Raw genomic sequence first — 56,758 nt, 5'->3', positions numbered from 1 at the left:
TGGTTAATCCATTTAATCTTTTTTGCGACATAGTTGATCTTAAATAGGATTTTATTAATTTTAATTTTGAAAAACTTCTTTCTGCGAAAGCAACTGTAACATGTATAGTTAGTAATATTTTGAAAGCAATACATGCATTTGGAAATGATTCTAGCCTCTTTATATAATTTAGTACATTAATTGGAGAGGTTTCATTTATTTGCAAAACTTCTTTTAAAACTTTTGCAAGATTTTGTTTTTTACTAGTAATAAATTTGTCCATAGTACCTTTTTGAGATTCAATTAGTTCTTCTCTTTGTCTTTTTTTATTTTTTATTTTTTTTATTTTTAGTTTTGCATATCTAGATGGATATTTTCTAGTAGACATTTGTAATTAAAAAATATTTATAAATAAATAAAACACAATCTATAATAAAAAAATTACAATTTAACTAGAATAATATAAATTTAATGTATAAAACAATAGAACATGGTTTATCAAAAACACAATTGCAGCTTTACTTAATATGATCACTTTATACTTTAAACCTGCACAAAAAAATTAAAATGACTATTAATACAAAGTAAATTATTCTAAATTGATTGGATCCACTAAGACTAGCCCACTAGCAAAATGTGTAGGACTCAACTTGAATCACTTGATCCACTAAAACTAAGACCAGCTCGCTATCCCTCCATGGCTCCATCCCACTAAATCTGATTTCTTAAAAAAAAAAAAAAAACGTGTAGGACTAGGATGATAGGATCATTGGATGAGATCAATACTTTAGAAAACGTGTAGGACTAGATCACTTTCACTGGATCAATACTTTAACTTCCATACCACTAAATCTGATTTCTTTAAAAAAAAAAAAAAAGGTGTAAGACTAGAAGTCTAGAATCAATATTTTAACTCTTTAAGTGGGTCTTCGGACCATACCATAGCCTTCTAGAGAAATCTTAAGAATCAACAATTAAGAGAACAAACAAAAAAGAGTAAAGAGAACCATCTTCAAAAAACCTAGCACTAGCAGCAAACAAAAAACCCAGTAGCAAACTCCTTTTCCAAAAAAAAAAAAAAAAAAAAAAAAATCTAGTAGCAAATCATGAAGAAAACGAAAGAGGCAAAAGAAGAGAACAAAAAACGAACCTAAAATGAAGATCTGTGAACACACCAAGTCTATTGCCAATACCAATTGATAAGTAAGCCAACTAAAAAGAGTGGTTTTTTAGAATCAAGATGGAGAGAGTGAGTGTTTTTTTTTTCTTCTTTCTTTTTTTTTTGCCTTTTCTTATTTGTCTCTTCTTTCCTTTTTCTACCTTTTGTAATTTTTTCTTTTGCATTTTGTTACTTTTTTATATATTTTTTTTATACAAGATATAATTCTACTCTAGCCTAATCTAAGTATATATGTGTGTGAAGCTCTCTCTTGGAGATTTGAACCCTGACCCTTGCTCCCTCACACCCCACAAGCACTTATACCTGTGGAGTGACCATCGCACCAAGGGTGTGCGGTGGTGCATTTTGTTACTTGTATATTGAGAAAATCAGTCATTAGTGTCTCTCTTTCTCGCCCTCTTTACATCTCAAGTAATAAACATGGTTTTCTTAATGAAATGTGGAACAAAGATTTCATCCAGAGGATATTTAGATGTGGTGATTTTTTGCTGAAAAAGCTAAAGATTTGGTGATGTGATTAGCCTTCATGTCATTACAGCCTTTTTACTTTGTGAGAAATGGGCCTTACAATTTTATTATTATTTTTATATGAGAAAGCAATATTATATAATATATTATTACTATCGGGGCCTCTTACATGTGGGGGGCCTTAGGCGGTGGCCTAAATGGCCTATAGGTTCAACCGGCACTAACTCTGAAGATGGTTTATTGCAAAATTGTGGTTTAAGTTTAAAATGAGCATCTATTAAAAAAATATATAAGAAATTGTTGTTGCAAAATGGAGTTTTAGGTTTCAAAAATGCTGTTTTAGGCTGTCAAAATGCCTAATACTCGTTTAGCAATTAAAAATGCCCAATTTGCAAATACATAAAAATATTATATAATCTAAGCAATCAAACTATTAATTAATAATAAATAAATAAAAATCAGCCCTTAAAATCTTTGAAACACATTGTATAAACATGCCCAGTCAATCAAACAATGTTTTGTCCATAATCTAAGCAATACTAATCAAATTAAATCATAACCATAAAGAGAGAGAGAGAAAGAAAAGGTTTAACCTTGAGTTCTCTATGGAAAATCGATTCTGTAAGAGACAAAAACTCAAAACTTTAGTGAGAAAGATTGATGGTAGTTTACATTAGGGTACCAGGTTGGGTCGGCTTAAATAAGAGAGAAAAACACACATGAGATCTCCGCCTCGGATTCGGAGAAGGAATGCGGTTTTTTTTTTTTTAATTATTATTATTATTTTATGGTCATTTTTGTACTATGCACAAAAACAAAGCGCAAATTATTTATGGGCCATTATCTCGACTCATATCCTTTTTATGGGTCATTCTCCGGTACCCACTGTTTTTTTTGGTGGGTACCGTACCCCCATAAATCTTGACCGTTGATTTTATTTGTTTTAATCCTAATCATTTATTCATTCTTAATGTAATACCAGTTACCGGTCAAGCAGGTAACGCATAAAAATAAAAACATGTGCAAGAAAAAAATAGCAGCTACCTTCAGACTTCTCTCTTGCGTTCTCTCTCTCTCTCTCGTTTTGCATTCCCAAAAAAATCAAAGGGACTATTTTTTTTTCTCTTTTGTTCTCTCTTTCAAATTGCTCTCTTGCTTTCAAATCAATATCCTGGGCGAATCTCCTATTGGAATCTGAATGTTTGTTCTCTCTTTTCTTAGATCAAAATAGATTTGTAAAAGGTAAGGATCAAAAAAACAAAACCCTAATTAATGCAAGCTGTGAAATCTTTGATTTCAACCGATCACTGCTCTCTCTCTAATCTCGTTCTCAATTTGATAGGATCAAACACTCATCGTGCTTCAATTGGGTACTTTAGATAATGTTTTCAAATTTCATTAGTGTTCTTATGCAACTTACTACGATAGAAATAAAGGGTGGGAATAGAAGAAACTATGATAATCTGCTTATCTGACTCTTTTTTGGGGTTGGGATTGATAAATATTGATTTTTGGAACTTAAAGACATCTTTTCATTGAATTGCATCTATTCAAACTATCAGTCATCTTGAAATAAAGATCGGTAAATTATCACTTAATTCAGAAATAAAGATAGGTAAATTATCTTCATGACAAATTTAAAAAAAAAATTTATGATGATTTATTTTCATTATATAATTTTGTTTTGTTTTTTTTATTTATTAGTTTTTTATATTTCATTTTCAAACATGCTTGATTTTTGGTAATACAAGTGGAGCTATGAGAAGGAGAAAATTGAAGAAGCATAAACTATGGAGTGCTGTTGGTTGGAGTACTAGTTAGGCCTCAGATAATTGTTTTCTGCAGAAAGAGAATCTGGTCGTTCTTATCTAATGATTGAATTCCTTTTGAAAAGGGAATTTTGCATCTTCATTGTGGAACTTCCAATTCTAATCGTTGTAGAAGATACATTTATTCCATATGATCAATTCTTTAACAGCTTGATAGAATGAAATTGTGCAGGTTCTATACAGACAAAAGTTACATGTTTTCACCATATATGCAAGTGAAATGTGCAATTTATATATGTATATATTGTTTAAATTGCACCAGCAAACCTGTGTAGAGTTATTATATGATATGGCTTGCATCGTACGGTTCTCATCAAGAATTTGTCACCCTTCTTCTAAAGTGACAAGAATAAATTAAGTGATAAAAAAATTGGCTCATTGGGGCCTAATTTCTATTTGATAGAGTTTACTCTCCACTTGGAAATCAAGCTTTCTTGCATGCTAAAGTCATATATAAGTTGCAGAAAGCAGAACCAAGGCTACAGAGGAGAGAGAGAATAATATAACCTTAAAAAATAAGTAGCAATGCGCTACACAAGAGTTAAAAGTAGGAGTTTATTGTAGCCAAATTGTAAATTTTTTTAAGTTTAAAAACTCGAATGTAGAGTGTTTTTTGGTGTTTGGGTTGCAAAAACAGCATTTGGAAATTTTAGCTCACCCAATACTAATGCTCTCATTGTGGGTCTAAATGGACACCTAGTGTTTATTTGATATTATGTGATTTACATGAAATTTTTTATTTTATTTTAAAAGAAATGTTACATTTATAATGTTTTCACAATAATTTTGCAACAAATCCTAATTGAAAAAAAGTAATTGATTTTAATTTGGACCCACAATTGATTGAATATGTTCTTTGTTTGCAAGGTAGGTCGGACTTTGTTGTTTTCAGCCATCTGTTCATTATACATGTCGGTGGAATTTGTTTCAAATGTTCAACCTTCATTATAGCAAATAGGTGCCCACAAGGATATCCATACAACTAGAATAGCAAACAAGAGCACTTCAGAGATTGATCAACTGGACAATACACAACCTCCCATCTTGAGTAAGGGGATGCATACCGAGATAAGGTGTATGTACAATAACCTTCCTTATCTATGTAGTAAAGCACAATGAATTTTTGTTCATTCAATAATTCTTCTTGAACCATGCTGAATATCTCCCTTGGGACACTTCCGCACACGTGGATCTAATGAAAATGCCTAAAAAATATAAAACCTGGTGTAGTAGCCTTGATTGATGAATATTTCATACTGGACCTGTAGTTTCAATTTAAGTGTTTACTGAAAATTTTAAAATTGTCAACAATCTTTGGATTGGATTTTTTGCATAACTTGCTAATTGTATAGTCATCCTATTTCCAACCTTAGACACCACAATAAACACACAACTGTGATTAAGTTGCAGATGTTGTATAAGAAAAATTAGAGAGCACATAAGGTTATACATCTTTGGTTTTATAGTATATATAAATAATAAAAATATAAACATCAAGAAAGTGATCTCAACTATGTTATTTTATAGGGAGGTATGCCCCTGAATGTGATGGAAGCTACCAAGAGAGATATGTAGGAAGTTAATTGGTATATTCAAATATTTATGGAAGAAACCAAGATAATTCTAGTTGATTTTTTTTGTGAACAAAAGTAATTATTGTGGTTGGGCTAATTTCTTAAGACGTTTTTTTTTTTTTGGTTTTAGATTTTAGATCCAAATTTTTTAATAACTTTTAAAAAATTACTATTGTGATGAGCAGTTATTAGTAAGTAAAAAAGTGACTTCAGTGGTGGGCCCAAATGTAAAATTATAGTCAGATGTGATATTGCTATTGCCTACTATGACAATATGACAATTGAACAGTTAATTGTAAGGAAAAAAAATAGGGTACCATTGAATTTGATAAAAGTGCGGTTAGAAGTAATATTGGTACTGCCTAATATAATAATGGAATTGTCAAATTTGGGAATAAAATTAGGGTACCACTGAATGTGACAAAAATAAAGTTAGATGTAATGTTGGTACTGCTTAATGTGACAATGGAACCATCAGATTTGAGAAAAAATAAAGGAACCACAATATGTGACAAAAGAACTGTCAAATTTGATATTGGAACTGCACAATGTGATAATAGAACCATCAAATTTGAGAAACAAATAAAAAAACCACTAAATGTAACAAAATAACTGTCAAATGTGATGTCGGAATTGCACAATGTGAGGATGGAAGTGTTAGATTTGAGAAAAAAGTAAGGGAATCACCAAATGCGAGAAAAAAACTATCACATGTAATGTTGGAATTGCACAATGTAAGGATGAAACCGTCAAATGTGAGAAAAAAATAAGGGAACCACCGAATGTGAGAAAAGAATTGTCACATGTGATATTAGAACTGCACAATGTGAGGATGGAACAGTCCAATATGAGAAAAAAAGTAAGGGAACTATCCAATGTGACAAAAGAACTGTCACACGTGACAAAAATAGAGCAGATGCGATATATGTACAGCTTAATATGACAATGGAACCATCAAATTTGAGAAAAAAAATAAAGGAACCACTATATGTGACAAAAGAACTATCAAATGTGATATTAAAATTGCACAATGTGATAATAGAACTGACAAATATGAGAAAAAAAATAAAGGAACCGCTGAATGTGACAAAAGTACAGTTACATGTGATGTTGGTACAGCACAATGTGAGGATGGTACCATCAAATGTGAGAAAAAAAAATAAGGGAACCATCGTATGTGACACAAGTACTGTTACATGTGATGTTGGTACAGCACAATGTGAGGATGGTACCATCAAATGTGAGAAAAAAATAAGGAAACCACCGAATGTAACAAAAGTACAGTCACATGTGATCTTGGTACTGCACAATGTGAGGATAGTACCATCAAATATGATAAAAAAATAAGGAAACCACCAAATATGACAAAAGTATAGTTACATGTGATGTTGATACTGCACAATGTGAGAATAGTACCATCAAATGTGAGAAAAAAGAAAATAAAGGAACTACCGAATATGACAAAAGTACAGTCACATGTGATGTTATTACTACACAATGTGATGATGGTAACATCGAATGTGAGAAAAAATAAGGGAACCATTGTATGTGACAAAAGTACCGTCACATGTGATGTTAGTACTACACAATGTGAAGATGGTACCATCAAATGTAATGTGTTAGTAACCTGGTATAGTAGGTTGCCTACTAGTGGGTACTGTACCCCTAAAAAAAAGAGGAGGTACTATAGAATTACCCCTTTTTATAATTATATATTCGATAGAAGCCCATTATTTTTAAAGAAGAATTTACCTTTCTTTTATAATGAAAAGTCCAGTTAAGCCACATTTTGTTTTCCATATAAAATTAATAAACATATATAAGAAAAAACAAATACGTAATCAGTTACTTCAAAAATATTTTTTTTATGTTCTCTTTACATATTTGATCAATAGATATAGATGCTGCTTGTTTATAGAAACCAAAATTTAGCAATGACTCAAAATCAAACTGTGTACTTTACGTAACATATTGAATGCAATAGGAGTAATGATTTCGGTCCCAAAAAGAGAGGTGCATGATTGCCCATAGGCACTAAGATTCATAAATCTATACAAACACGAATAAGAATCATTCATAAAATAATTTTAATTTGTATAGGTAAAGATCAATTTATAAAGCTTACTAAACAATTCAATTGCATTCAAGGGAAAAAAAATCACAAATAAAAACAAATTTTATTTTCGATTTTATTTTATTTTCTCAACAATTAAAGAAAACTTCAAATGAGACCATAATAGGACATAATGCATAACAAGGAAAAAAAACACACACACACGTCTTGATACAACAAAATGACAAATAAAATCGTTAATAAAATTTTAGCACTTGATAGTTTTTATTTTATTTTATTTTTTTATTTTTTTTAAAGAGAGTTTCAACCTATGGCGTTCGCTTCTGATAATAACTCTTTATTATCAGACCAAGACATCAATCAGTTTTTGGTGTAGGCGGAGATTGAACCTCAGATCTCTTATACAACCATCAGAGACTTTACTAGTTGAGTTAACTCTCCCTAAGTGCTGGCAAAGATGGCTGAGTTTAGGTCTTCGATTTAAGGATTTGGGTTTGGGTTTTTTGTTGTGGTTGTGGTGGTTTGAGGCTTGGGTTGTGGTGGAGCTTGTTCGGTTGGATTTTTTGGTGGAGGTTGTGGTTTTGGTTGAGGGCTGTTGGTGGGTTTGGATTTTTGATTCATTCGGATTTTTTGGTGGAGGTTGTGGTTATGTTGAGGGCTGTTGATGGTGGTGGTTATGGTTGTGGATTTCTGGGTTTGCTGTTGGTGGTGGTGGAGCTTGGTTGATGATGGTGGATGAAGGGTTTGCCATTGGTGGTGGTGGAGTTGGGTTTCAGTGTAGCTGGGTTTGAAGAGTACGTAGAAAAGAAAAGGGTCGCAGGTAGCAACCATATTCTTTTGTGTAGTGTCAGTGGGTGGGTCCATCATTTTGGCAAAAAGTGGAGTTAAAAACTGAGATACATGATTGAGTTTTGTGACCAAACAAAAGTGTTGGATTTTTTGAGTGATAGTGGGGTTTGGGTTGTAAGTTATGGGTTTTGAGTTTGAGTTATGAAAACTGAGTACTGAGTTATGAAAACTGAGTGAGCCCTGAACCAAACGAGCCCTAAGTATGCAACCACATGTGGAAAGGAAAATATTGTTCAAGGCCCTCTTTGTGACAAACATTATTACAACATATCACAAGCTATACAGATTAGCAGTAGGGCTCAATATGCAAATTTTGTTTGTGATATTTAATGCTTCATTGCCCTGTTAGTGATGATATTAGTATATGACCATGCTACTCGTCCCTTGTTATGGACAATATGTCCTCACAAGGCAATCTAGTGCTGATAAACAACCAAAACAAGGTGCAACAGAAGTGGTTAAATACTTGCAAATATATGCACAAAGATAAGGAAATAACCCAAATGGAGATGTTATATGGAAAAGAAAAGACTAGGGATTCGTTCCCTCATTGATTAAAACATGCCAAATCCAGTGTCTTTTTCTTGCTCAATCTATCAAGGCATAGCTTAATCTTCCTAAAACCTTTATTTGAAGTAAAAACATGTCCAATCACTATAATAATATCTCTAACAATATCTTACTTACTAATGAGATTTTTGATTTTCTGGGGAAAAAGAAAGGGTGGAAAAATTGCTTTGGGGCTCTCAAAATTGACATGAGTAAGGCTTATGATAGGGTGGATTGGAAGTTCTTGAAAGCTGTTTTGATTGCTATGAACTTCAGTGACAATTGGATCACTTGGATTATGGAGTGTGTTACCACAGTTCATTACACTCTCCTTATTAGTGGTAACATCACAAAATCCTTCTTCCCCTCAAAAGGTCTCAGACAGGGTGATCCCTTATCCCTCTATTTGTTCCTGAAGTGTGCCAACATTCTCTCTTTGACACTCATGAAAGCTGAAAGCCAAAATAGGATTAATGGGGGTAAACTTGGAAGGAATGGGTGTTCCTTTACCCACCTCTTCTTTGTGGATGATTCTATTTTCTTCTTTAAACAAGACAACCACTCCTTATCCTCTATCAAGGACATCTTAGCTTGGTATTGTTCCATCTCTGGGCAAGTCATTAACCTTACAAAATCAGATCTCTACTGTTCCCCCAATATGCCTAAGTAGGATCAATAGAACTTAGCTTCTTATCTTCAGGTGAACTTAGTCATCTCCAAGCAAGTACCTTGGCCTAAATTTTAAGCTAAAGGGAAAGTGTATTTTTGATTTCCAATTTCTAGTGGACAAGCTTAAGGAAAACTTCAGGGTTGGAAGGCTAAACTTCTCTCTCAGACGAGTAGGACTACCTTTATTTCTTCTGTTCTCCAGACCCTGCCCTTATATACTATGGCTTGCTTCAAAGTGCCTGAAAGCATTTGTAACAAGATGGATGAAATTAGAAGAGCTTTTTGGTGAGGGCATGATTCAGGGGTTAGGAAGATGCACCTGATCAATTGGGATAGGGTCTGCAATCCTAAGAGGGAGGGTGGAATGGGGTTGAAGAAATTCAGTCTAATAAACCAAGCCATGTTAGTAAAGCAATATTGGAGAATTAGTCAGAATCCTCATTCCCTCATCTCTAGAACTTTCAAGGCTAGATATTTTCCAAGGGGTACCATCCATGACTCTAAGCCTAAAGCTCATCACTCTTGGTTTTGGAGGAATATCATTAGCCCGAAAAATAATAAACTTAAGGAGGGCAGATGGCTTATAGGGTCAAGTCATGATATTCCTCTTGATCATCCTGCTTGGTACCCCCTCCAAGCTGACCAGCTTAATAATCCCAATTTCAGGTCTGGTATAGTGGCTAATCTAATTGACTACTCTTCTCATAATTGGAAGGCTGGTTTAGTTAGAGCAGTTTATTCTCCCCAGGTTAGATCAGAAATCCTTAGGACCCCAATCTCCAAGGTTGGAGTAAGCCCTGACATCCTTGTGTGGAAGCACTCTAGCTCAGGCAACTATAATGTCAATTGTGCTTATAATTTGTTGCATAGGGGCTCTTCTAACTTTAATGAATTTCACAGTAGGCAGCATAATGACCACACGGCCTTTTGGAATGTAGTTTGGAAAGTTAGAGTGCCTTTGAAGGTTTGCAATTTTGTGTGGAGGTTGCTCCATGATAGTCTCCCAACCACGCTCACCTAGAAAAGTAGAGGGATCCCTGTTGACAGTAGTTGCCCTTTGTGCAATGAGGGGGATGAATCAACTTCCCACTTATTCCTTAGATGCACCTTTGCAGGAGCAGTTTGGCATGGTTCTGCCTTGATGATTCACACCTCTGCTCTTCCTCATTCTTCCATTCAATCTTCGATAAGAGCACTGTTATTCAAGCACAAATGTCTGGATCAAAATTCTATGCATTGTCTGTAGGCTATATTTACTACTCTTTGGACAATTTGGACCCATAGAATCTTGGTGATTCATGAAGGAAAGCACCCCAATCCTATTGAAGTTGTGCTAACATCTCAATCGCTTCTTTGCAGGTATAAGGATGTTTTCAGCAGTTGCTCTAATCCTCCTCAATCTCGTGCAAACCAAGCAAGGCCTCAGCAGTGTTTTCAAGGACCTTGGCAGTTGCTTATCAAGGTTGCTGGTGTCAGGAAAAAGAGAACTAGAAGATGTGGATTTGCTTATGAAGCCATCAATTTGCAAGGGACTGTCCTGTTTCATAGTGTCTCTACTTGTGCATCTTCCTCAACCTTCAGTGCCATCCAGGAAGCAATGGTAGTTGCTGCTATGAAGGCCAGGAATTTTGGATTCACCCATGTTTTGTTTCTTAGTGACAACAAGAGATCAATTTGTGTGACCAACAGAGAGGTAGCCCCCAATTAGCAGGAACGAATTTTGTTGACTGATTTGCTACACCTTAATTAGTTTGGTCTCTTGTATAGATCTGCTTTTGTTTCTAAGCCTATTTTAGGCAATGTTTATACTCTGGCACATTTGGCTACTAGCATGCCACTGCACTTTAGTTGGGTGAGCCCAGCTCTTTTGTAACTTGTGTTTTCTTGGAATGGTATATATATATATATATATATATATATAAACATTAAAAAAATCTAGACCATTTATCCTCGTTTTAAATAGAGGATTAGATTAATTCACTTAATGAGCCATTTTTGCTTTAGGCTTTAGATGCTTTTACATTATTTATCCCCATGTTAAAAGAAAACCTATCTTCATATTTTGGTAAACTTGCTATATAACAATACAATGCCTCAGATAGGGCTAAGCTTGCTATATAACAATACAATGCCTCAAGTAAGGCTATCCAAGGGCTGGTTTGGATCGAGTTTGTGCTTAACCCGAAACCAACCTGCTCACATCGGGTGGCATATGAAGAGACCCGCTGCTGATATCCATTAACCATGGGTCAAGTTGATTTCGATTAGAGTGGACGGTGGTCATTTGGTTGCTGGATCTAACAAGAACTCGCCAAATTCGCTACTCGTCAGATTTCGAACTCCTCAACCACCACCACACTTAGTGGATTAGTCGAGTTTTAGTTACAGGCCGGACAGTTCTGGCAGGCTTGGGCAACCCTAGCCTTGAGGTAGAGGTTTCTCTCTACTCCTCATCATGGTTTTTTTCCCTAATCACTTTTAAATGGTTTTTAACGTAAATCAACATGCCATGCATGCTTCAATTCCTAGTTGAAACTCTAACACACCATTCTTAGTCAACCATTTACCAATTCTTAACGGAGCCTAAATATACATGTAGTTTATTATGTAAGGAATCAGCACGTTAGAATCAAATTTTGACCAAACTACCATGTACAATAGTGGATAAGTTGACTAAATAAAATGTCATCCATTCTTACTTTTCAATACATCAAAAAATTCCCTTTCGTCTTAATAATTTAGTTCTTCACATCTCACCTAAAAATATAAAAATTAAAATATGTGAATTTCTATTTGTATAAAAACATTTACAAATAATGAGTAGAATTATTGGATAGAACCTACCTTTGAATCATTAAATTTTATCCACTTGTTTTCCCTTTGTATAAGAGATAGGTACCACCACCATCTCTATGAGCTAATATACAACTTCATAAAGAAAATATATATGGCTCTACAAAACCGTGATTTTTTAATAAATTTATAAAAAAAAAAAATTAAAAAAAAAAATCCAGACCTAAAGAAGGCAACTAGTAAACAAGCAAGTGCATGCTTTGGCTAAATCATCCTTGAAATGAAGTTTTTTTTCATACTAACAAATTTTAATCTTGAAATGAACTTTCAATCTTTGGCTATATCATCCTTGAAATGAACTTTTAATCTTTGTACATTTTTAGGACCTGCTCAACAAACTTTTTTTTTGTCAATATGCAATTTCAATACTAAAAGACATACAAATGTTGGCTCCTTTATGGTATATTGCTCTAGTAAGTAGCATCAATTAGCAAATTAGATAAGATATTTTCATTATAAAGTTCATACCTTTCGCAAAGTTTGATGTTGCTTTCTTTACTATCTTTGAACTTTTTTTTCCTTTGACTTTTAAATGTTGGGTTCTTTCTACAACCTGAGATAAACAAAATGTCGTCAATATGCGATTTCAGTACTGAAGTTAAAGTGAAGCCATCTATGTGAAACTAATAAGATTAGTTGAATTAATTACATGATAGAATTCTAAATAGAAGCCCGACTGACAGCCCTTCTTAGTTCTTTTTGAAGGTTACTTTTATGTTATTTTGCATTAGATATAGACAACACATTAATTCAACTAAACTTTTGGATTTCTTTGCTAGTTCTTGATTTTCCAAAACTTTTGGATTTCTTTGCTAGTTGTTAGGACAACTACATTGTTATATTACAATTTTTTTTTTAATCAAGGAGTGCTCCTCTTATTGGAAGTAAATTTTTTATTAATATGAAACAAGTTATAATTCATGTGTGTTGCAAATGTGCATTAGAACAAGGAGTGTATAATGTGATTTGTAATTTTATTTTATAATAACAACTAGCCGCTAACCCGTGTGATGCACGGAAAAACTATTGAATATGAATTATTAATTAATCTATGTTTATTTTCCATAATAATAAATAAATAAATAAATAAATAAGCAAATGGGAAAAAAAATTTCAACAATGAAAGAAGAATTTAAGCTACTACTTATACAATGTTGTTGACAATGCCAAGTAGCCTTAAAAACTTTAGTTTTTTTGCCTTAGTAACCTGAAGACACCCAAAACAAAAACATGAGACAATAGAATGGATTTGAATTTTTTTACAAAGAAAGAAAGCATAGGATACCTTACATTAAGTTTTGTGAATGTGAATGAATATTGCACATTAGTAGTATCTAACTCTCATTGTAATACCCCAATTTTGTTTTTATGATTATCACCATACATTGTCATTATTATTATAGAGCTGGGGTACGATACGTGTAGGTACAATAAGATGGGAGTAGACAGTTTCGTGGTGCTACAAAGTAGGTGAGAAAATTAAAGTTTTAGTGCATACAATTTAGTGCAGCAGTTAAAATAATAAATAAATAAATAAATAAAAGAAGAAGATATTTTGTGGGCTTCTTGGAGACTAAAGAGATAAGTACAAGTGAGTTTTAAACTCCGGCCTACTATCCTACCAAACCCACATCTCTGATGTGTTAAAGTATAAGGTAGAGGAAAAGATAAATTAGGGTTTTCATAAGAAAGGTTTCATCACTAAGGAGGATAGGAGGTGTACTTTTCCCTTGGAGTTTAGAACACATACAATTGAAGAGACAAACAATTTGTTCAAGGTATGATTTCTCATTGTTGGCGACAAAAATTAAAAAGGTTTGCATGATTATTCCATATGAACGCATGAATAGGCGATAAGCGTTTAGAAGTTTCGCGTCTTATAGTTATAGTGAAGTCGTTTGGGTAGGGCCATTATATAGATTAAAAAATTCTTATTTTTATGTTATTAAGTCAATTTTTTCACGAAATCCCTGAATGCTCATAGCAGTGCAATGAATAGAGATTTTTTATATAGAAATATACAAGAGGACTTAGTCTCAAAAGTTCCTGGAGTTAATGCAACCTTGGAGTAGTGCTGAATTATTAACTCTTATTGTAATCTATAATATTGTTTTAAGTTTCAAAAATTTTAGTCAATACATGCTATGGGTTGCTAAGTCCTACGGGTAGAGATTTTCTATGGATACTATAAATATTTATTTGGATCATATAGAGTATTTCAGGGCGGCCTAGAATATTGACTGTGGTTATAGAAATCCGTTTGAACTCTAGGAGTACAGATTAGTTCTGGGGAAATATTGTTGCGGTGAGACTTTGATAAGGAATATTAAATTGTTTAATTCAATGGTATATACGAAAGTAGTTTTCATACCTGATTTTTGTAGGACAGTAGGAAAGAAAAGGGTTGTAAGGATTAGATTCCATGCTTACTGATTAAAGCATTCTTTTGTTTAGAGCTTACGGAAGATTAAAGTGTTCAGCTGTGTTCAGAAGTATTAGTAAGAGAGGTAAGTAATTATGCATAATATGCATAATTTTGTTCACTAGGCTGTTAGAAGTTAAAGGTTTTCAAAAGTTATGTTTTTAAGCTTATGTTTTCTAAAGTTTATCAAAAGCATTTTTACATCATAGAAAGAGAAACTTTGACTTTTAAATAATGTTTTAAAGAGAAACTTTGAATTCTAAATAATGTTTTGTATGTCTGAATCTCATTTAAAAGATGATTTCTAAAATAAACTATTTTCATAAAATAATTGAGATTCAAAGTAAGTTTTCTAAAAAGGTTCTCATTCATTAAAATTGTTTAAAACCAAGTGATTTCAAGTCATATTCCTATTCTCCAAATCGTATTTAAAATGTTTCTTTTAGCAAATTGAATTTTCAGATTTACTCAAGAATTGTAAAATACTTATATAAACTCCTCAATTCCTACTCATTCCCTAAGAGAGTCAAGCATCCTTTGATTATGTTTCAATTCAATATTATGATATTCGATATGTCTCTATATTTGGAATAATTGTATATATTAAGAAAATCATTCTATTTTGTATATACTTTGTCTTGTAATACGTAACTCAAAAAGAGTGTTTTTAGAATTGATAAGATATATGTGTAAATCCGCTCACAGGATTGTATGTGAGAATATGTGTTGATCCCTCACCAGCAGGGGTTAGATGTTGGTATCTGCTCACGGGATTGTATGTGAGAATATGTAATATGTATATATGCCACTATACTCTGATCAATTATATGTATGTGTTTTCTAATGATTTTAAGATGTGATTACATATGTATTAAGTGATTCATTATATGTTTTGGAATAATTATTTTTGATATCATTGAATGAGTTTGTGAAAAATCAAAATACTCGTGCTTTGCTTGACTCTATTTTGTTGTGTATTCTGTATAATTACTTACTAGATGTGTGGTTCACCCCATCAATTACTATTTTCAGATTAAAGTATAGTTGGGAATATAGAACCTTTGGATCGCTTTGTAAGGTGCAAGGTAGAGTGTGGAAGTTGTAGGCGACTTCAGTATTACTTGAAGACTTATAAGAGTTTTTTTTTTTTTTTTTTTTTTTTTTTTTTTTTAATTTTTAAAATTTTTTTTATTTTTTTTTTTTAGAGTATTGTTTCTTTGGAGTTTAATTTATTTTGGACTAATTATGTTTATGAAGTTGTATAAGTTCAGCAAGTTAGTCATGCGTCTAAATTCATGTTCCATGGATTTGGGTCGTGACACTCATCACAAAGAATGAATGTTACACATTAGGATTCCAATCTCAAAAATTCCTATCCTTGATACCAAACATTCAATTACTAAAAGGAAAATATCAACTAAACAAAAATTAGGATTCCAATCCCCAAATAATCAATAAACAATTAAATTTCAATTTCTAGGATTCCAATCTCCCAAACCACATGAAGCCAGATAAAATTCACAATATTAAAGTCAAAACTAATGAAAATGCCTAAAAATCAAAAACCTTGTATAGTAGGCTTGATTGATAACTATTTCATACTGGCTGTAGTTTCAATTCAAGTGTTTATCGACAATTTTAAAATTTTCAATAATCTTAGGATTGGATTTTTGCATAACTTGCTAATTGTATAATCACCATATTTCCAACCTTAGACACCACAATAAACACACAACTTTGATTAAGTTGCAGATGTTGCGTAAGGTAGTTATGCTCTACCAATAGATTACCAATAAATTGCATCTTTGAAAGGTGCTTGACTCATGCGCAAGATTCTCACAAGTTTAGCCTCGTGACACTCCAAAGCAAAGTCTGAACACTAACATCCTATGCAAACTTAACATAATGCGTATGTATACCCAATAACAATCTTCTTCAAACTACACGCCCCAATCACCTTTACTTGATAATCATGAATATTAGCCACTAAACCAACACAAGAACAATTAGAGAGCACATAAGGTTATACATGAAATCTATTCTATAATTGATGAAAAATTTTAAATAAATAATATTAGCCACCAAACTGACATCAAATTCACTGCATCTAGTGATTCATTGTGTATTAATAATTGATGAAATTTTTTAAATAGTAATAATTTATATTAATCAAAAGAGTTTTGGATTATTCACTATCGAACAAAGAGTAGAAAAGCTAAAGAGAAAAAAAGAAAAAAAGAAAGAAAAAAACCTTCGTTCTCACGCGTAACATAAAAAATTACCTCAAAAATTTGCCCACACAAAATTGAAAGATTGGGTGATTTTGTAAGAAGATGTTAGATGGTGAATGGAGTGTATTTGCTAGGTTTGTATTTGAGTTTGCCATGAGAACTATGTTTGGCATTAAGGGGGCTGACAAGGAGGTAGAGGTGAGAGGTGAATGCTGTGAAAGAGGGAGGGAGGCAAAGGCAGATCGTGGAAGAGTTGGGTTATTTTTTCTTAAAATTTAAACTTAATTAAATAAATAAGTAAAAATTAGTGATGCGAAAAATTGTGGAGGCTCAAAAGCTTATATGATACAACCTAAGGAAGCCAACCATTGGTCAAACGTCTTTGATTTTATAATATATATATATATATATATATAATATTGTTACATTAGAAAACATGCTATGACATTAATTGTGCCGCTAGACACATCGTTAATTTTATTTATTTATTGGATAAACAAGAGTATCCAAACCCATGTGTGTTGCTTATGCACACAAGAAGTGTATAATGTGATTTGTATTTTTATTTTATAATAAAACATGCAATGACATTAATTGCACCATTAGATACGTCGTTTTATTTATTTATTGGATAAAAAAGGGTGTATCCAGACCCCATGGAGATGGCCCCAAGATAGGAACAAGACTTCATGAGGGTGGCTCTAAAATAAAGATAAGAGGTTTTGAATTCAGAATTTCTATTTCATATATATTATGAGACTTTAAGAACCACTAAGCCAACTTCTTGGAGTTTATAAGACACATTGTCAAGGCCTAGTAGTTTTGTAATATAATAATTATATATGATGTTGCACACCTTATTTGACTACCAACATTGACAGAAAACAATATATTGTAGGAAACCCATAATCATCGAAACATGAATTCTCTAACAATATTTAAAAGTTCATTGGCCCGTCTAGGGTCCACGAGATCAATATTGTGGAACCCATAATCATCGAAACATGCCTCAACCTGGACCCCACACGCTACCAACATCTCCACAAACTCCTGTTGCCGATCAATCATCGGGTCCCCACTAAACCCAGTAACCAAACACCTTTTTAGTGTACTAATCATCTGCTTGTGTGGGCCTTGCACCATGGGATTACAATACCGATGGTCCCGATTAATCGATTTTGGCAAAGCAAGTTCCCACAATAGGTCGAGCACAGGCAGAGGCAAAATCTCATCCGTAGCGTATCGCAGCTCTGATTCAGTTCTTTGTATACCTCCAAGCATGGGTTGGTTCATTATAATCCCAGCAATCTTCAATGGCTTCAATTTCATCAAGTCTGTCTTTAAACTCGAATATAGCACGATGTTTCCACCACATCCAACGCCGTAAAGATAACACCTCGAGAAGTCTCCGTAGTCTTTGAGCCACTGCTCACCATTGGGGTTTGTGGCTTGTTCTTTAACCCAGTTGATAGCATCGACACCATCTTCGTACTGCGCTGGGAGTCGACTCTCGGGTGCTAGACGATAGTTCACGGAAACAACAATGGTGAGAAGCTCGCTCGCAATTTCCTCACAGTTTGTGTGGGCATCAGAGTCAGCTGCACTTAAGAGAATCCAGCCACCATGGTGGCAGTAAATTACAATGGGAAGTCGAGCGATGGTGTTGTCATTATTGGAAGGCAATTTTGTTGGTCGGAAAATACGAACCCATGTCTTAGTTTTGACGTTGAGAGTGATGTCTTTGGAGACCACAGGGTCCCCATTGGGGTTTGCCTCGATTGTGGGGCGGGCTTGGCCTCGATTGAGCGTACCATCTGGGTTGAGCTTGATGTTGAGGTGGTCGTAAGGGTTGAATCTTGACCTTTGTGTTATAGTATTTTCTTCTTCTTTGGAAAAGTAACTGTAATTGGAGGAATTTCGCATATTGTTTTTTGCATATAGCCATGAACCCATGATGAAGACGAGTTTAAATCTTTTATCTCACTCTTTTTGCTCCATTATATACTCCACAAATAAAAACATATTATATGTCCATCTAATTTATTAAAAGCTAAATTTATTCATTCTATTATTTCAATTTCCTAAAATAAATAAATAAATATATAAATAATCCATCATATTTAGGTAATTAAAATAATAGAAGGCATAAATTTAGCATTTAATAAATTAGATAGACATGTGGCATATTTTTATTTGTGGAGTATATAGTGAAGAAAGAAGAGTGAGACAGAAGATTTGAACTCTAAAGAAAACGTATGTACGAACAAATTTGAGTTTTTATTTTTTGGTTTCTTTTCTTTGTATTTTGAAAACGGTTATTATTATTATCTTTTTTAATTTTTATTTTGTCATTGTTATCATGTTAATGAAAACATCGGATATGTATTGGCTTTAATATTTGGGACCATCAAAGTTGGGTAATATGCGTTGTTTTCCATTGTTGAAAATGTCAAAGATGGGTTGTTAATTTCTTTATTCAGAGCAAAAAGAGTAATTTTAGTACCATATAAAACTAACGTAACTTTAGCCACAATTATCTTGCATTATAGATTGTGATTGGTTACAAGTCATCTTACGTAAACTTATCACTTTTTATCTACCAGTCACTGTTACATAGACAATTATGGTATTTTATATGGTCTTAAATATTTTTACAAAAAGGGCTAATGTGGTAGACTAGAGCATGGAGGTATCAAACTTTTGAACCCGAAATTTGTTAAGATCTTAGTCAAATTCGTGCTGTTGATGGTAGTTTTTATAAACCAAAGATTCCGGTACATTAAGGTGGTCAAATATTAACGGGACGGATTCAGATCTGCATCATACAAACCAATGAATAGATTGAAAGTTAAAATTATTTGACCTCTAAATATTTTTTTTCCAAAAATAATTCAAACTTTTATATCTCACACTTGAATCATTTCAAGAGATAAAGCGGACTTCACCGGAAAAACCTAAAAATCCAGTTAAGGATGTAATTACCATATATTTTTGAGAGCGATTATCAATACATATATATTTTCCTTTAAAAAAAAGTTGTTAAGGGTCTTGGCCCCCTCTCCTAATATAGTTTCCCTCCTTACTGGATACCGTTAGAAAATTCCAAAATTTCAAAATATTTTATTTTCCGTGGTTGCAAAATTGGATTTGCTCCCGTGTTTCTGTTACATATCCAAGTTCACCACCAATATTTATGCTTCTGAGAAATTTATTATTCAAATACGTACATATATAACCTTGAATTCTTATGAATCATATGCCAGAAATGAGCAATCACAGTCTCATAGATTATCTGATTATGTCGTCTGATCCCTACCAACACTTTCAAATTGCTCACAATACTGATGGCACTCTCACTCGATATATGAAATTGCCAAAGACCAAAGCAAACCCAGTGGCCTCTCCCGGAGACCCGGTGCTCTCCAAGGATCTCATTCTCAATGCCCAAAACAAAACCCGTGTCCGAGTCTACATTCCGACACCAAAACTTTCTTCAAATGATGGCATAAGGATTCCCATCATAATTTTCTACCCTAGTTCTGCATGGATTCTTTTAAATTGGGACACTACCCTGGTCCATTTACAAAGCTCAAAGCTCGCATATCAAGTTTCTGCCATTGTTGTTAGCGTTGAATATCGCGTTGCCCCAGAGAATAGGCTCCCAGCGCAATACCATGATGCAATGGACGCAATTCTTTGGGTGAGAGAACAAGCATTGGATCCAAACGGTGAGCAATGGATTAGAGATTATGGAGATATTTCAAGGTGTTATCTACATGGAAGTGCTAATGGTGGGAATATGGTATTTTTCGCTGCGTTAGAAGCAACGGGAATGGAGTTGGAGCCCTTGAGGATTGCTGGGAATATAATGAACCAGCCCATGTTTGGCGGCATGCAAAGGACGAATTCAGAGTTACAGAACTATGGGGACGTGATGTTGCCCTTGTGTGCACAAGATTTGGCTTGGAAGCTCTCGTTGCCAGAAGGTGAAGATCGAGACCATTGGTATTGTAATCCGATGGTGGAGGGCCCCCATACGAGTGCCATTAGTAAGCTTGGTAGGTGCCTTGTGATTGAGTCCCGTGGGGACCCATTGATTGATCGACAACAGGAGTTTGCAACCATGTTGATAAGGCATGAGGTCCAAACTGAAGTGCAATTCGACCCTTTGGGGTGCCATGCGATCGAGATCATAGACCTGGAATGGGCAAATGCTCTTGTGGAAAGGATTAAACGCTTTATTGTAGAAGCAGAAAATAAATCATGAGTCGCAAGAGCCTTTTAGCTCAATTGATTGGCATCTATTTAAATTTTTAATGGAGATATCTAAAATTTAAACCCTCTCTTCCACAACTATCAAATTATACATAAATTAATTAATTTAAAAAAGAAAAACCTTAAATTTATGGTGAGTCACACTAATTAGAGGGAAAAACCCAAAATAGATTTCATTATTACTAGCTTTCTTATGCAATGCATGTTTTATATTAAAGTTGAATTACAATGAAAATCAAACTAAACCCAAATTAACTTTTAATTGTAGTCTAATTTAGTGTCAAGTGTCTATTTTAGTTTGATTAACTTCGGTAAGCCAGTTTTTGTGCATATCAGGCTATCCTAACTAATGCAACTTTTATCACCGCATACCCTTAATGCGATAGTCACTCTATAAGTATAAGTACTTGTGGGGTGTTGAAGGGAGATAAGGATCGAGATTCAAGTCTTCAAGAGGAGTTTCACACATATATACATTTATTAGATAATGTTAGAATAAAATTTCTATCTTGTAAAAAAAAAAAAAAAACTATAGTCCTTGTGTTTTGTAGTTATAACAACCGTAGAGGCCAGTATAATCCCCGGACTGGACTATGGTCAGCAACAAAATTTTGCCTCAGAAATAAATCAAAAAGTATCGAACTAAATTGTGTGGCACCGCATGACTCTTCTTCGTTATCAAGCTAAAAAAGTAGGTGCTAACGTAAATGCAACAAGCATGAATGAAGGGAAAGCTGTTGTAAATTAAACAAAAATGAAAGAGAAAAAAAACATTGTTATCCACACAGTACCGTGGGAAAATTTCGCCCTAAATTTTTGGAACTACATTATTTTCATGGTTACAAAGTCTGGATCTGGGTTTCTGTTATATATACCCAGATTCACCATCAAAATTTTCATACACCTAGAAATTTATTACGCATGTAGAAAACCCAAAATTCTTCCACCTAGAAATTATTAAACAAGCAAAATCGATATTATGTCGTCTGATAGAGATCCCTGCGACTACTTTAAAATTGCTTTAAATCCTGATGGTACTCTCACTAGATTTGTGACGTTCGCCAAAAAAAAAAGCAAACCCCATGGCCTCTAATGGCGACCCTGTGGTCTCCAAGGATCATACTCTCAATGGCCAAAAGAAAACCCACGTCCGAATCTACATGCCGGCCATCAAATTGGCTCGAAATGATGACATAAGTTTCCGATCATAATTTCCTACCCCCTTTCGAGTTGGTACCTTTATTTATGGGATACTGAAACGATCTACAAAGCAACCTCGAAGCTCACATCCGAGGTTCCTGTTATTGTTGTCTCCGTTGGCTACCACATTGCCCCAGAAAATAGGTTGCCAGCGCAACATCATGACGCCATGGAAATGGAAGCAATTCTTTGGGTGAGGGAACAAGCATTGAATCCAAAGGGTGAGCAATGGATTAGAGATTACAGAGAAATTTCAAGGTGTTATCTACATGGAAGTGGTTGTGGTGGGAACATAGCTTTTTTCGCAGCATTAGAAGCAACGAGAATGGAGTTGGAGCCCTTGAAGATTGTTGGGAATATAATGAACGAACCCATGTTTGGTGGCATGGAAAGGAAGAAGTTAGAGCTGCAGAATCGTATGGACCCTGCCTTCCCATTGTGTGCATATGATTTGACGTGGGAGCTCTCATTGCGAAGGTGAAAATTGAGTCCATTGGTATTGTAATCCTATAGCGGAGGGCCCAGACACAAGCGCCATCAGCAAGCTTTGTAGGTGTCTTGTGATTAGGTTTTATGGAGACTTGATGATTGATCTGCAACAAGAGTTTGTAACCATGTAGATGAGGCATGGGGTCCAGATCGATGTGCTGTTCCACCATTCAGGGTTCCATGCAATTGAGATGGTAGGCCCGGGAATGCTGTTGTGGAAATGATTAAAGACTTCATCGATGAAATGGAAAACAAACCATGACGTCAATACTTTGTTATTAATGTGGTATTAATGTTACTAGAATTGTTACTAATGTGGTATTAATGTTAATAGAAGTAGTACATTTATAATATTTTCACTACAAATCATAAATGGTAACTTGTTATTAGTTTTAATTTAAATTCATCACTTAAATTACTTTATTTATTTATTTAATTATAATAGTTAGTAACAACTTATCACTTAGAACTTGTTGTAAAAGTATCATGAAAAAATTATGAACATAACATTTCCAGTTAAGTTTGTACAAAAGGTTGAGTAAAAAGAGGAAAATCCTCTAACCAAATTTGAGATCCCTCCGAAACATGATCAAACATTAGAAGGCTTGACTTGATTTGCTAATATATATATATATATATATATAAATATATATATATATATATATTCTCTATACTTGAATGTACCGCATTTTATCTGAATAGGAAAAATATTTATGTGACAAATAAATTGCATTATTGGCAAGTCTAATATTAAAAAATCAAATTCAATGCTAATGAGTCTAAATTTTATTGGCCACTTTAGCACTTAGATGTAAAAAAGAAAAGAAAAAAATCAAATCAGCATTTAATATATTATTATTCTTTTTTTTTTCTCTAACAAATCTATTCCTTTTCATCATTTTTATTTTTGAGAAGATCCTTTTCATCATTTTGGTTTGTGCATTACAAGTGATTCCATAGATGATATGTAGAAGTGCTAAATCTCAATTCATGCATTTGGACATGATTTCCATTTTCAATTTCAGTAGAGACAATCTCAGGTAATGTTCTATTTGCATTTCCCTTTACTGTCCAATTTCAAACTAATGCTTTTATCAAATCTTAAAAAAAAATAAATAAATAAAAAAACCTTTTTTATGGCAGCATTGTACAAGTCAAACTATTTTTTTTTTTTTTAAATAAGAATATTGGAACATTATTAAGAAGATAAAAGCATTATATCTTGAGCCAAAGCTAACTCAATCATAATAGAATTTTTCTCTATCCAAACTACAAAACTAATTAAATTCTTAGAATATTGAGCTAAGATGTGAGCAGAACGATTGCCTTGCCGTCGAACATGAGAGACTTGTACTCCCCTAAAATCTTTTAGCTTACATTGTACCCCTCATCTATATTAAGAATAGTTATTGGTGGTTCACACGATCCATTCATAGCCTCAGCAACAATCTGTGAGTCACATTCAAAGATAACCTCTCGGACTCCCACATCCCATGCAAAATGGACCCCTTCCTCCAAACCTTTGGCTTCAATTTCTAATGGGCCTAGCGGGTAAGGTATATTTTTACTCAAAGCAACTTCTACTCTTCCAGCGAAATCACGAATGACTGCCCCGACACCCGAAGAATGAAAAGGCTCAAATGTTGCACCATCAACATTAAGTTTATACCAAGGAGATTTCGGAGGTGACCATTGAGCATCTTCGTTGAACCCCCCTGAATGTATCTTGAGGTTAACCATCTGAAATTCATACAGAAGGAAACGAGCTCGTTGCAAAATTGCCAAACCTTGTTGCCTTGGCTTTCCCAACCGAACCTTATTCCTGTTCAACCACATGCACCATGCCACCATGGCCACCAACTCCAGCAACTCTTGTCCCACCCGAACCCCAAATATCAGATGCCAAATAAAGTCCACAAACTCAAAGAAAGCCAATACAAGTCAAACTATTGATTCTTATGTCATAATATAACAATGATACACAGAGTCACCCAATTATTTGGCTTGACTTTTCGCCAATTTTTAAAGTGATTTGTTGTAATCCGGTGCAAAATATGTGTGTGATGTGAATTGAAGGTGTCCAGCTCGATGACGACAAGGCGCTTGTTAGGTTGTAGGGATAGATTTGATGTGTTGGGGGGCGGCAGAAAGGGGGTGTTGGTAGTCTGATAGTTATTATCGGTGGTTAATGGAGGTTGATGATTTAGGGTGATCTTGTCACAGCCAAGGAGTGGCTTTTGGGTTGATAGTGATGAGATGGTGGAGTAAGAGAGTGGTGGTTTTTGTTTGGGTAGGAATAAAAATATGACTGGAAAAGTGATGCTTGGTAGTTTATTTATTTATTTTTATGAGAGGTAGTTTTTGATTTGGAGTGTGAGAGAAAAAAATATTGAGATTTTATTTTTATGTTTATTGTTGTGTTTAGTTACTAAGAAAGTGAGAAAAAGAGATAATAAAATCTTCATATTTTTTCATTTTATTTATTTGAATTTTTTATCCTAATGCTGATGTTGCATGTTTTAATATCGATTATTTTTTAATATTATTTTATTATGCACTTAGGTTTCAAGTATGCCAACTATGCAATCAGTTTGCAATAATTAAAATCCAAACTAGTTTTTGATTATTGTCTAATTTTGTGCCACATATCCATTTTAATTTTCTTAAATTTAGTACTAAGTGACATATTTATAATACTTAGAGCAAAAGTTGAGATGATCACCTCACTCACTTGAGCATTCACATTCAGATTTCTAAAAAATATCTATTTTACACTCTAAAATGCTATTTCTTATTTTTACAGACCATAATGTAATAATATAAAATGAGAGAGAGAGAGAGAGAGAGAGAGAATGAATGAGACAGTTAGAGATCTCGATTTGGATCTTATGATCCTAAGATTTGATATCCCTAAACTGTCCTAGATCTCATTAGGATCTCTACTAAAGTAAAATCCGTGTGGGATCCCGATCCGATTCTTAGGATTTTATAGGATCTTGATCTCGTAGTGATACTAAAGATCCTCTGATATAAAGGAAAATTAAAAAAAAAAAAAAAGGACTCCAAAGGTCCCGAGTTGATAAAAAAAATGTTATAAACAAATTAGCCCAGAAACCTTAGCCCAAATTGATTTAAAAAAAAAAACATATATAAAAAAGGGAAAAAAATAAAACCTTAAGGCTCATGGTAGTAATAAGTCGTCACCTTAACGACTTAACCTAAACATAAAACAAAAGATAAGTGAAGAGACTAGCAAGACTACTAGAGAGTTGAAAGCAAGTGCAAGAAGCTAAGAAATCTGATAGTGAAGCCACTGTGAGAGAGACCATCAACAACAACAGAGTTTTTTTTTTTTGGTTAAAATAGTAATTCCGTTGTTAGTTGCTTTCTCATGATATATATTGGCTGTCAATTGCTTAAATCTTATTGTGATTAATAAAATTAGAATTGATATAATTTGGTACTACTTTTTATTAGTAATTTCACTTATTTGTGTCAAAATTTACTCTTTTTTTTTTTTGAATGCTTCTTTAATATATGTTATAAATTATAATTATGAGTATTTTTTAGTATTTTTTTAATTGGAAAGTAGGATCTTACAGTCTTCATGCCAATCCTACAATTTGATTCCCAAACCCCCTCATAAATACCATGTAGGATCTTGATCTTGATAACTACAAAAGTGATAATAAAAATGAATAAAAAATAAATACAAACTTGCTACAATAGTTGCTATAAATACAAACTTACTGTTCACATTTGCTAAAAAGTTATTTTATTTATTTTATTTACTTATTTAACAATAGCCAACATCCAATTTCTTATTTTTACATTGAATATAATTAAATAATATAAAATATGAGAGAGAGAGAGAGAGAGAGAGAGAGAGAGAGAGAGAGAATAAAAATGAATAAAATATAAATACAAACTTACTACAATAGTTGCTATAAATACAAAATTACTATTCGCATTTGCTAAAATATTTTAGCAATACACACCTAGGTAAAGCTCAATTTGAGTGCATGTTTTGCTAAAATAACCATTTGGGGGTTTTATACCCCCAATGCTAACGCTCTTAAGTACTAGTTCAATGTTTTTATGTGTATAATATGTTACAACGTATGAAAGTTTTAATGTAAAATTAGAATATGTTACAACATATGAAAGTTTTAATGTAAAATTAGAAGTAACTTTAAATTTTCTTTTTTCAGGAAATTGAATCCTAAATTTTGATATTTCTTAGATGCGGTGCAAGGAATACTAAAATTTTTACTAGATAACCTTTATAAACGAAACTGTGGGGATCGGCCCAAAATAACAAGCTGGCTGGGCCTTAGGCCCGTCCAAGGACTCAGCCCGTCCGAGGAGTCAGCGTGGCCTAAGCAATCCTTATTCAGGCCCACTAGGGCAAAGAGAACATGTCCGATGAGTAATTTCTCCTCGAATAATGCAAATTCCGGAGCAAAGGTACATCCTAGCCACTATAGTCAATCTTCCCAATACGTAAAAAGGAAGGAAACCCAAAATATCTCAGCAAAAGCTGCCACTACCACATTAAATGCATTACAACTACTATCCTGGCCGCATTAATGAGGAGAAGACCCTTGAACAGTGCTATCTTGGCTATCGCAACTCATAAAGAATTGAGAGGGGTGTCTGATGGGACATGTGTTCAAATGGGGGTTTGGATGATCAACAAGTGTAAAGCCCAGATGATATGAAAGGGCCTATATAATATGTAAAAGTCCCCCAAGAGAGGGGACGGTGAAAAAGAGAGAGAGAATACTGTAGAGAAGCCTCACTGCACTGATCAGTATCTATTAATCAAGTTTTTAGCCTTATCATTCTTGGAGACTTTTCCACAGTGGCATTTTCGTTCTTGTTTGTGTATTCCCTTATCCCATTCATCAAACCGTTGAAACTAACTGAAGACGAGTTCTTTAGCCCATACTCTACAAAAATTCATTGTGTGGGATCTTTTGGGCCAAGACTTGAGCGACAAGGATTGGGTCACCAAATTGTTCTCCTACAGAAACTATCGTAAATTAAAAAAAAAAAAAAAAGTAATTCATACCTACATTTATTATGTTATAAAATTAGTCATACACATTTATTTTTATAGTAGTTTATAGAGATTATATATAATTTTGTAATAATTTTCTTAGGACAAAGTTTAGTTATAAAATTGGTTGTAGTTTAAGGTTACAATCTTACTCAATATCATTAACATTACTACATATTTTGAAAATCTAACTGTTGGATTGCATGTTCTTTATGCTCTTAATATATATGTCAAATTTTGTGACAATCGGATATTATTTATTATATGATCTATAAGATTATATTTTATGCATAATTTTAAACTACAAAAACTTGCAATTCAAACAATTTATTGATAACAGAGCTATTTATTTTTAATTTTCTAGAAATTTTGTAAGTATGAAGGATATAAAAAGAAGATGTAATCAAATAGTGGATTTGTCAAAATTCACCTCTAATAAAAAGATATTGAATAAGGTTGTAGACTTAGGCTATAACCAATTTTGTAGCTAAATTTTATCATTTTTTTTATCCCTTGTATAGAAACGGGCCAACTAAGAGGAAATAAAATAACTATGAGCTAAATTACTTGTTGGCTATTAGAAAACTATTTCGTTAATGATGCAAGATGAGATCAATGATCAAAGCTGGAACTCAAGGTTGAAATCACTATTTACTCCATATGTCATCACACCACATGTAGTTTCAGTATTATGTATTGTTAAACTTCAAGTAGCTTAGTGTATAGTCTTATTTATTTATTGAAAAATACTATGATTACATAAAGTGACAAGTTATGACAAAAGTTATGTATTTTTATGTAGTCCTAATATTGCTCTTATTGATTAGTTATAGCTTGAGTTTGAGACACATGTCAACGTCATTAGTTAATTAGTAGTGCCTTGTTGTAGTGGGATTTTGGTTATTACAAGGAGTTGGTTAAGTTTTTTTTTTTTTTTTTTTTTTTTTTTGTTTTGTTTGTGTGTGTGTGTGTAAATGACGCTTGGAATTAAACTATTGAACAATAAGTCTGTTACAACAAACAAGGTGAGCTTTATCTCTAGCCAGCAACTCGGCCACCACATTTGGTGGGTTAAACAAAAAGTGAAAATATGTTACAACAAGTTCTGCTCCCATCCTAGCTTACCAGTCAGCACAGCCATTCGCTTCCCTAAACACATGTGCCACCGAGGAATTAGGAAAGGTCTTTATCAGGTTCTTGCATTCAGTTAAAAGAGGTTCAAGCATTAGATTGACCACTGAAGGTCTTGAAACAAGCTGAACAATAAACTCAGCATCCATTTCAATACAAATGTTCTCAATTCCTAGTTGCTTTGCACAGTAAGTCCATCCTTAAGAGCCTATAGTTCTGCCATTGTGCTAGAAGTGTTACCAAGCTTCCTTGCAAACCTAACTATCCAATCGCCATTGCTGCATCTAAAAACACCACCTCCACTAGCCTTGATCGGATTCCCATACATAGTCCCATCCGTATTCAGTCTCACCCATCCCCTAGAAGGCTTGGTCCATTTCACTTGGACTTGCACTTTGCTAGGTTTGTTAGGTCCATTAGGAACAACTGCATAAAACTCCACTCCCTTTTTTAGACAAAGAGCACTCATGCCCTTTTCCACTCTCCTAGTTTGGAATATTGCCTTATTTCTATGCAGCCAAATGGTCTAGATTACTTGTGGAAATAAGATTTTCCATGGCACACGGGGTCTTGGAACATGTTGGAAATTCTGCAATACTTCTCTAGCCAAGCTTCCAAGTTCAAACCCAAAAAATCCTGGTTATCTTCCTCGAATCCCAGGTCCTTCCACATAGATTTAGCCACCCTACAATCCCTAAGGGTATGGAGAATGGATTTAAGCCCTTCACGACATAGCTCACACGTCAGGTCAAGATTTAACCCTCTTGAATCAAGAACTTCCTTAGTAGGCACGCTGCGATGAGTGCACAGCCAAATAAAAATTTTTATTCTAGGGGATGTGCAAACTTTCCACACCCATTGATGAGGACTAGTGTCAGGTTCAAGAGGTTAAACCCTTTAACTATGAGATAGGCTGATTTAAGGGAGAAGGAACCATCCTTAAAGAATGCCCAGATTAGGATGTCTTCTTGGATAGGATTTGCTGCAATGGGGATGCCTTTAATCTCTTGTAAAATTCTGTCTGGGAGGCTGAATGAAATACTCTCCACATTGGCAAGCAAGCTCTTGGCCGAGAGTCTGTCTTCCCCTTCAACTAAAGGGCCTTCAATCTGATTCCCGAGGGGTCTAGAAGGAAGCCAGAAATCTTCCCAAGCACTCACACTCTCTCCATTAGCAATGGACCATTTTAAGCCTTTATTAAAGATAACTCCTCCCTCCTTACAGGCTTTCCAAATTCGAGAAGCTAGTTGTTTCGTAGCTTCCCCCCTCAGCCGATGTGGGGTAAGGTATTTACAAGTAAGCATTTGAGCCCACAACATATCCGGACTAGAGGCAATCCACCAACAAAGTTTAGCCAAAATTTCAGAATTCCTAACTTTCATTTCAAAGATCCTGAGACCCCCCAAAATGATTGGGTAGGTGTCTTTGTTCCACCCAACTAAATGAATTTTCTTCTTTTCCACTGTAGATCCCCAAAGAAAGTCCCTCGTCAATTTATTCACATCCTCACAAACCTTGACAGGGAGTTTGTGACATTGCATAGCATACTCGAGTATTGAGGTCACCGCTGCCTTGATGAGCACTAATCTCCTCGCCGACGATAGACACTTAGATTTCCAACCAGCCAATATGGCTTGAACTCTTTCCACAACAAATTGGAATTCATTACGTCTCCTCCCCTTGTGGATTATTGAAAATCCAAGGTATTTTCCGAGGTTGTGAGTTTCACAAATCACTGTTTGGTTCACTATCTCCATTTTTTCTTCCACGGTGACATTAAGCGAGAAGAAAATTTTAGATTTCTCCTTGTTGATTTTTAGGCTTGTAAGCTTGCAAAATTCATCTAAAACTTCAACTACAGCCTCGATGTTACTCTTGTCAGTTTTGGCAAATAAAAGGAGATTGTCAGTAAAAAAAAAAAGGTGGGAAAATCCAGGTCCACTATGAAACGCCTTGATCCTCTTCCAACTCCCCTCCTCACACTTCAAGTCAATTAAGGTACTCAAGAATTCCATGCAAAGAATGAATATGTATAGGGAAATCAAATCCCCTTGCCTCAGATCACAGGATGGGAATATTTCTCCAAGCTGATCCTCATTAAAGAGCAAAGATACTGTGGTAGTAGAGATGCAACTTAAAATTAATTCCACAGTATCTGAATGAAATCCCAAGCTTACTAGCATACTTCTCATAAAACTCCATTCTAATCGATCATAAGCCTTCTCAAGATCGACTTTGATTATCATGAAATCTTTCTTTCCTTTTTTCCTCTCAATCATGTAAACCAACTCTTGAGCAATGATAACATTGTCAGTGCCTTTTCTTCTTGAGATGAAGGCTGTTTGGGAAGGGGAAACCAGGGTAGGCATAAGGTGTTTCATACGATGCACTAGGATCTTGGTCACAATTTTATAGATTGTTTTGCATAGGCTAATCGGCCTAAAATGGTTTATGGTTTATGGTCCAAGTTGTTTTAGGATGAGGGCAATCAAAGTCCTATTGAGGTGTTCAAGAATTTCCTTTGTACGAAAGATTTTTTTTTACTTCAAATTTTACAGACTCTCCCACAATCAACCAAAACCTTTGGAAAAATCTGGCATGAAGTCCATCCAGCCTCGGAGCTTTAAACGCTTTCATGGAGTTTAAAGCAAATAGGATTTTGCGTCAGAAGGGGCCTCCACCAAGTTATGAGCTTCCGAATCAGATAAGCAATTCCCCTAAACAGGGATTCAGTCTGGGGCTTTGTGGCGTACCACCTGTTCAGTTCTGTACAACCTCTCAAACCCATTAGTAAAAATATCTTTCAACCTCTCAATATCTTCTTGCCATTCACCATCTGCCTTCATTATTCAATTAATCCAATTATTGCTCCTTTGGATGAGGGTGGATAGGTGGAAGAAGGTAGTGTTTCTCTCCCCTTGGATTAACCAATCAATCCTCACTTTCATCCCCCATAACTCTTCTTGCAAGGTCATAATCTTTTCAAGCTCCTCCGATAACCAAGAGTGCATGTTAATTAGTCTTTAACTTGGGTTTTGAGCTATAACCTTCTCCACCCTTACTAGTCTCGCCATGAGGTTTCTTTTCTTCCAAAATGTGTTTCCAAACTCCTCACTTTCCAATTTCTAGCTTTATGGGTAAAGATGTTGATAGCACATCTGATGTTTTGCTAATTCCCTTCCCAGGCTTCTTTGACAATAGGAGGAAACCCTTCGTGACTGAGCCATATCGATTGGAACCGAGAAGGCCTTTCACCGAATCTATTGGGAGGGTTATCCAAAGATAAGAGTAAAGGGCAATGATCAGAGTTAATATATGCTAAGTGTTTGACAAGAGCCTCAGGAAAGCAAGACTTACATTCCGGGTTAGTCCAGACCCTGTCCAATCTCCCTTAAATTAATCCAGGAAGGTCTCTTTTGTTAGTCTAGGTAAACTTAGGCCTCGTAAATCCCAAATCAATTAAGTTGCAGAAATTCATACAACTTGTATATTCCTCAACCCTCCTTCTACATATCCCACTACCTCCCATTTTCTCATCACCACAAACTACTTCATTGAAGTCTCCCATAATACCTCTCCAATAGGACTTTTAAATTGCCCCACAATAAACATCTTTCTCTAAACCGTGGACTACCATAAATTGAACTTAAAAGCCAGGGTTGGGAAAGGGAGCTAACTTGGACAATGGCATGAATTTTTTGTTCCATAGCTAGTAGAATGTCCATGGACACAAAATCTGATCGCCACAGAAGCCATATCCTGCCAGCATAGCCAATGGTTTCCATGGAGTATTCTCCATCAAAAGGTAGCCTTCTAATGATCTTATCAGCCCTAGGACCATCAATTCTGGTCTCTGTAATCACAAAAATAACTGGTTGGTGCCACTTTACCAGGTCCATCACAATCTTTCTAAATGTGGGCTTCATTGCCCCTCTACAATTCCATATTAAAATGTTCATGATCGGATTGGGGGAAATGCAAGAATCAAAGCATGTCAGGGATGTCTCCTCCCCTATCTCCCTTAATTTCCATGCTTGCCTCAGTTTTTTCCTCTCCCTAAGTACACTTGGGAAGAGGTTCACAAAATGTTTTAGAATGCCAAATTGAGCTTGGTTGCTGAGGATGTCCAGAGTACATGCAATGGTCGGCATCAAGAATTGGAGAAGTTTGATTAGGGATAAGTTTCCCATTACCACCATCTCTGTTGGCCGTTCCAGCAGAACTTTCCTTTGTACGATCACTGGTTCCAGATGGATATTTTCCAAAGCACTTAAGAGATTTTTTGTAGAGGTGCATCTAGGATTGCTTCCCAAGCTGCGTAGACAGAATGCTTACTAGAGGTTGAAATTTTGACTTGTCCATGAGGAAGTGCCAATACGGATTTGGCATGGTGATCCAAGCTTCATCCTTCATCGGAAGATATCCCAGTTAAGCACTCACCTCCGTTAGGGGAAAAATGTTTTTCCATGCCTCCATTGCTTCCTCCTCTTACCAGCCTGTGATGTCTGTTGGGTCTCTCTGAATCCCTTTTATTGTTTTGCCGCCTAATGGAATTACTTTCTCTTTGAGAAATATTGCCCATTTCTCCATTGCAAGTTCCATTCTTTTCAACTCTAGCACCAAACTAAAAATTTAGGCTTAATAGGGGCAAATTGCCTTCAGATTTGGTATTCATTGAGTTAGTGGGGCATGTCTCACTACCCCATCTCTTAGTGCTTGCATTCTCACCATGGGTTACAGAACTTTTACTTTGGTACAACTGCAGGGGCCCACATTTAAACAATACCAGCTCATTCTTTTTTTTCCTTTTGTACTAGTTTAGTTCGTATGGGATTGGCTTTGTTGGGAATGGACATGTCATTGCTCCCTCAGCCTATCCTCAGTGTACGCTTTTCTCTTCCCATCCCTTCCTATGTCAGATTTTGTGTCTCGAGGTGCCCTTTACGTGTGCCAATTAGCTACTTCCCCATTCCTACCCGTTACTCCAATAGAAGTATTAGGCTTACGTGAGCTTCCTTGGTTCCTATAAGGTCTATTCTTTTGTTTCACAACCATCCAATCACCATACTCCATCCCAGCCATCCCAGACTCCCCAACGTCTCTCTGATCACTGCCTTGGGACATGATCATACTTGCGTTAAGGTTCTGCTATTGCTCGTTGCTATTAGGACTGTCTGGTGATGATTTCAGTTTTTTGATTATCGTAGGACAACCCTCTTTCCTATGACCTATGCGTTCGCATGCAAAGCATATATCATTTATACCTTCATATTGCACTTCTTGGATCATCTGGCCAATCTTAATAGATTTGATTAATGGCTTTTATATGTTAATTTGTACAAAAATTCTAGCAAAACAACCCCTCTCCCCATTGATCATGTGGGAGTCAATCCAAAGCATAGGCCCAATGGTGCTTCCAATTTTCTTAAGAATAATGTGGTCATAAAACTCAATAGGTAATTTGGGTAGTCTTATCCATACTGCAACTGATGAATGCGAAACCTTTGAGGCCTTGAATTCAGGTTCCCATTGTCTGATAGCTAAGAACTGTTGTCTAAAAAACCATGGCCCTCCTTTCAAGACATCATCAAGGTTAGACTTAAGATCAAACTTGCTCAGGAAAAAATCGTGCTCAAGATCAATGATGTCCATTCTACCCACTGGTTTCCACATGACTCTCAGTCTAGATGACAAGTGCATGAAAATCACATTCCTACCAAATGTGTTCACGATAATGGCCTGCCCCCAGGGTTCTCTGATCCTGCGTATTTCCTCCTTTGACAACTTCAAAGTAGTCATCCCCTCGCAAAGTACTTCCTCTACATCATCAGACTCTATATCCTCCTCCATTGACGTTTCGAATCCAAATGCTTGTTCATAGGCACCCGGAATGGATCCCACAAGCCGGTCTTTGTAGCTTCCACGATGGTAACCACTCCTATCATTCTTTCCAAAGCCATTCCTAGAGGCTTCACCCATTGAGTGAACGTCTTTATACTTCTTGGTACTCCATTCCAACGTATCTTCCTCTTCAGTGCTTCTCCCTCAAGTAGGGATGGCAATTTTTCCCCGCCCCGCCCCGCCCCGCTTCGTCTCGCACGGGTTTTCCCCATCCTGCAAAGGCGGTGGGGCGGGGATGGGGCAAGATTTTAGCCCCGCACCACGGGGCGGGGTGGGGATGGGTTTAGACTTTTTAGACCCACCCCGCCCCGCCGCGCATTACTAAGGGTTATAATTTTAAATTTTTCATACCCTAAAACCCTTCTATTTAAACAAACATATTAACATTAGCATATTTTATTCTATCCAATGTGATTCTCTGTCTTTATTCTATTATGTATTATATTATGGGATTTTTTTATTTTTTTTTTTATGATTGTCTTGTTAAACACTTGGATAGAATATTAATTTTTTCAAAAAATTGATTTGATTTGATGGGATAAATTTGTAATTTCAATTATATTTTTATTAATGAAATAAGTTTCATTAAAAAACTTGTACTAGTTGTAGGGCAAATTAACAAAAAGTAGAGTTTTACGGGGTGGGGCAAGGCTTCGCGGGGCCCCAAAGGGCGGGGATGGGGTGAAAAAGTATTCCCCGTCTTGCAGGGCGGGGCAGGAATGGGGTAAGACAAAACCATGCAGGGTAGGGACAAAGACCCCATCCTTTGGCCTCGCCCCGCCCCGCCCCATTGCCATCCCTACCCTCAAGTCATGTTTTTTTCCCCTCAATTAAAATTTATATTTTGTCTCTTGGTTAAGTTGTTAGTTCTCTATTTGTTTCGAAGTTAATGTTTTCTAGAAAATAAATCATTTTTCACATTTTGTTTGTCTTGATGGAAAACCTTATGTGGAAATAGCTTTCCATATTTTCTCGTGTTTGGTAGTATAAAAACATAGGTCAAAGGAAAATTATCGCTTAACTTCCTTTATTTAACAATTGACATATGAGGCTATTGTTTTCCAATAAAATTTTGTGGGAATGACTCTAATTCACGCAAAACTAAATAAGGAAAATAACACTATTTTATACGAAACTAAATAAGAGATGTTAAAGATAGTTTACAACTCATTTTAAGGTCATTGCCAAATATATATATATATATATATATATATAAAATAGTTTTGTAAAAAATTCATTTTGGAAAATAATTATTTTTTGAAAAATGTTAATATCAACACAAACAGGGTGTCAAAAAAAAAAATTTAAATGTTTTTTTTTTCATTTTCCTATGTTTGTTAGTAACTTTAAATTAATTGAAAAACGATCTTCTAACTTTCCTTATATAGTTTATCATGAGATAGAGTTTTTTTTATTTTTTATTTTTTTTAAATATAGTTATTTTTCTTTGACTCATTTTTTCTTATATTACCAAATATTAGAAACAGTGAAAAACTATTTTCACGAGAGATTTGTCATTGAAACAAGCTGAATGAGGGAACGTTGACTCATGATTTTTTATTTCATTGTCTCATATAAACAAACAGTGTATAAATTACTTCATTCTAACGAGAATTTAGGATCAATTCGAGTCTCAATTCTATTCTTTCATCTCAGTTTTATCGTTGACCCATTAATTATTTCCTTTTTTATTATTCTATTTACTACTTTTAGAGAATGTCATTGAAACAAGCTGATCGAGGGAACGTTGACCCATGATTTTTTATTTCATTGTCTCATATAAACAAACAGTGTATAAATTATTTCATTCTAACGAGAATTTAGGATCAATTTGAGTCTCAATTCTATTCTTTTATCTCAGTTTTATCGTTGACCCATTAATTATTTCCTTTTTTATTATTATATTTACTACTTTTAGAGAATGTCATTGAAACAAGCTGATCGAGGGAACGTTGACCCATGATTTTTTATTTCATTGTCTCATATAAACAAACAGTGTATAAATTATTTCATTCTAACGAGAATTTAGGATCAATTCGAGTCTCAATTCTATTCTTTCATCTCAGTTTTATCGTTGACCCATTAATTATTTCCTTTTTTATTATTCTATTTACTACTTTTAGAGAATGTCATTGAAACAAGCTGATCGAGGGAACGTTGACCCATGATTTTTTATTTCATTGTCTCATATAAACAAACAGTGTATAAATTATTTCATTCTAACGAGAATTTAGGACCAATTTGAGTCTCAATTCTATTCTTTCATCTCAGTTTTATCGTTGACCCATTATTTCCTTTTTTATTATTCTATTTACTACTTTTAGAGAACGTTGTTGCTAACGTACAGGGAAGCATGTAGTCGGTGATTGGTTTGAACCTAACTCAAAACTCAGCTGTCATTTCTTTTTTATTTTTTATTTATCATTCTACCGTCATTTCTTATATCTTATTACTCAAACTCATCTATTCTCATATCTCATTTCTTTATCTTTACTTTTTCCATATCTCACTTTTGAAACTCAATTTTTTGACGTAGTGGAGCTCACACACTACTTGGTCACAATTAATTTGAAACTCAATTTTTTGACGTAGTGGAGCTCACACACTACTTGGTCACAATTAATGGTAACAAGAAGCACAATTCCCAAATATGCCCAGCAGAAACTCAATGGCATAGCTCAAACAAGAATCACAATATCCACATATTTTTCAGTATTGTGAATTAGATAGCAAAAAGGAAATTGAGAGAGAAAGAGAGCACAAAAAGTCCAAAGCCTGGATTTGTGTTGTACCCAGATTCAGGATCAAAATTTTCATGCACCTAGAAATTTATTTGAAAACCCAAAATTCTTCTACATCATCTACCACTAATTATTAAAAAATCAAATCCGTATAATCCTAACAAATGTCGTCAGGTATAGATCCCTACGACCACCTTTGCATTTTTCTGAACCCTGATGGCACTCTCACTAGATTTTGGACGCTCCCAAAGAAAAAAGCAAACCCTATTGCCACTAATGGCGAGCCTGTGGTCTCCAAGGATCACACTCTCAATGCTGAAAAGAAAACGCACGTCCGAATCTACATGCCGACCATCAAATTGCCTCCCAATGATGACACAAGGATTCCGATCATAATTTTCTACCCCTTTTCGAATTGGTACTTTTCTCTGTGGGACACTGAAAGCAACGACAGGATAGCCTCAGAGCTCGCATGCCAGGTTCCTGCTATTGTTGTCTCCGTTGACTACCGCCTTGCACCAGAGAATAGGTTGCCGGCGCAATACCATGATGGCGTGGACGCAATACTTTGGGTGAGGGAACAGGCATTGAATCCAAACGGTGAGCAATGGATTAAAGATTACGGAGATATTTCAAGGTGTTACCTGTATGGACATGGTACTGGTGGGAACATAGCATTTTTCGCTGCGTTAGAAGCAACGAGAATGGAGTTGGAGCCGTTGAAGATTGTTGGGAATATAATGAACCAACCCCTGTTTGGTGGCGTTGTAAGGACAGACTCAGAGCTGCAACATTCTATGGATCCTCTCCACCCCTTGTGTGTACAAGATTTGATTTGGGAGCTCTCTTTGCCAATTGGTGAAAATCGGGACCATTGGTATTCTAATCCGATAGTGGAGGGCCCGCACACGAGCGCCATTAGCAAGCTTGGTAAGTGCCTTGTGATTGGGTTTGGTGAGGACTTCATGTTCGATCGGCACCAAGAGTTTATAACATTGTTGATGAGGCATGAAGTCCAAATTGAAGCACTGTTCCACGATTCTGGGTTCCATGCAATCGATCTCGCAGTCCCAGAATGGGCGGATGCTATTGTGGAATCGGTTAAAGACTTCATAGCAGAAGCCGAAAACAAACCGTGAGTTCTATACTTCAATTGTTGCTAATATATTTTTATTTTTACTTTTAGAGTTAAATTAACGACAGTGGTATTATCAACTCTTAACAGTTCAAAAGGTTGAAGAAAGGAGGACTATAAAACCTGATTTGAGGTCCCTCCCGAACATGAGCAGACTTCGCAAGGATTCAGATCCCCTCTATGTTGTAATTGTCGATTTGAAACTTTGAACTAGAGCAAGTCTCTGTTTCTTTCTTAAACTTTTTTGATAGCAAGTCTCTGTTTCTATTGTTCTGGAGCCGAAGTAAAATAAAATAAAATAAAAAATTATTCCTCTTGTCGTGCATTCATTTTTGTATTATTTTATGGTTGTCTTGTTTAAGTTTGTTAGGGCAATAGCATCGGTCTTTCTAAATTTTTCCTTCTTTTTTAACGTTGCAATCTAATTTTTCTATTTCATACAAGCACCTCGCAAAATCACTCATATTAATTTGTCTTTCTAATAATAATTTTTATCATTATTTCATATTCCTACACACACACTCTCTCTCTCTTTTATTCCGAACATGGTCACTCATCACTCATTCATTTATGAAAAAAATTCTCTCTACCCAAATCTGAAAATTCTCTCCACCGGACTCCATGGATGAGCGCTCCTCTCCTTCACTCATCAGCACTTTCTCTCTCATGGAAGCGGTGAGCACTCCACCCAATCCTCCATGGCAGCAGCATCTTGGATTTTGGGTTGATTTGGGTTTTCCAAATGGGTTTGCTGTTGGGTTTTCCGTTGGAGGTTTGTTTTGGTTGATTTCAGTTGGGTTTGGGATGGGTTTAAGTTGATTTCCATTGATTTTGGGTTGATTGTGTTTGGATTTTGATGATGTTGTAATGGATAAGTTTTGGTGGTGGTGGTGGTGGTTGGGTTGCAGTGGTGCTGGGCAAGGTGGTCTTTTTCCTGGACATTGAAGAGATGAGGCGAAGAGAGAAAATAATTTGTCTAGTAAGAGTGGAGCAAGAAAAATAAAATAAAATAATTATATAGAAAGCTATAATAGCGGTGTATATATATATGATTATTGTAACAATTTTGCATATAAAGTGTTTTAGACAAATTAATGTGGGTAGTTTTTAACAAAAATGTGTAAAATTTACAACTTTTTTATATTTTGGCCCGACTGGTGCAAGTGCTCTTAAAGGTAAACATTTGCTTAAGCATTGAATAGAAATGGCGGGGAGTTATTTGTTTAGGCATTCCAGCAATTTTGTCAATTGAAGAAGAGGTTAACTCTATAACCATATTTGGACTTGTGATCAAGCCATTGATACCGATAAAAAATAAATAGGCACTCACATATAATGATCGAAACGTGTTTGGTGGCATGGAAAGGATGAAGTCAAAGCTACAAAATTGTATTGACCCTGCCTTGCCATTGTATGCATATGATTTGGTTTGAGAGCTCTCGTTGCCAGAAGGTGAAAATTGAGACCATTGGTATTGTAATCCTATGGCGGAGGGCCCACACACAAGCGCCATCAGCAAGCTTCGTAGGTGTTGTGATTGGGTTTTATGGGGACTTGGTGATTGATCGGCATCAAAAGTTTGTAACCATGTTGATGAGGCATGGGGTCCAGATCGATGCACTGTTCCACCATTCAGGGTTCCATGCAATCGAGATTGTAGGATCAAAATGGTTGAATGCTATTGTGGAAATGATTAAAGACTTCATCGTAGAAATAAAAAACAAACCATGACTTCAGTACTTCAATTGTTACTAATATGGTAATATTGTTATATTTTGTTTTGTGTTATAGAAAATGACAGTAGTGTTATTAAATCACCAGTTAAGTTTGTACAAAAGGTTGATGAAAAAGAGGAAAATTCTCGAACCAAATTTGAGATCCCTTCGGAATATGAGCAGATTTCGCGAGGGCTATACTTGATTTGCCAATGAGAGAGAGAACGTGTATATATATGAATGTGTGATCAAATCATCATTTCCTTTTTACTTATTTGCCAATTAAATACTCTATACTTGCATGCACATTTTATATGTAGGTAAACAAAATAGGTAGAAATACTTTCTCTTTCCTAAACTTTGTTGATACTTACAATTTGGTGTTAGACATATTATGAGCTGTTTTTCATTTGATTTATTTGGATTTTCTATCCTAAAGCTGATATGGCATGTTTTAATATCAATTCATTTTTTAAAATATTATTTTATTAGGGACTTAGGTTTTAAGTTTGCCAACTATGGCAATTAGTCTCTTCCAAAAAAGAGAATTGTGCTATTAATTAGTTTACAACCATTATAATTCAAATTAGTTTCTAGTTATTGTCTAATTTTGTGCCACATATTCATTTTAATTTTCTTAATTTTAGTGCTTAGAGCACTCATATTAGTGAGTGCATAATAGAAAAAGATGTAAAATTTACACCATTTTGCCTAAAATCGACCCACATGGCCGCATCAGATAGTGTATAAGTGTGTATACACTTTGTACCCTAATATTTTATTAATTTTTATATTATGCCCACTTTTTATTTTTCTTCTCTCTTTACACCGAGGCTCTCTCTCCCTTCTCAGCTCTCACTGCTCATCCTCTCTCTCTTCTTCAACTTCCCTCACCATTTGGTCTTCTCCTTCAAAGCAGTCAGATTGTCCTCCTACTAAGAACACAGTTTCTTGGTGGTGCCGACTGATCTTGATCTTTGATGGGCAGTTTGATTTTCACTTTTGGGTTTGTGTATCTACTGGGCACGCTGATCTTCTCCTCAAGGGAATGTTCTTCTTGAGCATTGATGGATTTGTACAACTCTGAGTTTGATTTTCAGTTTCAGTAGCCCATTTTTTTATTGATTTATTGTTGTTTTTTTTTGGTTAGCTAAACAAATGGGGTTTACTATTGAAGATTGTAAAGAATTGGATATGACCGGGTTTGATAATGAAATAAGCATTGTTGATTTGGTTGTTCTGGTTGGATTTATTTGTTAATGTTGTTAGATGTTGTTTGTTGATTTTGTTTGGCAGAGAAGAAGGGAGAATATGGGAGAGAGAAAAAAATTGGGATAGATCAAAATATAATAAAAAGTATAATATTTTAATAAAATATTGTGTATAATACATAATTTGATGCTGGTGCTTTGGAAAGTGATCGTATAAAATAGAAAAAATAAATTCTTATACTAAAATAAACATCTAATTTTACAAAAGCTAATGTAAATGCTCTAAGTGGCTTATTCATAATACTCAAAGTGAAAGTTCAGATGACCACCTCACAAACCTAGGTAAAACTAGTGTTCAATGATTCCATGTGTGAGAACATGTTACAAGATACTATAGTTGTATTGTAAAATTGGAAGTAATTTTAGCATTTTTTTTTTTTTTTTTTGTAGTAAATTGATTCCTAAATTTTGATATATCTTAGAGGCGTTTTTAGAAATACTAAAAATTTTACTACATAACTTTTATAAACAAAACTATCATAAATTAAAAAAAAAAAAAAAAAGGAGAAGAAAAAAAAAAGTAATTCATTCTTATTATCTAAATTGCGTGTTGGCTATTAGAAAACTATTTCATTAATGACGCAAGATGAGATTGGTGATCAAAGCTGGAATTCATGGTTGAGGTCACTGTTTACTTCATATGTTAAACAATAAGTGTAATTTCAGTATTATGTATTGTTAAACTACAAGTAGCTTAGTGTATAGTCTTATTTATTTATTAGTTATAGCCTGAGCTTGAGACACTACGAGGCTGTTTGGCCAACCAAATTTGATAACTTAATTCTCAGTTTCCATAACTCATAACTCAAAAATGGTGGAGCCCATAGCAAAAAGGTTGTTTGGCCAAACAATAACTCTGTTTCCATCACTCAATTATCTGATTTTTGAGTTATGAGTTATGGAAACCAAAAACAACCAAAGGCTGTTTTCAGTTTCCATAACTCATAACTCAATGACATTTTCGTAAATAAACACACATGGAGGGACCCACAGCCGCAACTTTTGACCACCTTTTGACTTTTTTTTTTTTTTTTTTTTCACTTGATCGGTCTTCAATTTTGGGTTTTTTTTTTTTTTTTTTTTTTTTTTTTTTTTTGCTTTGGTGAGTTTGGGTACTGAAAACAAAAAAACAAAAAAACAAAAAAAAGAGAGAAAAATTTACACCGGTTGACAGGTATGGGCCCACAAATAGTGTGAAAAATATTGAGTGATGGAAATTGGATGATGATGTCAAACGGGTGTGAAAAATTGAGTGATCAGTGATGAGTGATGAAAAATGGTTGACCAAACAAGCTCTACATCTCTGTAGTTGATTAGTACCTTGTTGTAGTGGGATTTTGATTATTACAATTTGTATATAAACAAACAGTTTATCAATTATTTCATTCCAATGAGAATTTGGATCAAGTCAAATCTCAATTCTAACCTTTAATCTCAGTTTTAACGCTGACCATAGTTTTTTTTGTTATTTTATTCACTACTTTTAGAGCATGAAGTAAAAGTTGTCTTTTTTTTTTTTTTTTTTTTGGGTGGGGGGGGGGTGTAAATGAAGTCAGAGTTGTCTCTTTTTTTTGGTAAATGAAGTTAAAGTTGTTGCAACCTATGGGCTCGTTTGGGAGAAAGTATACTATGTTTTGGTAATACCAACTTAAAATTTGTTTTGATATTTTCTACCCAATAAATGAGTGACACATGTTTCAAAATACCATATCAGATTACTCCAATAAATTACTAATTTATCTTCCCGATAGTATAGAAGATTGTGATTAATTTATTGGAGTAGTTTGATGTGGTTTTTTAAAATAAGTGTCACTTATTTATTGGGTAGGAAATATCAAAACAGATGCTGAGTTGGTATTATTGAAACATGATATACTTTCTCCTCATTTGGTACGTGTTTAAACAACAATTTTCAGTTTTTTTAGAAATACATGTGGGTGAAAAAGTTTATAAAAATACGTCTAATATTGTTTAAAAACTGAAAACATATGTTTAAACACATATAAGAGCATTTTTGAAACTACCTAAAAATATGTTTGGTAACTGTTTTTTTCTTTTATTTTCTATTTTCAAAAATAATTTTCTATTTTTAAGACTAAAAAACTTGTTTGGCAATTCAAAATAGACAAAAAAACAAAAACTATTCTCAAAACTCAATTTGTGAAGGAAACTGAAAACATGCAAAAAACTGTTTTCAGTTTCTAATTGTCAAAAGTCAATGAAAAAATATATTTAATTTAATGAATCTGTCTTATTTAATGAGTTTGCATTAGAATTTAAATCCTATTAACAATATATTTTAATATTTTCTATTTTTTTCTTCAAAAAAATATCTTTTTAATTTCAACTAATCAAACATGTTTTTTATTTCAAAAATACAAGAAAATTGTTTTTTCTTTATATTCCCAAAAATAAGTTTTTGAAAATAGAAAACAAAAACTGTTATAAAATAACCTAAATTTTCGTATTGCAAACCTGTATTTGTACTAGGGTTTGTGTTATACCCAGATTCAATATCAAAATTTTCATGCACTTGGAAATTTATTAGAAAACCCAAAATTCGTCCACACCATCTACCACAAATTATTAAACAAGAAAATCAAAATAACAATAACTTATGTCCTCAGATACAGATCCCTACGACCACCTTAACATTGCTCTAAACTCTGATGGCACTCTCACTAGATTTATCAATTTTCCAAAGAAAAAGGCAAACCCCATAGCTTGCAATGGCGACCTTGTGGTCTCCAAGGATCACACTCTCAATGCCGAAAAGAAAACTCGAGTCTGAATCTACATGCCGGCCATCAAATCGCCTCCCAATGGGGCCACAAGGTTTCCCATCATAATTTCCTACCCCTTCTCGAATTGGTACAGTTCTTTATGGGAGTCTGAAATCAACTACGTTCTAACCTCAAAGCTCGCATGCCAGGTTCCTGCTATTGTTGTCTCCGTTGACTATCGTGTTGCTCCAGAAAATAGGCTCCCAGCGCAATACCATGATGGTGTGGACGCAATTCTTTGGGTGAGGGAACAGACATTGAATCCAAACGGTGAGCAATGGATTAAAGCTTACGGAGATATGTCAAGATGTTACCTGTATGGACATGGTAGTGGTGGGAATATAGCATTTTTCGCTGCGTTAGAAGCAACGGGAATGGAGTTGGAGCCCTTGAAGATTGTTGGGAATATAATGAACCAACCCCTGTTTTGGTGGCATTGTAAGGACAAACTCCGAGCTGCAAAATTCTACAGACCCTTTACTCCCCTTGTGTGCACAAGATTTGGTTTGGGAGTTCTGTTTGCCAAAAGCTGAAAATCGAGACCATTGGTATTGTAATCCCATATTGGAGGGGCCGCACACGAGTGCCATCAGCAAGCTTGGTAGGTGCCTTGTGATTGGGTTCTGTGGGGACATCATGATCGATTGGCAGCAAAAGTTTATAACCATGTTGATGAGGCATGAGGTCCAGATGGAAGTGCTGTTCTACGATTCTGGGTTCCATGCGATCGATTTGGCAGACCTGGAATGTTCGAATACTATTATGGAAAAGATTGAAGACTTCATTGCAGAATGTTGAAGACTTCACCAACTCAGTTTGTTCAAAAATGTTGAAGAATGAAGGACAATCTAACCAGATTTGAGGTCCCTCTTGAACACGAGCAGACTTCGCAAGGATTCGGATGCCCTACATTTTGTAATTGCTGCAGGTTTGAAACTTTGAATTAGAGCAAGTTTCCAGGAAAAAGACTCAAACACATATATACCGATTAGACTAGAATAGAATTTATATCTTACATAAAAGATAAAAAAATAAAAGTAAAAAACTTTATCAACTATCATCAATTGAAGCAGACGTTAACAATGGGTAGTTTTCTATAATCATGCTTCGACTTGTGATCATGCCATAGATATCGATAGAAAATAAATAGGCACTCACAACAAATACATGTTCAAGCATTATTGAACAACTCTATCAATTTCGATTCCTTTTAAGATGAAAAACAATTTAATGGGTTCAATTATCTAGCTAGAATATTAAAAAAGTATGGAACATGAGAATATTTTAGTATTGGTAATAGAACGAATAAAGGAATTTCTATTTTAGACAAAAAAATTCTTCAAATAAAATGAAGTGGGTGTGATAGCATAGAATAAATTTGAATTTGGATTTTTCTTATTAATATTTTGAAGGATTTATTATTGACAAGCCACATTGATTCAATATTGAATGAAGTTGTTTAAGCATGGATGGCAATTTTGCCCCGTCCCATTTGACTCGCCCCACCCCACTTCACCCTATGTGAGATTTCCCTATCTCGTAAAGGTGGTGGGGTAGGGATAGAGTGAGATTTTAGCCCCGCACCACAAAGTGGGGTAGGGATGGGTTTAGACTTTTTAGACTCACCCTGCCCTCCCTCACCCTTGTTGATATCGTATTTTGTCTGCCCTCGATTTGCATGCTGGAACCCAAAAAATATAAAAATATTATTTTCTCTCCATTGGGTTGCGAGAACATTCAGAATGGCATGGCCCAACCCGTTCAGACAATGGAGCACCCAAAATGTCTTTTTCAGCTAAAATGATCAAAATACCCTAGTCAACCCTCAGTTGACCGAAAGTCAAACAAAGTCAAAATCCCCTCAAAATAGAACCTTTCATAGTTTTACATTAAACTCGAGTTTTTTAGAGATTTTTGTCAACTTTGACCAAGTTTGACACGGAATTGACTCCCGGTGGGCCCCAGAAACCCTAATTTTGATCTGGCCATCAGAATGAGTTGAAACCAACACTATTACGAAGATTATCAAATTCTCAGTCCAACGATTATTCATGAGTCGAAATCGGAGTTAGAACGGCCGAGATATCATGAAAATCGGGTTAACGCACTAATCAATGCACCACTAACTTCCGGGAGCCATAACTTTTGATCTGACCATTGGATTTTCAAGTTCCATACCTTTTTAGAAACAGGAAGTTAAGATCTTTTTAGGGATGTCAAGATCAACCTAATCCAAGACCATTTGAAGGGGGCAGCCCTTGAAGGGCCGCCGCCTCGTAATCCGTGTTGGGGCTATAAAAGGGTCCAGGCACCTCTAGACCAAAAAAAAGGGACTTCCTGGCTTCCTAATTTCTGCCTGGACGAATTCTGAGCTTTTCTCCTCTCTTCCAAACACAAAATACACATCAAAGCCTCTTGATGATTCTTCTCTTCACCAAAAATACAAGGTATTATTCATATCCTCCATCTTCCTCTCCTTGGTTCAATACCTTGGATTTGAGGTTTAAGGGGTATGGATGTAGCTTTTTAGCTACTATCTATACCCCTTTTTCTTTAAATATTTTTCTAGCATTTATCTTGCTCTTTTTTCCTTCATAACATGATTTATTGCTTTATCTATCATGATTCTTGCTTTATCTTGCTTTTAGCATGCTTTTTAGCTTATTTTCACATGTTAGTTGCCTTTTTTTCATGCTTTATGCTTTATGTCATGCTTAGATATTTTCTTTCCCATGTGTTGATGTTTAGGTCTACATGCTCACATGCTTGATATTATGTCTCCAGCTATGCCTTGCTTAGATCTACATGTTTGTATGCATGTTCTATGCTCCTATGCCTATGTCCATGTTGCTCACATGCTTGTATGCTTGGGTTTGTGTTCTCGCATGCCTTTATGTTTATATCTACATGCTTAGATGTATATCCACATGCTTACATGTGCATTTCCATGCTTATATGTGTAGATCAGTGTATTTACATGCTTTTTGCCATCATCTATGTGCTTGCGTGTTTCACGCCATGTTTATGTGCTTAGGCCTAGACCTTGTTTGTCATGCTATATGCTATTGTATCCCTTTTGTTCCTTTTATCACATTTTCTTACATTCTGGCCTATTGGTTCAGACCCGATCTAGACCCTATGGTCTTTATCATCGTCCATACACCAAGGCCCACATAAAAAGGGTTTGGATCGTCCTATTTGCATGTCTGTGCTTGCTTGATTCTATGCTTTATGCTTGTGCTAGCCTCTCTTGTTCTAGGCTTTGCCATGCTTAACGCCCTCCGCAGGCTTGATCTTGTTTGGTTACATCCGATGCCTATGAAGCCTTGTTTGGATGTGACCATTCAGAAAGCATCTTCGGATGCTAGGCTACTTCGTACATACTCTTCCCTTTCCGCTCCGTGCGATGTTATGCTTACCATGTTTGTTCACGCCACCCATTGGCTTTTCTATGCATCTTTACATGCTTGCTCACATGTCCATGCATGAGTCTTGCTTGCTAGTGTGTTGTCCATGCTTCAACACAATGAAATTATGGACATTCGATCCAAACCTACATTTGTCCCTCGCAAACACCGCCTTTTATTTGCTTTCTTGCTTGTTTGCCTTCTCGCTTGTTTGCTTGCTTTCTTATTTATTTGCTTGTCATGTCTATCATGCTTATCTGCTTTATACCTCTTTCATATGCTCTTTACACCTTTTCCTTCCATTGCTTGTCTACTAGTTTCTTGTCTTTCTCTTTGCATGTACACACATGGAGCGAGGATACATAGAGTTAGGGCACGGTCTCCCAGGTGCAAGCAAAAAGGGCAAGGATGCGAGCATGTGGATATAAGCCAAGCGGCTATGTTCAGTAGATTTAGGAGTCTAGCCTCTCCCATTTGGTTATGTACTCTTTTAAGCCCCCTTCCTTCCTCCCTCATTTCTCTCTTAGATGGGTTGTATTAGGTATATTGTGTCGTGTACCATTCGTCCTCATCCCTAGAGTATGACGACCCCTGTTTACTTTCTTGCACCTATATTTTGGGTCATGCTCTAGGGATGTAGGCATTTACTTTCCTACTCTGTGTGCTTGCATTGTGCGTGATTTATGTGTGTATATATATATATACACACACTTGCTCGCCCCTTCCGGTGTGATTGTCACAATCCATGTCACCTAAGGCAAAACAATGCCTAATTTCCACCGCAAAAGTAAGGTGACATGTCACAGGATTTTTGCTGTAGAAATCAGGTACTTTGCCCAAATGCCTTAGGAAAGCATAGATTAGGACCTCACCCATTCAAAAGCCAAACTAAAGCCCCCCATGTATGCAAAGCCCCGAAAGCCAATGTCAAAGCCAAAATCATGTTTTTTACTGCAAATCTCCAAAAATTAAGGTTTTATCAAAACAAATGACTGTCCTTGGACAGGCGCTGTAGGGTGCCTAACACCTTCCCCACACGTAATCAAACTTTCGAACTCAAGAATCAAGATTTTTTGCCATCCACATGAGATTGGGAAAAATGACATTTTTCTACGCCTAGGATCGGTAATAAAATCAACTAGAAACAAATGACTAATTATACCTTAGAAAAACCCAATGATTGGTGGTGACTTCACTTACCTTTGGTAATCATTTAAAATTTGACCAAGATTTTTGCCACACCTCCAAAGGTAGACCTACCTTCCTCCACCAAGAGAGAGAGCACCCGAAACTCCACGCGAACCACATAATTATTGAGAGGGGCCTCCAACGGGCCCCGCATGCGCAGGAGCATTGCCATGGCTGGTGGTCGAACGAAGGCCCAACGGCGGTTTTCCAGCTGTTCGCGGCCCAAGCATCGACATCCCCTCCCCATCCCCACCCCACCCCACGTTGATAAAGGTTATAATTGTAAATTTTTCATATTCTAAAACTCTACTATTTAAACAAATATATCAATATTAGCATATTTTATTCTACCCAATGTGGTTCTCTGCCTCTATTTTGTTATATGTTATACTATGAGTTTTTTTTTTTTTTTTAATGATTGTCTTGTTAAACACTTGGATAATATTATTCAATTTTTGCTAAAAATTAATTTGATTTGATGGGATAAATTTAGTTGTAATTTCAAGTATATTTTTATTAATGAAATAGGTTTCATTAAAAAAAAATCGTACTGGTTGTAGGGCAAATTAACAAAAAAGTAGAGTTTTACGGGATGAGACTGGGTTTCGTAGGCCCCAAGGGGTGAGGATGGGGAAAGGAAGTTTTCCCCGTTATGCAGAGTAGGACGGGGATGGAGTAAAACAAAACCATGCGGGGCGGGAGCCAAGACCCCATCCTTCGGCCCCGCCCGCCCCATTGCCATCCATTTGTGCCTACTAGCCGGTGAAGCTCATGGTGGAATTCTTTTACTAGCTTGGAGCAGTAAGAATGGTCATGATTTTTATATGATTCACTAATGTTTTACATTGATTTTTTTCTTTTTTTCTTTTTATGATTATTTCTTTGAAAAATATTTGCATCATAGGGTTTCGATGATTAAAAGAAAAAACGACTAGAGAAGCTTGATAACAATGAGTTTATTCTTTGTTCTTTTAAAGGATTTTGCTTAAATTTTTATTTAAGAAATTGGGTGAAAGTTCTCATTTCCAAACCTCAAGATGTGAAATAGGAGGATGGGGAAGACTAAAAGTAGTTGAAACAGCAGGTCTGGCAAAGGACAAGAGATCTTGGTGTAACGTGGTTCAAATATTTTATTCTTCCTTTAAAAATTATGAAAGTAATGTGTCATGTCTTGTACACATCTCAATTTGTTATGCTTTATTTCTTGTGAATGAATTAATCTGATTCATTTTGCAAGAGATAACTTGAGCTTTGAAGACCAAGAGCTGGTTTTGGTTAACATGATGGTTCATGATTTAAGAGATTGAGTTTATAGCCAATTTTCCCTATTTCATATTGTGTGATTTATTCCAAGTTACTCAGTGTGATTGTAATAACTCATTGGTGTGGTTCATGAACATGATGGTTCATAGTTATTCCTTTAGCTAGAGCTTTGAAGGTCGAGAGTTGGTTTTGGTTCTTGAATAAGGTCTCGTTTGTTTTGGAATGTTTCCTAGAAACATTAATATTTAATTTCACAGTTATCTCAATTTTGCATTTTCTTAATAAAATTTACTATTTTACCATTTAATTTTGTGTTTAACGTGAATTAGGGGTTTCGGGGAGTTTCGTTAGCTACACTAGGATTTCTTTTAGGTATTGTAGCCTCCAAGAGAACTTAGATTATATTTACTAATAATTCAAAGTTTTCTTTATTATTTTATGGTGGATCTCTCTCTCTCTCTCTCTCTCTCTCTCTCTCTCTCTCTCTCTCTCTCTCTCTCTCTCTCTCTCTCTCTCTCTCTCTCTCTCTCTCTCTCTCTCTCTCTCTCTCTCTCTCTCTCTCTCTCTCTCTCTCTCTCTCTCTCTGGATTCAAGGAATTCTCAAGGATTTGAGGTTATCTTTCAAAAGTAAACGTGTTTTGTTTCTTACGGTTTTTTGCCTGTGTGGAATCCCCTATGTCCTAAATGGACATGAGATCTTGAACACTCTAAACCATTAATTGGTTGAGCCTAAGCATATAACAAAAAACATCAACCTAATCTTACTGCCTATGAGAGTTAGCTAGAGTAACAAGATGGTCACACTTTGCTGCTCCATCTATCTATCTATAAAAATATCTATAATATATTATAAAAGTTGGATCCCTATAACTGGTGTATGTATAAAATGGTGACACATATTTAATTTGACAATGACACATCTCAAACTCTATGTGGTAGACAACTATTGGCATATGTCAATATTCTCAAACACAATGTGATAGACAACTATTAATATATGTCAATCTTCTTACTATGTGTCACCAATAAATAATAAAAAAAATTTAAATGTGTTCAGCAAATAAATAAATAAATGTGCACTGTAAATTCCACCATCTTATTCTTCTCAAAAAAAAAAAAAAAAAATCCACCATCTTAACATTATCCACTATTAATTCCTTAAATTACTCTGTTAATTTTTCCATTCTTAACAACCGATTTTAGCCTCGGAAACGTAAAAGGAATGTTCTTAAATAAACTCCTTAAATTACTTCATTAATTTTTCCATTCTTATTCCACAACAAATTTTAGCCTTAGAAACGTAAAAGTAATGTTCCCAAAAAAAACATGTTCTGAATTAGGATGATATAATAACCTAAAAGGGCATGATACGTAAAAAGGAATATTTAAATTACATTTGATTTGCTGTTAAAAAAACGTGGTGAAGAATCTGAAATCAAGCATATCAAAAGTCAACTACTTATTCAAAACCGTTTATGTGAGGAATCTGAACCGTGAACAACTAATACAATACCATTGCATCTTTGAAGAAAAAAAATAAAACATACAGAAAATCAAGTGCTTATTCAAATGGGATATAAAACGAAAAATTAATAAATCTTGCATTATTATATATTAAACACATTGGGTTTAGTCATTTGCAGCAAACCATTAACTTTTTTTCCTCTCCTATTTTTCACTATTTACTTTGACACAGTTCATAACACTAACCTTTGGGTAAGATGATAGGTCATTATAACTTACTTCGTGAGCTCAATGGTGACAAAGAGGATTGGAAGACTAAAGCATGAATCACACGACTATGGGATGTATAAAATCTCAAGAATAAAGACTTTATGAGCATGGATATGAGTGTTGCTAGATGAACAAGTGAGCCTCACATTATTATTCATTTCCTCAATGATTGTTTTTCTTATTTTATATATATTAAAACAAAATACTCCTTCTACAATTTATGATTAAATAGGACAATCACATGCATGCAACAATCATGGATGCATTCGTTCATCAATTTAAGGAATCATTACAAGAAGGAAACATTTATTTCATAAAGAATTTTGCTATAATTCCTAACAAGAATAATTGCAAAATAGTCACCACTTAACAGGTTCTATGCAACAACAATAGGTAAACCAGCAAGAGCGGACCACCATTCCTAAGTCATAAATTTGAATTTGTCCCATTTAAACATTTGAGTGACCGATTAAAAGGGGTGGGGGTATTTTCTCAAAAAAAAAAAAAAGTGGTGGGGTTAAGAATGAACTGCATGTATGTGCAAAATATGTATGATCATGTAAATTATGTAGATGTCATTGGAAAAGTGTCAGTCATTTCCCCTTTGTATGGAAAGACATAAATGGAGAGCAATTGAAGAGAAGGATCATTGAGATTTAGGACAAAAGGTTAATTGAACTTAATTTTTTTTAATACTTAGAATGGAAAATTTAATTTTCAAATATTGAAAAAAAAAAATGCCTAATATGCAGGAATCATAAAGTTTGTGTTACATTGTAAAAAGACCTTCTAGAAAATATTACAGAAGATGTATGCATGGAAGGATCAAAATCAACTATTTTAATTATTACTGCTTCAACAACTAGGAAATCATTCATGAGTAAGAATTTATGTGACAAAATTTAGTTCGTTATACTATTTATAAGGTTTAATACTAACTTTTAATTTTTTTTACGACCAACTTTCACTGTCCTCCACCTCTGCAACAAAGGTTTACATCAATTTGGATAAAACAGAGATGATAGAATTAAGAAAAATGTAAGTACACGATTAGCATATACAAGTTTTATATATAAAACTAGAATATTAAAATTAATTATATTTATTACTTTTGACATCCTTACCTAATTAAATACATTTTTTTTCTCTTCTTATTTATTGCTTTCCAAATTCCTCCTCATTAAAGGGCACATTTTGAACGTGTTTTTTTTAATGAAAATATTAGAATTTGTTAAAATCTTTAACATATTTAGAGAGAGAGAGAGAGAGAGTAACTTCAAACTCATCTTCTCTACTTATCAAAATATTTTCCTTAGTGTTAGTGATTAGAGTTTGTTTTTAATTCAAACTCATCTTCACTACTTATTGGTTTCTCAACAACAACAACAACAACAAAAAATCTTTTCTACATATTGATTCTAATATTTTCATAATTAAAAAAAAAAACATGTTATTGAATAATTTTCTCTCTCTAAACAAGTAAACTTGATTGTAGTAAATAAGGTATAGATAGTGAAAAAAAGGATTGAGATTAGGTGCACCATGTAATTACACCACTTCCTCTACAAATATTTTTACATTTTTAACTTTTTAACTTTAACTTCTTTTTAATATTTTTTTATTTAATGGTTGAGATTGAAAGTTACTTTTTGCAACTTTCAATCTCAATTGTTCATTGCTATTGCACCCGGTGCAATACCTAGATCAATGAAAAAAAAAAAAAAAAAAAAACTTTTTTATTAATTTAGATGATGTGGCAATCAATAAATGATTAATGATGACATGCATAAATTGCTGACTCTTTTTTTAACCGTTAGACCTTATAAAAATTTATGATCTAAAAATGGTGTAACTCTTATGAAGTTACACCATTTGTAAGTTGTAACTTTTTTTTTTTTGAGAATGATTTGTAAGTTGTAACTTGATAACATATATATCAGATGAGTTTAAGTTATACCATCAAAATCTTATAAAAATTCACAAATCAAAATCTTATTAAAATTCACCAATCACATTGGTATGCTATATTGGTTTATAAAGGTTATGTAGAAATTTGTAAACAAAACTATGAGCTAAATTGCTGTTGGTTATTATTAGAGAACTGTTTTATTAATGATGCAAGATGAGATCAGTGATCAAAGCTGGAACTCATGGTTGAAATTGTTTACTCCATATGTTATTACACGACATGTAGTTTTAGTATCACATATTGCTAAACTACAAGTAGCTTAGTGTATGATCTCTCTCTCTCTCTCGCTCCATATATATATATATATATATATATTTATATATATTTTTTTCCTCTTTTTGGGATACAAAATAAAAATTTTATTCTAACCTAATTTAAATGTAAAAGTTTATTTTTGTCCCAAAAAAAAAGTATATATATGTATAAAATTTTCTTTTGAAAACTTAAACTCCGGCCTTGTCTCATTACACCCCATAAACACGCGTTAGTAGTTGGTTATGCCTTGATGTAGAGGGGTCCTTTTTATTACTGTTTTGTAGGTGTTAGGAGATTGTTAAGTTGTTGGTATTAGTTGCTTACTCTGTTTGTGCATAAACAAACAGTGCATCAATTACTTCTTTGTTAATTTAATATGCTACTTTTAGAAATTGTTGTTGCTAACGTATATATATGGAAGCATGAAATCAAAGTTGTTGCAAATTAACCAAAAACCAATGCGAATTAACAAAAACAAAGAAACAAAATGACATTTTTATCTTATCCACAAGGTGGGGGAAATCTCACCGTGTATCTATGGAACTACCTTATATTCCAGATTCCAGAGCCTGGATTTGTACCTGGGTTCATCATCAAAATTTACATGCACCTAGAAATTTATAACACCCAGTAGAAAACTCAAAATTCTTCTACATAATCTACCACATATTATTAAACAAGCAAATTATTGATATCATCATAACTTATGTCGTCAGATATAGATCCCTACGAACACCTTCACATTGCTCTGAACTCTGATGGCACTCTCACTCGATTTGTGAAGTTACCAAAAGCAAACACCGTGGCCTCTCCTGACGACCCCGTGGTTTTCAAGGATCACACCCTCAATGCTGAAAAGAAAACCCGCGTCCGAATCCACATGCCAACAATCAAATTGCCTCCCAATGATGGCACAAGGATTCCCATCATAATTTACTACCCCCGTTCGATTTGGTTCCTTTCCTTCTGGGACTCTGACAAGACCTATATACTAACCTCGAAGCTCGCATGCCAAGTTCCTGCTATCGTTGTCTCCGTTGAGTACCGCCTTGCTCCAGAAAATAAGCTCCCAGAGCAATACCATGATGCCATGGACGCGATTCTTTGGGTGAAGGAACAGGCACTCAATCCAAACGGTGAGCATTGGATAAAAGATTACGGAGATATTTCAAGGTGTTTTCTGCATGGATGTGGTTGTGGTGGGAACATAGCATTTTTCACTGCGTTAGAAGCAGCGAGAATGGAGTTGGAGCCCTTGAAGATTGTTGGGAATATAATGAACCAACCCATGTTTGGTGGCATGGAAAGGACGAGCTCAGAGCTGCAAAATTGTGCGGACCCTGCCTTCCCCTTGAGTGCACAAGATTTGGTTTGGGAGTTCACGTTGCCTAAAGGTGAAAATCGGGACCATTGGTATTGTAATCCGACAGTGGAGGGCCCGCACACGAGCGCCATCAACAAGCTTTGTAGGTGCCTTGTGATTGGGTTCTATGGGGACGCCATGTTAGATCGGCAGCAGCAATTTGTAACCATGTTAATGAGGCATGAGGTCCAGATCGACGCGATGTTCCACGATTCAGGGTTCCATGCGATGGAGATTGTAGACCAGGAATGGATGAATTATATTGTGGAAATTATTAGACACTTCATCGTAGATACTGAAAACAAACCGTGAGTTCAATACTTCAATTGTTGCTAATGTATTTTTATTTTTCGTGTTAAACGACAGTGGTATTTTTTTGGACTTGTTAATTTTTTTTAGATTTTAGATCGATAAATTTTTTTATAATCTTTTAAGGGGGGCAAATGTAATTTATTAAACAAAATTTCTATATAAGAGAAGGGGGGGGGGGGGGGGGGGGGGAGTCAAAAAATAACATAGTAGCATGGAGGCTAGAGCAATTTATGAATGTTCGTGGTGGGCTAATTTATTTCTCTGATGTCATGATAAGCTTGCTATATGATTCACTAATGTTTACATAGTTTTTTTTTTTTTTTTTTCCTTTTCACCTTTTGTGATTATTTCTTTCAAAAATATTTGCATCATAGAGTTTCGGAAACGACTAAAGAAGCTTGATAGCAATGGATATATAGACATTTTTTTTAAATGTTTATTGTTGTGTTTGGTTACTAAGAAAGTAAGAAAAAAGAAAATAAAATCTTGATTCTTTTTTTCATTTTATTTATTTTAATTTTTTCCAAATGTTGATGTGGCATGTTTTGATAGTAATTGAATTCTTTTAATATTATTTTATCAGTCACATAGGTTTCAAGTGTGTCAACTATGCAGTCAGAATCCAAATTAATTTCTAATGTCTAATTTTGTGCTATGCGTCTATTTTAATTTTCTTAATTTTAGTGCCAAGTGAAAGTTGAAATGACCAGCTCACTCACCTAGGTAGTATCACTATCACCTCCTCATCATCACTAGTGTTCAATGTTTTCATATGTAAGAACAGGTATTGTAAAATTTGTAGTAATTTTAGCTTTAAAAAAAAAATTTGATTCCTAAATTTTGACATGTTTTAGAGCGGTGTTAAGAATACTACAATTTTTACTAAA

The 56,758-nt window shown here is 34.7% G+C and overlaps 4 protein-coding genes and 1 pseudogene across 4 annotated transcripts; 4 read left to right on the top strand and 1 right to left on the bottom strand.

The window, feature by feature from the left end:
• Positions 1–17,586: 17,586 nt before the first annotated feature.
• LOC126696493 (probable carboxylesterase 9) lies at positions 17,587–18,630 on the bottom strand. Its single transcript, XM_050393224.1, has one exon. It carries the CDS (start codon positions 18,628–18,630, stop codon positions 17,587–17,589), a length of 1,044 nt encoding a protein of 347 aa, XP_050249181.1.
• Positions 18,631–19,942: 1,312 nt separating this feature from the next.
• On the top strand, positions 19,943–20,944 carry LOC126696492 (probable carboxylesterase 9). The gene has a single exon (XM_050393223.1). The coding sequence runs from the start codon at positions 19,943–19,945 to the stop codon at positions 20,942–20,944; it is 1,002 nt and encodes a 333-aa protein (XP_050249180.1).
• A 16,461-nt stretch (positions 20,945–37,405) lies between these two features.
• Positions 37,406–38,936, top strand: LOC126697054 (probable carboxylesterase 9). Its single transcript, XM_050393878.1, has 2 exons — positions 37,406–38,611; positions 38,702–38,936. The coding sequence occupies exons 1-2, from the start codon at positions 37,641–37,643 to the stop codon at positions 38,712–38,714; spliced, it is 984 nt and encodes a 327-aa protein (XP_050249835.1). The 5' UTR covers positions 37,406–37,640; the 3' UTR covers positions 38,715–38,936.
• A 5,458-nt stretch (positions 38,937–44,394) lies between these two features.
• On the top strand, positions 44,395–45,178 carry LOC126696491 (probable carboxylesterase 9; annotated as a pseudogene).
• A 9,724-nt stretch (positions 45,179–54,902) lies between these two features.
• LOC126696490 (probable carboxylesterase 9) lies at positions 54,903–55,871 on the top strand. The gene has a single exon (XM_050393222.1). The coding sequence runs from the start codon at positions 54,903–54,905 to the stop codon at positions 55,869–55,871; it is 969 nt and encodes a 322-aa protein (XP_050249179.1).
• Positions 55,872–56,758: the final 887 nt, after the last annotated feature.

This window comes from Quercus robur, chromosome 8 (assembly GCF_932294415.1).
Source record: "Quercus robur chromosome 8, dhQueRobu3.1, whole genome shotgun sequence".
NCBI lineage: Eukaryota > Viridiplantae > Streptophyta > Magnoliopsida > Fagales > Fagaceae > Quercus > Quercus robur.
The sequence above is the reverse complement of the archived record's forward strand: the minus strand, read 5'-3'. Positions and strand labels throughout refer to the sequence as shown.

Excerpts from the sequence above, each read along its gene's own strand:
- LOC126696493 (XM_050393224.1), bottom strand. The coding sequence starts at position 18,630 with ATGGGTTCATGGCTATATGCAAAAAACAATATGCGAAATTCCTCCAAT.
- LOC126696492 (XM_050393223.1), top strand. The coding sequence starts at position 19,943 with ATGAGCAATCACAGTCTCATAGATTATCTGATTATGTCGTCTGATCCC.
- LOC126697054 (XM_050393878.1), top strand. The coding sequence starts at position 37,641 with ATGTCGTCAGGTATAGATCCCTACGACCACCTTTGCATTTTTCTGAAC.
- LOC126696490 (XM_050393222.1), top strand. The coding sequence starts at position 54,903 with ATGTCGTCAGATATAGATCCCTACGAACACCTTCACATTGCTCTGAAC.